The sequence below is a fragment of the Pinus tabuliformis genome, chromosome J (genome assembly GCF_031772625.1).
Source record: "Pinus tabuliformis cultivar Carrire ecotype Pingquan chromosome J, CPIR1, whole genome shotgun sequence".
Classification (NCBI taxonomy): Eukaryota; Viridiplantae; Streptophyta; class Pinopsida; order Pinales; family Pinaceae; genus Pinus; species Pinus tabuliformis.
In genome coordinates, this window is record NC_142295.1 from 309,405,544 (window position 1) to 309,477,632 (window position 72,089).

Genomic DNA, 72,089 nt, shown 5'->3' on the forward strand with positions numbered 1-72,089 from the left:
TCATAAAGGAGGAGTAATATGCATGCCTTAAGAAAAGATAACATATTCCATATAGATGAGTGTGACTCATGCCATTAATGAGAGTTATGCATGCCTTAGTTAAGGAGAGACTAACATATGCATTAAAAAGAGTGTAAGAGGAATCTTTTCTGACATGCTTTTAATGAGTGTAAGAAGAATATGCCATGTCTTTCGTGAGTGTGTAAGAGAGTGTGTAATGTATCATTAAGAGAGAGAATTATGTAGATCCACGAAAGTCATCAAGGAGAGAGGTGTGAAGGTGACTTGTAATTCGTTTTAATAATAATATCGTAGACTCATAAAAGATAATAATAATAATAAAATTGATGATTAAGTCAAGATTGAACTATTACAATTGATTATAGATAAGCTAACTGATTTTCCTTCAACTATACTTGATTACCAATTAATGTAAGGTGATTTACTGTTTTTGGAAATTGATACTTGAGATGCTAGACATGACTTTCTATTTTTAGAAAGTCACTCCATAATTGTCAGAAATGAGATTTTATTAAGGAAATCCATCCTTTAGGTGCGCATGACTAGTATTTTTCTTCCACTGAATAGGGATTCCACATCCCTATCACATGCATCTCCTTTCCTTAGTACATTAAGGACTCTACACCCTGATCTACTCCAAGGATCCAAGATTCCACATCTTGATCTTTTAAATATTCAAGACTCTGCACCCTAATCCTTAAATATAGATCCAAGACTCCATGTCTTTATATTTCATATATTTAGGACTCCACACCCTAATTTCAATGGCTTCTCATCTAATCTTATTTGAAACTCCATGCTTAACCTTAAGGTATTGATTGTGAGCACATATGCATCTAAGTGTTTGTTTGTAATGTCTTGTCCCAAGACCAAGAATTGTGCATGAATTCGACAATCATTTTGGTTTTGAAGAAATGAATTCCATAATCATTTATAATTTGAACATCCTTGTTTTAAAATAACCACATCCCCTACCACATTCTTCTCAGTGCAATATTAAACATATATAATCATACAAATCATATATCATGACTTCCATAGTCATTTATAATTTGAGCATCCTTGTTTGCAAATAACGAGCCCTGCTTACCACATCTCTCCCGATACAAGATTAAACATATATATACAAATCATGTATCATCCATAATTCATAATTAACCATATGTTCCACATAACCATGATCATCCATGGATTTATGTTTCTAAATCTTGGATCATGATCCATATCATACACCTATGTCCAAACTAGGATACAAAAAGAGAAAACATAGATAATATGCACTGAACCAAAATCAGTCTATATCATATGCATGTAGAAACCATGTGACCTAAATCAGGTCTATAACATACAAGCATATACATAAGTTTGACATGCATAATATTGATATCACTGTATCAAAATCACCCTCTCCAAGTGTCATCAAAGCTATCTCACCAAGAAGGGACACTAGAGCTTGTCTCTTCTTGGTCATACTCCTTTGAAAAGTCTTAAACTTTGGTCTATGATCCACTTTTTGGGTCATTGTTGCTAAGACAATTTTCATATCATCAATATGTTTAAGATAAGTTCAACCTAAGTTAGCTAGTTTTTACATTCCTCAATGCCTTATGTCCCACCAATCATCCCTAAGTCAGTCCTAAATCACTCTCTGCTCTGTTATATTTCACGCATTTATACATGTTTTGTCTCATCAATGGGGGATACGTCAAGTCCCTCCTAAGATGAGTCATTTCCAATCGACTTCGGCACATTATCTATGAATTTGATTTCAAACCCATTCAATAGCTTGGAGCTTGCATGCCTTAATGGAAGGTTTCCTCTCCTTTGATAATAGGTTTGCATCATTTACCTTAGATTGATTGAATCTATGAGTGTTTGACTTTGTATCATTTATTCACACTCCATAGAATGTACTTGAGTACTTTAAAACCTAGTATCATTATTGGTGGTTTCTTTCAAATCCATTAATGGTTTTCATCATTAACCAATAATTAGGTAGTTTGTACCATGTTTGACCTCAACAAATTGATTCACATGATTAAATTAATAGAATGGCTAGATTGATATGAATACTCTATATCATGTCTGTTATATCTATGTTTTGATGTAGTTATTTTAGAATTTATATTTGTTACATAAATCCGCAATATATGTTTAGTTACTATGTTCTTACTAACTCATGTGGGAATGGATCCATGATGTATGTTTAGTGGCCATGAGCTTCCTCATTTGAAATGGATTTATGCTTGTCCATAAATATTCTGAGTCACTTGTATTATGAGTATGGGGATGCCTACTTGAAATATGGTCATATGATATTTTTGTAATTTAACTCCTTGATTGTTGTTGGAAATTTTTTTACCAGTCTATTCTTTGTTTTAGTTCCATTGAATGATAATTAAATTATTTCAGTCATAACTCCTTTTTGACTTCATACTTTAGGAGGAATTTTGTAACATATTATTTTTTCACATTCATGTAAATTGTTGTAGTACCCCTATCCTTTGTCATGCAAAGTATCATTTCCATTAATCCATGAAAAATATGGAAGAAAAACCTTTTCTTGGAAGATAAGAGTCTTCTTCAAATACCTTTAAAAACCCAAATTCAAGAGGATAACACATTTTGGGCATTGACAATCTGTGACATATCTCATTTTTGTAGGTTCCATAATTGTTAATGTGTGATAGTGTTGTTGCTTGCTAGTTTACAGCGTGAGAAATTATTTTAACGAAGGTAAAATTAAATAGTATGAAAATATTATAGAATAAAAACCTCATGGATGTCATCTCCTCTAAGCAACATGGAACTGACTTGCATCCCTAACTTTTTGGATCTCAACCTCCATCACTTATCCTCCTCTTATCCTTTCCCAACCCTACAAGTACAACCATATTCCTTTAATATGGTTAGTTAGAAAATCTCATAAAGGATTTTGGCTTTAGTGAAACTCTACTAAAATATCAAACCTTTGATCTCAAGACTTTTGAAGGCAAGGAATTGGAATAGAGAACGGTTGAAAATGGATTTAAAACATCAAGATGGCTTCAGGTTATAACCTTTTCTTCATTATAATAAAGTTACATGTTTCTTTCCCACAAATACTTCTCGATATGTTTGGTAATATTTGGTATATATGTCATTGATTGTATATATAGGTTTTGATCAATAATTTTTGGATTATATGTGATTTGATGGTTTGTTTTTTTATTTGTAGGTCCTTTGTTCGAGCATTGAGGATGAGATTGTAAGCTACAACAAACAACTAGTGAGTACAACCTTCATAAAAAGGTATGAGATCATCCCACTTGCATTTCCATTCATAATTTGATTGCAATTAAACCTAGGGAATGCTTCTTGTTCCTATTTGTTTTGTTGTAGATATGTTGACCAGATCTATGGAGATCGCTTTTGTCTACAAAGGGAGTTTTTCATTAACATAATTAGTAAGGAACCAAATGTTATTTAAAATGAAATAATTCACCATTTTAAAATGTGTCATGCAAAGCATATTGATATTCTATTAACATTACATTCAGGACATGCATATCATATTAGTATTCCCCTAGAACTTGGAGACACACTCTTTGATAATGATGTTGGCATCATTTTGGGTTGGCATTGATGTCAACAGTAATGTAGCAATACTTTGATACTTGAGACAGATATATTGGAAATACTTTAATGTTGATGATATAGGGAAGTAATCAAAGAATAAGGAATTTGAATAACTTTTTAATCACAACATTTACACTGGAATTTCCTAGAAATCCAACATAATTACAATGAGCAACATTGTCAATATTGCATAATTTATGCAGGGTTCTCATCTATAGCCTATGTAAATGGTACCAAGTAGTGAAAAAAAAAATCCCTAGTCAGTGCCTCAAAACCCAATGTTTTCTCCATCCCATGATGGCTTCTTGGTTTCATCTCATCTTAATTATAGTAAAATTCACCATGGTAAATTCCCAAGGTATTGTTGGTTGGATTAATCTATTGAAGTGAAAATACGACTATATAATGCATCAACGATTGTCACATGAATCATGCATAGAGTTAGTGTGTGATATGGTGTATGGTCTCATGAATTATCATGTGGTTAGATTAGGGTAATGGGTTCTATCAATTGTTTTAGTATAGGGATATGGCTAACTTATGCAGAGACTCAGTGCGTAGGGAATAATCAAGTTCAGTTTGTAAGGTGTGGAAGGAAGGCGTGACATGTGCAATGCTTGTTCTAATCTTGTTCATATATGATCTCACCCTATATTTTATGGAAAAAATGTGAGAAATCAAGTGTGCAAGCTTATTCCCTAGTGAATTGATAGTGCAATGTGTGATCTACAGTTGTGTCTTCTAGTTGCATGGTCTGATATAGTGATCTAACTTGTATAAAGTGAAGCAATCAAATTCGTGTATTATTTCAATATTAAATCATGTAATGGTGTGATCATATACCTAAATGGTACTTTTTAATGGGGGTCATGTTTTTTGGCTTGATTAGTCAATCAAGGCAAGAGATCAATCACATTTGACCCAATGTTATGATCATGGATAGTTTGGTTGTCAACTAGTCATGATATGTGTCCTGTGAGTGTGTCATGGGTTTATGATCACTAGTAACCTAGTCCATGATTTGGATAAGTGCAGTGTACTGTTGCATGGAACATGTGTAATCAAAGGTTTGGTTCTGACAGTTACCTTATATTTTATGTTCTAGTGTGATATGGAGAAAAACCATGATATGAGGTTTGATGTGTACTTAATTTTGTTGGAATTTAATCCAATAAGAAAATAATGATGACAAAAAATGTGATTGAATCTCATACTATATGCATTCTAGACAATGTGGAATTACAAGCGTCTTGGATTGTAGTGGCCTGTGGTCTACGAAGGAAAGAACCAAATACTCTTACTATATCTATATCTCTATCACTACTGATTTCAAATTGTTGCTCAGCAGGGTGTGTGGTTTGCATGATACCATTTTGAGAAGAGAAAAAAAACATTAGAACCTTAGTGGATTTGAATTAGTAGACTAAAGTGATGAAGTCTGCTTGTCCTAATATTGTGACTGTAAAACCTGCTTACATATTCTCAATTTTTGTTATTTAACTACTTGTTTGATAGTGAGGTTAGTGGTATTAAATTTTGTGATCAAAAGAGTAAGTCAAGTTTTTACTACTACAACATGGATTATAGTTTCTTACTATATTATTTCATGTCATATGATGCTTGGATGCTTGTCTTTTGATGTTAAAGCTTGAGTTGGTTGAATTCACAATGTTACAATTTTAGAGATCAAAGTTACTACTTTTTTAGTGTAAGGTTGATGATTTGTGTTAACTAATGATAGAATGAGGGTGTTGTTAATGATAGAAGATGATTTGTTGTGATGATAATTATTTTTTTTATGAGAGAGTAAGTGTTGATGCTAGAATTGCATGATTATGTTATTATTCTTTGTTTTCCATGATTTATACTATGGACACACACAAAGTTAGAGAAGTAGTGAACTTGTTGATTTTGTAAAATATGTTATCAATGAGATGCTTTGAAATGGAATATGGTGAGATGTGTGTCCCAATCATTCTAAGCAAAAAACATGTATTCATTGTACTCAAAATTTTTATCTTGTGACCAATGTTTTTAAAACTAGAATTGGTGACCGGACCGGTCCACCTAATGAACCAATTTACCAACCAGAACCGGTCTAACAGAGATTGGTTTGGTCTAAACAAAAGGGTTTTAGAAAAATACATTAAGTAATTATTTTTTAATGAAAGAAAGTTATTTTTAAGATTTAAAACCATGATTCCAAGCCAATATAGACAAAATATGCAAAGATTGCTCATTTATATACCATGTAAAGGTGAATATATCAAAATGGCACCGAGTGCAATACATATCATTGATAAAATACATAAGCAATGAAGCTCTAAATGGCCTCTAGGGTGCAAAAACAAAGCCTACAAACTATGGGGCCAGTGGCCTACTACAAGACTCAAGTCTACATATATGATAATAGTGATCAACATTATCACTTAAAACTTCTCATGTGTCATCATGATCAAACTCAATTGGTTGAGTCTCAACTCCCAAAATTTGCAGTCAAAAACTTCTCTATTGGTTTAGCGACTTCAGTCTCAAACTTCTGAACGTATTCTGCCCTAATATGCCCTATTATTTCATTTGGTGCTCCACATGGCTTTACATGGCCTCCTATCCTAGCCAAGTGTTGCTTGAAATTGTTAATACCCCCTCCTTCAATGGATTTTTGGCAATATTTGTAGATCATTTTGCCATCAATCATATCACAATGAACCCATGCAGTATCTATGGCTTTTGGAGGCATGATGACTACTACTTAGCTTAAACTTTGTTGTTCCACTACTCCAGCAAAAAATCAACATTCTCTAAGCTCCCAAGAAAATTCACAAACACTCCAAATGAGATGTGTGAGATAAATGAGAGGGAGAAAGGCCTCTTAAAGGCTTGGAGAGGGTGTTTTTGGAGGGAAAGGACCCTTACTTTCCCTCCAGAACCCCTAAAAGAAATTGAAAAAAGCGATGACTGGACTCACAGTGGTCTTGATCGGTAACCGACCGGTTTAGGATGGAACCGGCTGGTTCGATCCTAAAGCACCCAGTTAGGACCGATTAGGTCTCTTTTTTGGCCACAGAGGCTGTCTAACTCGGTCTTTTGACCAGTTCCAACCGATGGGCCTACTAACCGGCCAGTTAGACTGGTAACCGGTTAGCTAGGTTGGTTTTGAATAATATGCTTGTGACAGGGTCATATGAAATGAGTCTACTGCTAAGGGTTAAGGTAATGTTGGGTTTTAAGTCTGTGTATTGATTAAGATGATAAATTTGTGGCTATCATGATGATTATGATGGTTTAGGGATTGTATTGCAAGAGATGTTTTCTTTTAATTATCCAGGGTTTACGTTCAAAAGGCTTATTATAGGAACATTACTTGCCAATGGAGATTGTATGTGGAGCAGAGCTATTATTTGAAGTTTAGAATTGTTGCATTTCTTTCACTAGGTTATATATGTTGATGATATTGTTTGGTTTGAGAATTAGAATATTGGTGATACAAGATATGTTATGATCTTTATTTTCATAGTTAATGTTATGCATTGTAATGAGAAAGGATTGCTAATAACAGATATGGTGTTGAGGTTGTTAGTAATGATGTGTTGTTTATGACATAGGAGTGAATGTGTTGTTGAGAAGAGAGGAATTGATAGTTTATTTTGAATTATGTGGATACGGGTGGATGAAATGGAGGTCCATATTGATTTTTGGGGTTGGTGCCTATAGTTGGTTGGCTCCAATTAACCTGATTTGATGGAGTACATGCTTCCTGCTAATGGGTGCCAATGAAATAGTGTGATGGATTAGGTGCTCTCTACTAGTGGGTGCCAGTGATACAGTGCAAGCGAGTAGATGATTCTTGATGGTGGGTGCTAGAAAGATAGTGAAAGGGAGTGGGTGCTTCCTATTAATGGGTTCCAATGAAATAGTACAATGGAGTGGTTGCTTCTTGATGGTGGGTGCTAGAAAGATAGTGAAAAGGAGTGGGTGGTTCTTGCTAGTGGGTGTCAACAAAACATGGCAAGGGATTTGGTTCTTCTAACAGATCGATGCCAGTGAACATATGTAAAGAAATATTTAAGAAGAGAAAAAGAAAAGTTGTGGTTTTCTCCCTTTACAGGGTTCCACCTAAAATCTTAGTGTCATCTGTGCTTGATGTCTATAAATGATTGTGTCATCTATACTTGATGTCTATAAATGATTATTCATTTTATGATTATGCTCATATGAATGATTGCTAAACAAATTCAAAAAATAAATTTATAAGAATTCTCAACCTTGTAAATAAAGACATGCCTTAAAATTTTTATAATTGAACACCTCAACGAAATTCTCCATGAAAAATTAGAGATGTTCTCCATTTATCAAAAATTTGAATAACCTTATGAGGTACCATGAAAAATGAAAGAAAATTTGCATAACCTTATGAGGTACCATGAAAAATGAAATAAAACTTTTATAGGATTATAACTCGTAAACTCACTTTTATGTTTGGCTTGGCTTGAGAAGAGAGAATGTTCAATTTACACATTTATGGGAACTCCTTAATCATTCGTTGGAAGAATAGAGTTGCCTAACGTATAAAATTTCACATTACCTCCCATAGGCCAAGAAATTCCAATTTTTGATAATCGTGTCAACTATAGTTGACTTCTTGTAATAGGAGAGCTAATATGAAATTTTATAAGTTGGTTCACATTTGGACAAAGGAGTCTATAAGTTGGTTCACATTGGACAAAGGAGTCTAATAAATCGTAGAATATTTTCTTAAATATTAGTTTTAAAATGTACTTACGCACAATTTACTTTAAAGACTTTTACGTTACTTATGATTATTAGGAATGGATAGATATATTTGACAATTTTGGATTTATCCTTTTTATGTTGTTAGATGATTTTTTTTCTCTCAGATGCCGAGTTCATAAGACCGCTATACATAGCTTATCAACTAAAATTTCGATTAATATAATATTATATATATATATATATATATATATATATATATATATAAATAATTCATTATGCATAAATAAAATATAAGGGACATTAAATTGGATGTATAAAAATAGAAAATGGAAAATTTAGTTTTTTTAGGTTAGGGAAAAAAAATTATGAAGATTCTTTGTGTTTTTGAGATATTGAGTGCATGAGACAACTATACATCAACTAAAATTTCTATTAATATGACATTATAATTTTTTTAAATATATAAAACAAAATTAGGTTAGGGAAAAAAAATTTGAAGATTCTTTGTGTTTTTGAGATATTGAGTGCATGAGACAACTATACGTCAACTAAAATTTTTATTAATATGATATTATAATTTTTTTTAAATATATAAAATAAAATTATTTGAAATATATATATATATATATAAAGATATTAGAAGATGTCATCACATATATGATGATAACACTAAAGTGACACTATTAAGTTATGAGCATATATATATATATACATATATATATATATATATCATTTTTAACATTATAATTTTTACATTTATAATTCTTAAAGAGTAATGAGGAGTGGTCAAAAGATATTAAGTGTAATATCGGAGTTAAACAAGGTTGCCCTCTCTCACCTACCCTATTTGGCATTTACATCGACAAGATTGAAGGCTATTTAGAGGAAGCAAGATGTGTTGGCATGATCTTAGCTGGTATAGTCGTCATCCTTCTTCTCTATGCTGACGATATTGTTCTTTTCGCAAGGTGCCCATCTGATCTTGATAAGCAACTCAGGCTTCTTAAGGATTTCTGCTCTACCATGGATATGACTGTTAACACTGACAAAACAAAAGTTATGATTATCAAATCCAAGGAGGACACTTATGCTAATTTTATGTATGACAATAATAACTTGCAGGAGTTGTATTCTTACAAGTACCTAGGAATTGATATTCATCACAAGCTCAACTAGAACTATAGCATTGAGAAAATGATTAATGGGGGGTGGAAAGCTTATTTTGGTCTTGAAAATAATTGTAAAACGATAAACCTTGTAATGTGGGATAAAAAGAAGTTCCTCTTTGAAACTTTAGTCACTCCTATTATCTTATATGGATGTGAGGTTTGGGGTTGCAGCATCTCTAGAGAATCTTGGAGAAAAATTGAGCAAATCCAGAAGCATTTTATAACATATAACCTAAAAATTAAAAGTAATACACCCTATCATATTCTCCTTATAGAAGTAGGTCTTTCCCCTATCGAGAGCCTAGCTATGATTAGGCTTATGATGTATAAGCACAAACTCAATAACATAGGAGATCATAGACTTCCTAATCTAGCTTTAACTTCTAGCCAAAACCACCTAAGGCTCACGCGGAGGTGGTATAAAGACACGAGGGCCTAGTTAAACTATTTGGAGATCAACGAGAATAATGCATTGAAAAACATTAATAACATTAAAGATATTGTTACTTCTAAGTTCAAAGAAAAAAATTGGTGTGAGAAAGATTTAGCGGCTAAAAGAAAATTAAGATATTATAAGAAGGTCATCAACCCCACCCTAGAAGATCAAAAGTATCTTTCTCTTTTAACTAGCTCAAAGAAGAAAATTAATATAGCAAAGATTAGAACGAATTCTCATGAGCTCCATAGTGAAACAGGTCGTTGGGCCGTTCCTAAAACACCATGGATGGAAAGGATCTGTCATCTATGTGAGAATAGGAACATCGAGGATGAAAACAACTTCCTCTTAAAGTGCCCCACGTACAACCACATTAGATCTCAATTTCATAATCTTTGTCACAATACTGACCTTTCTAGCCTTTTACAATGTCAAAATTATAGTGAGCTCAGGAGGCTTCTCTCCAAGCTTTTTGAGCATAGTAATAAAATCTTAAATCAAAATAAATAATTTGTTTCTTTAGGTCTGGTAGACCAAAGTTTGGTCTCAGCAAACGTTAACCACCATCATCATCATCAATATGCTTTATATATCATTTTACTTTTAAATATAAAAAATAGCATTAAAATGATTATTTAAATTAGAATATATATTTATATTATTAAATTTGTAAATTATATTCTAATAATATTTTTAAAATTATTAATTATAAAATATTTTTAATATTTTTAATTTAAAAATTAAATAAAAATGATTCTATGTAAGTTAAAATTAAAAGTTTATTTTATAAAAAATACAATATAAATGAAATAAGTATTTGTTTTATGTATGTAATTAAAAGCACACGCATATAATCATATTATAGTAATTTTCATAGAGAGTTTTGATAATGAGTATGGTTGGTAAAGAATATTAATTTTTTTTATCTATATTATTTAATTTAAAATTATTTTTTACTTTCAAATAATAATTAAATATGTTTTTGAGTAACTAAGATTTCATCTATAAAATTATTCAAAATTCAAATATATGAGATGAGGCTAAATATTTACCCCTTACCCTTACAAATCATCAATAAAATAAATTGAATCATATGAATAATAATAAACCACATCTATATGTAATCATTTAAAAACTAAATTATAATAATTTTTAATTAATAAATTAAAATTAAATGAAGTGTAATTTGTTATTGACCATGTTTAAGGACATTTATTATTGTTAATTTATATGTTTTTAAGATTGTAAAAAAATTGGGTAGTTTAATTAATAAATTAAATCACTCTTTTTTAACATTTTTAATTATATTCAAAATCATCTTCAAATTTTTTTAAACCATATTTTAAATTGTTTAGTTGACAAAGATTAAATATTTTAAATTTTTTCAAAATGTTTATGTATTCATAAGTATATTTTAACTAACAAAAAATCATAATCTAATTAAAAATTATATTGCTAGATTCTCCACAAAATTTATTTCATTTATTACTTATACTACCTTATAAAATATAAATAAAATAGTCAATATTAGATTAAGCATGGACTGATATCGAGAAATCTGAGTGATATTTAAGAAATTTTTTATTTTAAAAGCCATGTAGTCTTCCATGCAATTGGACTTCCTAAAACAATTAATAAATTAAGTCAAAGTGAAAACATTTGGTGGATAAATTTCGTTGACACATTTGCTCCCTCTCCCTTTTATATTTCACCTTTGAAATTTGGGAATACCCGCAAATCACTCCCTTTTCTATTTCACCTTTGAAATTTGTGAATACCCACAAATCACTCCCTTTTCTACTTCACCTTTGAAATTTGTGACAAAACTAAAATTTCATTCTTTGTACCCCACTTATATATTTAGAGATAAATAATTCATAAAGAGAATTGTATGAGCAGCTATTGGGGCTTTAGCTCTTTAAAGTCTTCATATTTTAGAAGATACACCTCAGATGGTCCCTATCCACTTTTTTTATCAATTACTTACCTTTCTTTACCTAATTAAGTTAATTTTATTTATTATGAGTAGTGAGATAAATAATTCATAAACAGAATTGCATGAGGAGCTATTGGACCTTGTAGCTTTGTAAAGTCTTCCCGTTTTACAAAACACAGCCTTATATGGTCCCATCTCCATTTTTTTACTATGGTTACCTTTCTTTACCAAATTACTTCATTTTATATTTGTTTTGAGTATGTTTCATATATATAAAGTATTGAGTTTGAAGGCATAAATTAATAAATAGAAAATTTTAGTTTTTTATAAAAAAAATTCCTCAAAAAAATAGGGCAAATTTGGTTGAAATTTATATTTTTATTTAACTGATGGAAATTTTTATTATAAATTTTTATTTCTAAAGGGTTTGGTAAATTTTTAATCAATTTATTTTATTTAATGATATTTAATTATTTTATGTTTTAGAGTTTTTGGCTAGAATTCAACAAAACAATTTTTTGTCAAATAGTTTTTAGTTGTTGTTTAAAATCCATTTTTGAATATATAAATAGATTCAACACCATGAAAAGTTTATAGGCACTTGGAATATGCAGAGTTCACAAATCAAACTTGTCATTTTAACAAATTCATACCATATTTTAAGCAAAATTCGCTGGAAAATATGGCTGGAAAACTTTCAAAACTTAGAACAATTAGATTACAACCACGATATTGAATTTTGAAAAGATAGATTAGATAAATGAAACTTCATTGAAGAAAGTAAACTCACTAGAAAAAAGTTGAGTTCATTCCATGTTTTGATAGTTAGTGATTGATTTTATATAACTAGAAAAAAAATTAGTTAAGTTATAGTTCCATGTAATTAATGAGAACTTTGACCATGGAACCTTATCCATAAGGGATTTTGAGCCATTTTAAAATGGTCCATATTATCATAGTTTTGGAAAATAAGTGGAAAAAAGTGAAACTTTACATAGAAAAGCAAACCTATTTGAAAAGTTTGGCTTGTTCACTTATTAAGTCAACATGCTTGGATAATTGGAGCTTGACATTGAATAACTAGTTAATAAATTTTTAGAAAATTATAGTTGTAAGTAGGTGATAAGAATTGTTATTATGGAACTTTACTCTTAGGAGGTTATGCTCATTCTAAAATAACTCAAATTCTTTGGAATATTCAAAAATTGACTTGATTATGGTGGAACTTTAGTCTAACAAGGTTATGATCATTTTAAAGGAACTCAAATTGTTAGAATATTAAAAAAAAATGAGTGGATTAAGGAAAAACTTTTTGGGAAAAACTAGACTCATTAAAGAGATAGGGGTTCTCCACTTACTAAATCACTTAATATTTAGAGAATTGGGAATTGATGCCAGGTAATTAGCCAATGATTTTGACACTTTTAATAAAGTATATGCATAATCGAATGAACCAAATATAACACAAAACATGCATAAATAATTGACAATGATGCCATAAAGTGATTCATCGGCATTGGTACACTATATGGAACTTATAATATGCAATATTGAAAAATTGATTTCAACATTCCAACATTGCAAAGAAATTTGTTAAATTCTAGTGAAGAAAGGATAGAAAAATAATAATGAGAGAGGTTGAAATATTTAATTATTTATCCTAATTCATTGAAGATCAATTCTTGGGTGAATCAATACTTTGTTTGTAGATAAATTTTCATTGAATAATAATATGAAAAATGGAAACTACATTTATATATGTCATTTCTAGGGTATGACTTTCAATATTTAACACTTATAGTCCTAGGGTTAAGGTTTCAAATTCAATTTTTAACCACTTTTGCTGTGTAGATAACCACTGATAGTTATGGTTTACTATACACATGTTTTGACTTGATTGGATTATGCTTTCTTAAGATATTTTTATTGCTATTTCTTCTTTTATTTGGTTACCTTGAGAGTTCACAAGTTATTCTTTAACCCTTATTCTCTTTGACATCTTTGCACCTTGAAATTTGGGAAAATTGTAGTTGTGACTCTAGTAAAACATCTATCTAACATTCCATATTTATGTCGAAGTATCTATTTCATATTCAATGATCAAATTGTTTGGTTTTTCTTGTTTCTTTCGAAAGAGTATAAACATGATATGATTTGGACCTTTTATGCTCATATTTTTCCAACTAGTTTTTCCCCAATTTTGATTATAAATTTAGAATAATTCCTAGAATTTTGATATTGATTTGTTGATATTGTGAAATATGGGACAATAAAATGGTTTTACGGCACTAAATTATACTACACACACAAAATTCAATTTCCTAGTGTGAAGTTGCATTTTTATCTAAAACATAATTATATTCCAGTGATGATTTCCATAAAAATACTAAATCATATCATCTACTAATCCCACCATATGGTTTACCATACTCACAACATCTAGGGGAATCAAGATGGGAATATATACATTAAATACACCCAATAATACCATCAACCACATACGATTCCCCTAGCATAGCAAAATCATGTGAGTGAGAACAAGGGGCATCAAGAAGAATGATATCTAAATAACTAGACTATAAATAAATGAGGTCATCCTATTGTGCCTTTTGGATGGATTTCTCCTCACTCATAAGTATATTCATTTTTATATGCCTAGAAATGGGATGAAGAACTTAATATAGTAATTGAACCATAAAGATCTATCATCAATGTTGCCTTTGCATCAATAACTTCTTCAATTTCATTCATTGACATGGTCCATGATATGGGTGGCCATAAAATTATGGCAATTGGTTGGAATTTCAATTCATATGTCATGGTCAACTAGAAGATTAAAGAAAGTAAATAATACCTTTGAGATGGTTTCAAATGTGGTATAGGTATTGCATACTTAGTCTATGTATCATTTGGCAACCACACCCATAAGGGTGTATTAAATGTTTTTTAGTAATTGATTGTTTGATTATGTTATTCAAGTAGTGCAAAGGTGGAAAGACATAATGGGGTTAGGTAGATCATTTTTGGGATGAAATTTAAAAGGATGTATGAGGGAAGCTTATATAGCTTATTGGGTATAACCGATATCATTGTTGGATAGGATCATTGATAAAAAATTTCAAATCAAGGAGATTCAATCCTACCATATAAGGAAGGTAAGGTTAGTTGTCATTATCTCTTGTATTTCTTCCAATATTAGTTCAAGCCATGGTAATAATCGATGTCGAACATGGGTTGAGAGAAGATGAACTGGTTGAAGAAGAAGTAGTTCTAAAACTAGATGAACCAATAGTCCTAAAGAGGGATGTGGACATTGAGTATGAATAAGATGAAATTCTTGAATTTGAGAGTACTTCCCGAGGGTGGGATATATGGGAAAACTTGACTCATCAAGGAGGGGATATGATGTTTTTAGTAATGAACAAATTTTGAAAGCCTCATAGCCTATTTGATAATCTCCTTAAGGAATCCATGGCCCCTAGATTCAAATTCCGTTCCTTGGTTATAATATGTTTAACAAAGGATAAAGTAACAAAGTAATTAATGAAGAAAATTAATCAAAAAATAAATCACTATGTACTTAGGTGGTGAAATAAGTGGTTTCGTGTTTATATATATCCATATAAAGTAGCCTAATGAAAGCCCCATCCTAAAAAATTAATACTCTAGCCCCTAAAAGAAACTAAATGCACTTGATAAGTTCTCAACTATACATAGGAGCCTTTCAATAAGCTAACAATATGGGATGCAAGGCTCTCTACATAAATGGATGAAGGTAAAAAGAGAGATACTTACAATTAGAAGTAAATGGGGAGTGAAGGTCACAAAGTCCCATAGAAATTTGTCTCAGTTTCTCTCCCTCTTATTTAAGCCACTTCGGTAAGGATACATAGTAGAAAGGCCACTAATCAATATCTTCACAAACATCTACAACATGTTAGCTTTATTTTAATTTTAAATCAAATTTTTGTTGGGTTAATTGTTTATGTAATAGTGGTCATCCTAATAAAGAGGCCACATATATAATGTGTGAATGTATATCAAGAGAGATCTTGTAGTCATCATTGATGAAAAAGTGATTTGAATATATGAAAGTGTTTCCATTAAGGGTAATGTGTTTTCCTTGATGGAAACCTGCTTGAAAAATATTTCCTTGTTGTCAACTTGGTTATATGATTATGGAACTAATGCAGATGATAGGAATATTGGCACAAGTATTGCAGAAATGGGAAAGTGTTTTGACAACCTTGTTACATGTTTCACTTAAAGAAGAGATCAACATGTGAAGTTTTAAGAGTATATGAAGTCCCTATGAATATGTGTCACGTACATACACAGAATCTATGAACAAAAGTCATTTGCATAATCTGAAGCATGGGAAATTGCATACTAGAGGCCATTACCATGGTAATTTACCATAGTCTTGCTTTGGCAACCTCTATTTGATCCTATCAAATGAATACCAACAACATTACCAAGGGATTTTCCTGTGGTATTGGAAAAGGGAAAAGACATATAAGGAGAAGGATATCAAGGAGCTAAGTGTGCAATGTAAGGGTTTATTCTTGTGTGATTTGATTTGAAATAGGTGTGCACCAGGGAGCAAGGAGAAGGCTCGAATATGAAAGATATGAAGTTATAATGAATATATGCTTAATTTATTTGCTTGTTGCAAAATGTTTAAACAACTAACAAATAACTATAGTTTGTTGAGATCTATAACCTTTGACAGTATGTGCGGATAGATTTGGTTTTGATATGTGATTTGTAGCAAAGATTCGATTTAGTAATTTAAACATTTGTGCATAGTTTTTCTTCTAAATAGTCGTGTGCATACACAGATATGCCTCGCAGTAATCACATATATATTTTGAAATAATTTGTTTTAGATTTTTTCCATATTTAGGTTTTGGATATTTATCTATCTATCTATCTATATATATATATATATATATATATATATATATATATATATATATATATATATATATATATATATATATATATATATATATATATATATATATATATATATATATAGATAGATAGATAGATAGATAGATATTTTTTTTTGCTTAAGCAAGAGACGTGCCTTCTATTTCTATAAACCAAACGTAATTTACAACATATACATATTTTCACCCAACAGAGTGGAAAAAGTCAGAAAAGAAAGAAGTCCTAAAAAATCTATGTCCTTCAACCTCAAAAAGTACTTGCGTAACACTTTTGAGAATTGACAAAAACAAGCTTCGGGATTCGCAGGACCCATGAACTCTCCCCCGAATACCCTCGCCAGCAAACACTGAGTCTGACACTTAATCACAACCGTTCATTCACTTTTTTAATCCGACGTAGGAGAAGCATATCACTCCATAAAGTAGCCAGATGCTTAACCCCCCGACCCCACCAAACAGCATGCCTCATCCCGATCGTTGATCGGGCATGCAAAGATCGGACGGTAGCACTGACCATCGCACGCCTGAAATGACCAAAGTTTAATGTGCGATGAGGGTGGTTTTCACATTCGTCCCTCATCCACGTGTAAATAGGTGTATGGTATTGCTACCTTGACTGCAAAACCACCTTCGGCTTGAAAGCGGTGCAATCACACCGAAGCCACTTGAGAGGTGGTTTTAACTCCCAACCCTAGAAAAAAAGGGAGATGAAGCTGCCAGAACAGGGCCATCGGTCATTCTTCTCTGCCTTTCTCCTGACAGTGAGAACCAGATGCCCTCCTTTGGGGATTTTCGTTGTTGCGCCCACCATCTTTGCTGGGCCCGCCTCTGGTGTGCTAACTTCCCTAGACCTGTCTGACCAAAAGTGAAAATTCTAGAACGATCTACTCATTGCCTATCATTTTCCTTAGTGTTGTTCTGATATACTTGTCTGTCTTCTTCCGCTTGGTGATGGCAAAGTTCTTTTAGGTCGTTCTGTGGCATTTCCAGCCAACTCATCGAAACTCTGCTATCTTTGCATGTCACCCCTTGGTTGGCTAGAATGTCAGCCAATTTGTTAGCCTTTCTATGCACATGGAAGAATTTAAGTGTGCGTAGTCCCTGCAGATGATCCTGAATTTTATGGAGCACCCTTAGTAACCTCCAGTGTTTTGTAGCTTTTTCCGGCCCTGATCCGTGACTAATTTTCTTGGCCGCATTGATGACTAGCTCTGAGTCCACTTCTATTATCACATTTTGGCAGTTGTCCTGTTTCAGAAGTTCTAAGCACTGCTCCAATGCCATTAGTTCCACCATGTTGTTGGTGGCTTTTCCTAAATGACAATGGAAAAGGGAGATGATGCTTCCATGTTCATTTCAAAGAACTCCTCCAAAGCCAGCCATTCCCGGGTTATCTTTTGATGCTCCATCGATGTTATATTTCAGAAAACCTTCCGGGGGGGGATTCCAAAATTCTTTGGCCTTTTCCTTCATGCTTATTTTCCTATCCAGTTCTTGTGGAATGAGCCCCTGCAAGTTTAACTGCTTGAGTATTCTCAATTCTGTTTCAGAGGGAGGATTCTTGGGGAGATCCCTAACTGTTGTGCCTACTGTCTCTTTTAACTGTTTCAAGATCTGCTCCAGTAGGTGAAGAGAGGTGTTCTTCTCTTCTTTGAAGATTCTTTTGTTCCTTTCTTTCCACACATTCCATATTATGAAACTTGGCAAGAGAGCCCAGGCAGTGTTAAGAACTTCATTATCCGAACCATAATTTCTCCAATTGTTTAGGGTGTTAGTGATACTATCTTTGTCTCTGTCAGACTGATTGAAGATGTTGGCAAAGAAATCCCATAACCTGGAGGTGAAAATGCAGCTATTGAGAAGATGTTCCATTGTCTCCTCTTGTGCTCCACAGAGTTGGCATCTGGAGGGCCCCAAAATACCCCTCTTTCTAATATTGTCCCAGGTTAGTATTTTCCTATGGTGAACCAACCACATAAAGAGTTTGATCTTTGTCTAGCTTTTGCTTCTCCACAGTTTCTGCCAAATTCTGACCGAGCCTTGGGAGTCCAGCTCTAGGAGAATATCTTTTGCTTCCTTGATATTGAAGTTGCCTTCTTTGTTGTTACCCCATCTTAACTGATCCTGCCCTTTGGTGACAAGAATCATCCTCTGATCCATCATCCTTTTTAGGGTCTCTGCTCTACTGTTAAGGGTGTTGTCCTCTCTGCCATCTATCTTCTTCCATGTTCTCCATTTACCTGTATTGTGAGAATTATCCCAAAAGTCTTTTACCTTTACTAAACCTTGGTTGTCTATCTCTTGTTTGAGGCCCAAAAATTATTCTTTCAAGAGAATTGGTTCTTGTTTCCATTTATCCTCCCAGAATAGTGCCTGATCTCCATCTCTGATTTCCCAGAAACTATTTTTTTGAACCACCTCTCTGTTCTCCCAGGCCTTATTCCATATGGGAGAGCCCTTCAAATTCCCTGACATTCTTATTAGCTCAGAATAATGCCAGGAGCTAGCATATTTTTCCTTCCAGATGCTTGCCCATTGAGCCTTGGGATCCTTAACCCACCACCACCAAAGCTTGGCCCCAAGAGCCTTATTGAGAATCTCTAGATCATCCAATCCTAGACCTCCTTGGTTCTTAGGTTTACAGATCTTTTCCCATGACACTAAAGCCCATTTTTTCCTTGTTTCCTCCTTGCCCCAAAGAAAGTCTCTTTGTATAGTACTAAATTGTTGTAAGACTCCTTTTGGCACTGGGAGAACTGATAGCATAAAGATTGGGATAGCTTGGAGCACAGCCTTTGTAAGGACCAGTCTACTAGCCAGATTTAAAGACCTGAATGTCCATTTTTTGACCTTATCTTGCATCTTGATAATTAGTGGTTCCCATATGCTCTTATGTAAAGGTTTGGTCGTTAGAGGAACTCCCAAATACTTAGAGGGGAGGGTCTCTCTTTGAAAGCCAAGAATTCTAGAAACATTTCTCTGAATGGTAATGTGGGTATTAAAGAAAAAAGATTGACCACCATACCTGTAGCCAAAGCAAAGCCATTCGAATTTTTTTTGTAAGCCAGTGCTTCCTTGACTGTGGGAATTCCCTGTAACATGGTATCATCTACAAACTATTGATGGGTCAGGACTTGACCATTCTCCGATAATTGGAGTCGTCGAATTTTTCGGTTGCCTTGGCATGCTTAATGGATCGCCCCAACCCTTCCATCATGAGGATGAAAAGAAAAGGTGAGAGCGGATCCCCCTATCTGAGTCCTCTGGAAGGAAGAAAAATTTCAGAGGGAGAGCCATTAACTAAAATTGAAAAGCTGGAGGAAGTCACCAAGGCCATGACCCATCTGATCCAATTATGATCAAAACCATACACGCTGAGCACTTTCATAATATATGTCTAGTTTACTTTATCATAAGCTTTGGATATGTCCAATTTCATTATCATACTCACTTTCCTTTTGCTAGTTAACGTGTGAACAACTTCGTGAGCTTGAATGATGTTATCTAGAATTTGTCTGCCTTCCACGTACCCAGATTGTTCCCCCGAAACCAGCATAGGTAGCAATGGTTTGAGTCTATTGGCCACTACCTTGGAAATTATCTTGTATACTACATTGCATAAGGCTATGGGCCTGTATCTTTTTGGCATTTGAGCATTATCCTGCTTTGGAATTAAGGTGATGAAGGAGGTGTTGAGAGCTTTCAAAATAGTTCTATTCAGCCTGGAATCTTCCACTACCCTCACAATGTCCTTTTTGACAATGTTCCAACAAACTTTGAAGAAATCCACATTGAAACCATCCAAACCTGGAGCTTTACAATTTTGCATTTCCTTAAGTACCTCACTGACCTCCCTTTCCATTACCGGTCTGTTTAGATTACTGTTGTCCTCTCTGGAAACCAACTTGGGGATGTGTTTAGTGAAGTCTTTGATGAAAGGTTCCCTTACTAAGGAGTTTTCCTGGGCAATACCTCGGAAGTGTCTCACTAGCACAGCTTCTATATCCACATGGGATTGGTGATTCTGCCCGTCCTCGTCCTTGATCAAAGATATCCTATTATGAGTCCTATTGGCTATTGTGGATCTGTGGAAAAATCTAGTGTTGCGCTCTCCTTCCTTTAGCCATTGAACTCTAGATTTTTGTTTCCAAAAAATTTCCTCTTGTTTACACAACTTTTCCCATTCTTGATGATGCTTCTCTACCTGATCATTTTTTTCCTTATCAAATCCTTCCTTGATCAAAGCTTGGTCGAGCTTCAGGATTTTGTTTTCAACCGCTTTCTTTCCTGCAAAAATATTTCCAAATTCATTCTTGTTCCAGTCTTTAAGCCTCATTTTAATGTGCTTTAATCTTTTGTGCAGCATGAACATTGTAGATCCCTGAATCTGCAAGTCTTTTGTCCACCATTTTTCAATGTTACTACTGAAATCTGGGTTTGAGAGCCAGATATTTTCAAATCTGAAAGGTCAGTTTCTTGGGGTACCTATGCCTTTGATCTCCATTTGAACCGGCTAGTGATCTGAGCCTCCAAAAGGTAGAATTTATGCCATTATTTCCTTGTCTAAAAGCATGAGATCCTTAGAGATCATGAATCTATCTAACTTGGAGGCAACCTGGGAGTCCCCTCCTCTTTTATTATTCCATGTGTAGAAGCCATTGTTTGTCTCAATGTTGACAAGCTTCATGTCTTCTGAAAAGATTTGGAAGGTTGAGGAATCTTTATTTAGAGCTCTAGTGCCCCCCTTTTTCTCCGAGAGAGATCTGATCATATTGAAGTCTCCTCCTATGACCCAGGGTAACCCTTGGTGCCTGGCCCGGAGATCCAACAAGGAGTCTAAAAACTGGATTTTGTCATCTAACCTTTGGGGGCTATAAACATTCGTTACTAGGTAAGTGTCCTTGTCTCCTACAGGCTGTATGACCATTGATAAATAATTCCTTGTTGCCTACACATCAATTATTCCAATCTTTTGGGGTTCCAGAGAGTGAGGATACCCCCTGCTATGTTTTCAGCTTTAACTTCTAGAAACTCAAATTTGTTGAGCCATTTACTATGTATTTGTCTCAACTTTTGAATAGAGCATTTCATTTCTTGGACAAAAATTATATCCGGGGCTGCTTGCTGCATTTTGTTATTCAACAATCTCTGTTTTCTCTTACTGCCTAGACCTCTAATATTCCAAGTTGTGAACTTCATGATTAAAGATTGGTAAAGGAGTAACTGGTTAGATCTTTCATCTTACCTGAGTCTACCATGAGCTTTCCACATTCCATCAGTAGCTCGTTCTGCTTTTTCCTGCCTCTTTTTTTCCCTGGATTTCTCAGTGCTAGCCCTGGAGTCGTTTTGACTACTTCCCCCCTTCATTCCTCTGTCTTTCAGTGTTTCTTCCTTCCTCCAAACCCTTGGCCTGAGTTTTCCATAGGAATAACTACTGTATTCTATTGATCTTTTCTTGTGGTAGCGATTCTACCCCGCCCAAAGTTCCCTGATTCAAGAACCCTTCTAGATCTAGGTTTTCTCTGTCCAGAATCTCCTGTAGTTCATTGTCTTCCATTTCCATCTCACTTTGGTTCATTTCCTGATCCATTTCCAGTTCTGAATCACTCATCATGTTTCCCTTCCGTTCTTCATTTTCCTGTGCGTGGTCATTTTCTGCTCCCTTATCCTTCTTTTCATTACCTTCCTTCATTACTTGATCTTCTACTGCTATTTCTTCATCCTCTTCAAGAACCTGGAACTGATTCTGACTAGGCTTTTGTCCTCCCGCATGGTGTTGCTTTGGCCCTTTTTTACCACTTTTTCCTTTAGGAACTACTTTGTGAAAATTGTCTGCATCTTTCGTTGTGTTAGTATTTCCTTTGATTTCTGCTTTAGTGAGAGGGAAATCTCTTAGAAGGTGCCCATGTTCATGGCATCTACGGCATCTAAATGGAATATGCTCGTAGTTTACTATCTACACCCATTCCTCATCGTAAACCTCCAAGATGACTTCATCTAGGAGAGCTCCAGATAGATCCATCTCCACACAGATCCTTGCAAAGGATGTATATTTTCCCCTTCTTATGGCTTTAGCAGCTTTAACGAACCTTCCTAATTTATTTCCTATGGTAGCTAGTGATTCTATTTGCTAATAATCTAAAGGTGGAGAATACAGTCTTACCCAAACCAGGACTAAAGTGAAAGTTTCCCTCTCCGGAACGAAGTTCATCATCCATGGCCTCATGTAGAGTCCTGTTGTTGCATAAAAGTAGGGCCCACCTTCGAACACTCTATCTTTATCCTCAATATTGGTGAACACTACAGTGAAGAAACCCTTGGACCCTAGGTGAAGATCAATGATTCCTTTAGGCTTCCAGTGGTATCTGATCCAAGTTTGCAACACTTTTTCAGTGGGCCATAACCCCATGAATTTGCATATGATTGCGTAAGTCTGCATGTGCTCCTTGTGCGCCTGCAGCACTGGATTATTTAATACCACTCTAGGAGTGATTTCAGCCTTGGGTTTGCACAGTCCCTTCTGTTTTTTGTCTTTTGTTCCCTGTTTTTTGTCAGTTTCCTCTTTGTCTTTTATGCTTTCCTTCTCCTTTGAAATGGAACCATCTATTTCCTCTTCCTTGTTTCTCCTTCCTTCCTCTTCATTACCTCTGCCTCTATCCGGGGGCTTCTTGTGTTTGTTGACCACCGCCTCCTTGAAGGAAGGAGTAGATTTCCCTCCTTTGTGCCCATCCATGGGGAGAATCCCTCAGAGAACCAAAACCCTGGTTGCTTCCGCTGCACTCCTGTTCCCGCCTTCGCTCCCATTGAAACTCACTCGCCGACTTTGAAGATCACCTCCGCATGACCAAAAATTATATATATATATATATATATATATATATATATATATATATATATATATATATATATATATATATATATCTGTGTGGGTTTTATATGTGATAAGCCTATATACACACAAATCTAGTTAATTGAAGTCACGTATATATTCCAGAGTTTGAATTACTGCTTGGTGATAACAGTTGACGAAATTGGTTTTTTTTTTTCGTCACTTATGTCTTGATCAGAATGGTCTATATTTGACAGTGTGGATTTGATTTATTTTGTTGTGACCTTGTATGTTGATCAATGATGATACTACAGATTTGTGATTGGGTATTTAGTTATTTAGTATTGGTATATCTATGATTGGTTGTTGTAGTGATTCAGAATTTGTACTTCAATGGTTCAGTGATTCAGTTGGTATGTATTCAATATTTTGTGACTTGAGATCTATACACATGTTTTATGCAGAGGAAGCGCATATATACACGGTTTTGACTCGGAAAAATCACATATATGTACTGAAGTAAATTTGATCAGGGTTTGCAGTGATTGCACAATTCTTCTATGATGACTCTCTGGTATTTAACAATGTGATTAATTAGTGAATGGTTGGACATTAGCTTTAATGGTTAATTGGTATTGATTTGATCAATTATTGGTTGATTGGTTACTTGGGATTGGTTTAGTATTTAGTGATTCAATTGCTTTAGTGATTCAGTTTATTAGTGATTGGTATTTAGTGGTGATTCAATGATTATATTCATATTTTGTGGTTCAATTTGGTATTATTGTTGGTGTGGTTCCACTGTAAAAAATTGATGAAAGGTGGCCTGCATGTTTTGATGATTGATTGACAGGAAGATCCAGTGTGAATTATGAGACATGGTCCAAAAATTACTGAGCGTTGCAGCCTTCAGTGAGGGGGTAGGCGATTCCTTTTCGTAGTGCTGGTAAATGATATCATAGGGTTGTAGCTCCTTTCCAAGATATGTTGGAAAATGAGTGGAGGTTATATCCTCTGGGATGTAGGATCCTACGTGTTGGTAAGAGTATGTGCTAGTACAAGATGTAATGAACCATATATTTATACAATAAGAAAGAAGATAGAGAAAAAAACAACAGTGTTTTTCTCCCACATTGGGTTTCCACCTAAAATCCTAGTGTCCATATGTGATTTATTTGTTTCTCATGTGTTATGGTTTATATACTCCTACTACTAATAGTTACTGCTTAATAAAAGTACAATGAAATAATGATGCACTGGTTAAAGTTAAACATCTATTGAAATTCATGAAAAATTAGTTATCTCGATATAAGCAATTTGCATTCACTGAAGTTGCATATACATGTGAGTTTCCTAAATAACAATTTCATATAGCATAGTGAATTTAAAATCGAAGATTAAGTGAATTAAAAATATTGATTCACCCCCCTCTCATCATTTTTCTTATCAGAATGTATTTTGCTATTTCGAGGAAATTCTCCTATTATTTAATAAGTACTAATGTATCTCATCTTTCTTATATAAATTAGAGCAGTGAGAATGGATAAAAACTCTAAGATAAATCAAGGGGATGAATTATAAAATAATTCCCTCAAGAATAAATGAATCTCCTCCAAATACCCCAATATATTCATGAATCCGAATCACTTTTTCGTTAGTAATGACTACATGATGTTTATATATACCTATTCAACATTGCACATGTGACTCATTCATTCAAATTTATATTATTTCATTTACATTTACCCAATTTCATATATATATTTTAACCCCATATATTCCCCCTTTATGATCATCCTAAAGTATAATAATAGATGGACAAATAAAATAAATGGTGGGATAATTTTGTTTGAGTATTTTAAGTGAACATATATTCATAGAAAAAACCTAACAAATTGAACCTAAGTAACAAAGTGGCAACATATTTTAGTTGCTGAAATAAAGTCATTACTTAAGAGCCTAGCTAGGTTAGGAATCAAAATGAAGGTTGGTTGGATAATGTTGAAGTGTCTTGTCAACAACAAGGTTAGTTTGACTTGAATAATTCTTATTTTTCCAAGGATAGGGTGACAGAGTTTCGTTGCATATCCTTGTGACATAGCTTCAATGGTTATCTTGTCATAAGGGTAAGAAATATAGGATTTAGGTAGCTGGTAAGTTTGAAAATTATTTACTTAATGTAGGTAATTGGTAATATTATTTCTATAATATAATAAAAATAGAATGGTCATTAACTCCTTATTTATTAAAAATAAAAAAACATGAGAATAATCATTCTTAGTTATATAACGATACAAAATGTTACTAATTACTAACCCAACCAACTATGTAGTGTCATTGGATTCTTATGTTATAAGCATCTTGTAGTGGTACTTGACCAAAGTTGCAGTGAATTTAAGTAATTATATTCTATGAACATGTGCTCACTGCCTTATCATGAAGCATGGGTTCATTCATGAATTTAAAAATTAATTCAACATGAAGCTCCTAATTGATCTAATAAATCACACTAAAATGATTATACTACTAATATTGAATGAAATATAGGTAATAAATATTACTAATTTATGTTGTCATATTCATATATTAGTCATATATGTTTAACCCTGACCTATGCTAATATTTTGTTTTAGAAATTTATAACAATGTCACTCAAGACACATCAAAATTGTTGAAAAATTCTAGAATACAACTTAGTACAAATGTTAGAACTAACATTTTTTATTGCACGATCACAATTTTATCAAATTGTATAGAAAATGAGTAGATCATAGCTCCAAACATGGAGGGGAGAGGAAACATTGCATCGTCCAAATGAAGGTGAAAAGGAGTTATGATGACTAAAATGTCAAATGCTAAATTCGAAAATCACACTTCCAAAAGTAAAGAATTTTGCAATTTGAAAACAGAGCAATAAAATTACATTATAGTTGTAAGTGAGAGATAATGCACTTCTAAAAGTGAGATAGAAATCACACTTCCAAGGAGTAAGACAATGTTGGTGTCATCCATAGGGGCATAATGAGGGGGTGGTAGGAGCCATTATAGAAATAAAAATATAATATAGTGGCCATTAAATATGAGGTGGAATAGGTACACTAATTTTGTTATGATTAAATAAGTCCCACTAGTTAGTCGACATGGAATAAATGTATTGTGTCCTGTTTAAACAAGGAAACTAGATAATTATGAGGTGGTTATGAATAGGTTTATGTAGATAGCTATTCCTAAGGATGGACTACTATTTATGGAGCCTATGTGGAAGAATATTATATTTGGAGCTCAACTAATTTAGAGGTTTTCATAACCTAAGGGGAAGTTAACATGAGTGCATTCCTTCTATAAAAGGCTCATTGTAAGGTGTTTCCCTATAACAATTCTCATAAATAAAGTTTGGTCACTTTTGAATATCTTGTTTATGATTCATTTTTTGAGATTTATTTTTTTGCAAGTTCTCTAATACATTATGAAAAATTCAACGAGGTACATAAATAAGAGTGTATATTGGGTCCAATATGCTTCTAAAATTCATAATAAATAAATTTTTGATCAACTTACTAGGGATACAAGGCTGAATAGAGTTAACCAATTGGATAGATTAAAATATATATTTTTCTCAAAAGGATAAATTTTCCTTAATGGAAACCAAAACTACCAAATTATATTATATGAGTGAAGCAAGATGAGAAGGAATGAAATAAGGGACTAATCCTTGAAGGCTTTGAATTGGTCGGATTATCTACAATAATATTAATTGGATGATATTTGGGGTAATATACTAATTTTGAGTCCATGACCTCACCATGCTTATTTGTTATCCATGAGAAGAGCTTTATGAGCATTCACCCTTATTATTCTAGTCCAAGAAATCCTTAAGCACCTTACCTTCCACTTCCTCAACAACGAGTTAATGGGAAATGAAGGGTTTGATGTGCCAATACAGCTCCAACATTCTAGGAAAAAAGTATCTTAGATATGATTGGTGTTATCATATAAAAAGTAACCACCTAGACATTCATTAGGTGGATCAAAATACACCATGCAATATGCCTTTTTACACATTAAAACCTAGCTTCACCTAAGTAAATAGCCTAAGGAGCCACCTTTTCTCAGTTATTTCCATTAATTAATTTACCCACATGAGAATAACCCATAAATTCATTAATTTTATGTTATTTTCATATTTTTACCCCTTAAAGTGAAAATAATTCTAAATATTTTCACTCAGATATTCCATTTCCATAGGAACAATTTAACAAATCATTTATTTATTGATTATTACTTAATATTTTAAACATTCTTATTTACCATTTTTTATTAATTAACTCAAGAATTCATTATTTTTTTAGTTATGTATCTAAATAAATGTTATTAACCATTTCTTTGACTTTTTTTCTCTCACAAATAATAATAAAATACCAAAACTAGTTACATATTTATTTGGTCCAACAATATTTTCTTATTTGACCATATCAAATTTGACTGGACATTTTGTTATAAATAAACATTTTTCGTCTCCTCATTTTACCATGACCATTATCGTCATCCAATTTTTGATTTTATGACATTTGAGTGCTCTCCACTAGAGCCTCGCCATATTCCTTTTCTTTTATTTTTATTTTCTAAGTACAACCAGTCTTTCTGAGAGAGGTAGCCACAACAACTACAAGAAGGAATCATAGAAGAGCCCTCCCAATGAGGAGGACATCTTCAACCAATTTTAAAGGACTTCTCTACATGTGTATTTAATTAAAAATCTTTCTTTTGGTATGGAAGTTTTTTATTATTATATGTTTCAAATATAATATTTACTTCCTTTTTGTTCCTTTAATCTTTTCATGTAGATCTATTTTAATCCCTCATCATTGTTGTTAGCCTATTAGCCATCATAGGAAAAGTTTTATTTTCTAACTCTTGTGTGGGAAAATGACTAACATATGGTGACTCCACTAGGGAGCTAAAAACTTTAGTTCATGGTGGTTTTTTGTAAGTTGTTTCTTTATTTTCCCTATTTTTAGGAAATTATTATTTGTGCTTATTATTTGGAAAGAATTAGTATTTTTTTCCTTTTTTTTTCTTTCAAGTCAGACATCTCGGCAGTGTAGCAAATGAAAAAATTTGAGCAGACCCTAAAAATAGAAACCCTACCAAGTCAATGTAGGTTTCAAGCTGAAACCTTAGTTGTTCAATGCACTTTTGGCTCCAATATATGTGTTATGAAATACATTATATTCCTCAAAACCTACAAGAGACAACACATGTATTTTTTCATATTAGTAAAATATTTCAAAAATTACATTTTTTTTCCTTTTCTTGTTTGCTTTTTATTGGTTGTAAGGTTCTAAGTCCCATCCTATTCATAGTCGGTCAGTAAGCCTAGATATATTCATTTCTTTTCTAGGAGAAAAAATAAACCCCATGAGGGCTTATAGTAATTCTCCACCAAAGTGGGTTGGGAGGTTGAATTGGGAGTTTACTACCATAGGCTAGAAAAACCCTTTGTCACCACTATTCTTTACAGATTTGAAAACCTATTTTCTTATTAGAGATTGAGTTTGATAAATTCCTATATTTCCTTTTACTCATCTTCCATTTTCTAGCTCTCTTAAACGTCTATCTTGAGTAAATATTCTTATGACTTATTTGTAACCCTTAAACCCCTATTTCCCTATTATAACCTCTACATTATGTTGGTTTTTGGAAAATAGATCAGATTTCATTTCTGTCCTTGTCATTTATCATAATTTAAAACATCATTTTTCCCATTTTCAAGCCTCTCTTTGCACTAAAGCCTCTAATTGGGTGGTTAATAAATTTCTTTTAGTGAATCAACAATTTATGTTTTACTGCAACAATTTATTTATTGTTATATTCAATTTGTTTCATGTTATTTTAGTGGAAAATAAATTATTTTCAAGTTGTACCACACACACTTTTTCACACACCTAAAAACCATTAAGTAAACAATTCTTGGTTGGAGACCCCAAGTTGAGCCTTTAACATCAACCCTATCTTAAAAAAAATTATTAAGCCCACTTGGGAATCAAAATAATCTTTTAATTAGGTTAGGATTAGTGGGATTGAAATCCAAATAACACCCATCAATAACTATACATTGAGACATACATGGTTGTCTAATAGGGAGCTTAAAATCCTTCACCATCCAATGGTAAAAATTGATGTGCAAAAGAAACTTGTAAATGGGGTAAGGCTTACTTTGTGAATAATGTTGGTTCCCCTTGAGGATCCAAACCCCTAGATTGGAATCTAGATCCAAATTTGATGCCCAAAAGCTGAAAGTCTCTCACCCCCAACAAATAAAGGTAACCATAGTGGTAATTTTTTGTAGGTGGTGGTTTTGGGAAGAAATGGTACCTCTTCATCCCATTTCCAAGGATGTTGCTTAAACATTCCCTCAAACAAAGGAAGAGGTAATTCAGAAAACAATGCATAAGACTTGATTTATGCCTAGTTGGGATATTTATACACTTTCATCCCTGATGCTCCTCGTTCTTTCCCAATTGGTCATTTTACACCAGGGGAATTTTATGTTGTTGACTGTACGATTGGGTTTGTAGCATACCAATATTCTTCCCCATATCTATAAGGATAGATGGGATATGGCAATGCCCGAGGGTGGGTGGGGCAACTCCACTTACACTTACCCTCCCTTAGCTCCCTCTTTCATTTCATCACAAGGAGGCACAAGTAGCTCTTATGCATATTCCCATACACATCAGCATGTTCCTAGGGAAACATGTACACCACCTACCTATCAGAATGTGACAATGAACCCTTATTATATCCACATCCAAGAATCCATTCCCTTGGACGCCATCACCTCAACCTCCCATGCCTCACTAGGAACCTCCTTAGCAAGTTCATGTGCATGCTTATTAGAATGTATACAATCCACCTAATCTGAAGAAAAGGATCAAGGGTAAAGGAAAGAAAAATTCCCAAAATCAAGGTAACCAAGGTAACTAAGGAAAAAAGCCTAATACCAACCAAGATGACAAATAAAATACTATAAATCAACAACATGGAAATTTACCCAATATAAACATGTATATTTGAATGAAAATGCCTTGTGCTTATTGTGGTACATGCAGCCATTACACTTACGAGTGTCCCCTCCTCCCTAAGATGTATAAGATATGAGAAAATCAAGAGACTACAACAAAGGAGAATGAAACTCATTCTACTTCCACTCCACCTCCTTTGTAGCTAGCTATGCTTCTAAGACTATTCCCAAACCAAGGGTACATGGCCACTCATGATGTTCATAATGCTCCTCCTACTCTCCCTCCCACACAAACTAGGAATGTAACATATCAGATCGTAATGATTAATTATTCCAATGTAAATCTATCCACTCAGTCACATTGATATGTGTCTCCTCATAAGATACCACTAACATCATCCATAGATCTTATGTTGTCAACAAATGGTACTCTAGATATGCGCTAACCAATAGTTGAGGTTCCTCCTAACAATATCAAGGGAACATTACATCGTAATTCTACCACTTCCCTTCCATGGGCCACCCATTATTATGGTATTATATAAGACACGAAATAGTCTCCTACTACTATGTGAGTGTTAGAAGTCCCCTAGATGTGACCTTCACAATGTAAGGCTCTCCTCTCTTCTTTGGGCATTATGGATCCATCTAATGATTGAATGATTGTCTTTGACATTGATAACAGAGTCTCAACATTTCCCCCCATCCTATTCTTTTCAGATACCTACATCCATTTAGAACATTGTTATTCATTGGTTTATCAATGATGAAGGGGAATCCACATATGTGATATCCACACAGGTCTAGAAATAGCTCATACATGTAAACCTCTAGTCATTTATGATCAAACTTAGATAATATGATGGTAGACTCTCGCAACCAATAAGTGTTTACCACAATTTCCCTACAAAGTTGGCTAGAAAGCAAGTCTTTTTAAATGTGGAGGTTGTTGACACCCATTTAGAAGATAATTCATTGCTAGGATGTAATTTCATGTACAACATAAAGGATCTTAATTCCTTTGTATATCATACCATGAGCTTCCCCCATAATGGGAAGATTGTCGCTATTAACCAATTGACATACTATTATGCTTCAGGTGAATCCTAATAATGTCATTTCCTCAATGGTCGGAAATAAACATTTCCTTCTCCCATTGAGATCATTCCTAGAGTCTATAAGGATTCCTCTTTTCTTGGGGCATATTATGGCCCACCACCTATTTTGACTACACCTAACACCTCTTAGGTTTGCATGGTGTTTGGGTCTCAAGCTTCTTAGCAGCCTGGTCCCTCTTTCTAGAAACCAACACCTTAGTAATATGTTGTCACAAATTCAACTAATATGCATGTATGTGTACCCCTTATCCATTATCCATTTAATTATATACCATTAACACCAATAAGAGTAGTCAGCACACCTATGCTAGCTATGTTGTATTTTCCTAATCTCACACTAGGGATTCCATTTTGGTACCTGGATTCTCTTTCCAATACCCCTCCCAACCATCCTAAACCCTATTTTTCTTTAATACCCATCCAAAGTTTCCTAATGCCTCCATTTTTTTCTTAAGTTCCACCGAAACCTCAATAGGGGTTTTATCCTATTGTGCAAGCATCTAGTAAAGGGGAAAAAGCTAAGAAGAAAGGGGGCACTAATAGGACAAGTTTGTTTGTGGCTTCTCAACCTTATACACCTAATCCTACACCACCATGTGCTTCTGATGATATTCAAGGCCATGCCACCAATAACTATCGCACTCTCCCTTGGGTAAAGGGTTTCATTACCTTGGGTGAACTTTAGCCATGCCAAATGGTTCTCGAGATGTAATTCACTCTCCCTACATCATCTAATAAAACTAAAGCATTACACATAAATAATCCATGCACTCCATGTGAAATGTACAAACATTATTCACATCACTACCCACATCTCTAAAATTTGTATGATACACTCATCAATCTTCACGAAATGTACACTTCGCATAGTCGATCTTCCACTCCTCTACTTATAGCACCTAGCACCTCTTCTCTTTCTGGGAAGGGAACTAGTCAATACATCATCATGATTAGCACCTCTGACATGGAGATGGAAAAAAAACTTGTACATATTATTTACTTGTGATCATCTATGGGATCAACACCTTTAGAATCCTAGTGAGAGTTTGATTGTGTACCTTCAGAAATACCTTCAACTTTGATGTCACTATAGTCTTAAAATTGGTGGAACTTCAGTCCACTAGTCAACGATCTCCCTCACTAGACATTGCGCATATGAACCATGTCTCCCATGATGATGATTTAGATAACTCTTTATCATCGCAATAATGTTTTCCTTCACATTATCACATTTTAATCTTCCACTGATGAAGGCATTATGGAGTCTATGACCACACCATATTGTTGATGGGATGATATGCATCATCATTCCCATTTTCTCCCATAACAACAAATTCCATCTGACCAATACGTTGTGGAATAAAAATAATTTATTCATGGTAAAGTAGATTGGTTTAGGAACCCCATCCTTTCCCTAGTTGATTTCAAACAAGCGGATATGGCCAATATTTCACCTACCATTAAGGTGAATATCTCTAGCAAAATTGGAGTTAACAAATACATCTCGCTAGGAGAAATGCACACCTAAAGAAGTTTTCACATACACTAAGTTATTCAAAGAATTTCGAGATATATTTTCTTGGTCCTATTCTAAGATATTTGGTCTCAATCCATCCATTATTGTGCATCGCAATGACACTTAGTTGGTTTCCTTCTTGGTCCACTGAAACAAAAGGCCTAGTCACCCCACCAAACATGATGATATTAAGGTTCAAATATTAATAATATCATATAAGCAATATTCATTTATGGTATCACTTATACCTCTTGGGTATCCAACCTGGTTCCGGTTTTAAAGAAACAAGGCATCATACGTGTTTGTAAGGAATTTCAAGATCTAAGTAAAGAAAGTCCCAAAGAAAATTTCCCTACACCCTTTATTGACCAAATCATTGATGAGTGTGTGGGTCATGAGGTTCTATCTTTTATGAATGGATTCTCAAGATACAACTAGATTATTACCCACTTTACAGATCAACATAAAAATACTTTCACCGGTCCTTGTAGAACCTTCACATATAGAGTGACTCTTTTCAAATTAAAGAACAATGGAACCACATTTCAACACGCCATGTCATATCACTAACTATTCAAAACAAGGGTTGTAACATTTAGAAGATCTTTTTACCTTATTTATTTGATGTCACAAGTATAATATATTACTTAACCATCTTAAGTGTGTCTTTTTCACTATATGGTTCAAATTATGTGATTCATTATGTACAAATCCAGCATTACCATTTATCCTCTCAAATTTTAATCCAACACTGAACTCCCTCTACCTTGTAGCTGATCCATTTTTAGAGCCTTGAAGGGAAATCCAACTTCTTGTGTAGATTCATTCCAAATTATGCCACCACATCTCATGGGTTTCTTCATCTCATTTGGTATGATATTCGATTTGTATGCAATGACTAGGCCCAACAATCCTTCAAAGCATAGAAACATTCCCTCAACTTTTCTATTTCGATTAGTCAACCTAACTTTGAAAATGACTTCATCTTGTAGATATCAACTTCCACATATGAAATAGCTAAGACACTAGTATAATAAGATGGTGAGGAAACCAAACATGTCATATATTATGTTAGCAATAACCTCAATGGACCCCCAATGTCCTATTCCAATGAGGAGAAGTTGGAATTGGATATAGTTTTCTTTGTCCATAATCTATTTCATTATATGTTAATGTGCACCACCAAGGTCATTACTAATTCCAAACGCATTGCATTCTTGTTGAATCTATGCATTATCAATAGCAAGTATGCTCTGGACTTTTATCCTTTAATAATTTGACTCAGAATTTGTAACACCCAAAAGTAAGAATGCTTGTAACTTCTCAAGTTAATTTATAAATTTCCCACTAGTTTTCAAGTCTTTCACTTAGATGATGACCTTTCGAATAAACACATGTTCACCATATCATCTAATAACCCATGATATGGAGATATACTCACATGGTTGCGAACCCATAAATTTCCACTTCCTCTAACAAATGATGATCAATAACATATTCATCACCAAGCCCCTCACTACCTTATGCTAGGTGCTTATCTCTATTGTCATGGTATTGATACCATTCTATGCCATTGCCTCACTCATGTTGAAAGTGAGAAAATGTTAAATGCTTGAACAATGGTTCTTGTGGTGGTCACCTCTATAGAATGGCCATTGCTCATAAAATCATTCAAGTTGGATACATTTTTCCTTCTCTATTTAGAGACTACACTGAGGTAGTCAAACACTACCCTAACTACCAAATATTTTCCCCTAAGGCAAGGGTTTTTCACACCCCTTTTCACCTTATTATTTATGTTGGTCATTTCTACAAATGGGACATCAACTTTATGGAGTGTAAACCCACCTCATCCAATGGTCATAATTACATCATTGTGGATGTTGACTACTTCACCAAATGAGATGAGGCCATGCCCACCTGCAATAACACCGTGGAAACCATGGCCCAATTGTTATTTAACCATGTCATTGCTTTATTTGGTATTTCAAAGAAATCAGTATTTGACCATGGACAACACTTTGAAGATGAGATTTGGTAGGAGCTAGCTTAATTTTTAGGTTTTGAGTACAAATATTCATCGTCTTATAAACCACCCTAGGAATGGACAAGTTGAAGTTGTCAACAAGATCCTTAAGACCATGCTTTAATGGATGGTAAATAACAAAAAAACAGTTGGAATTTAATTTTCTTCTGTATGGCCTATAGAATGTTTGTTAACACCACCACTAAGTTCACTCATTTCCATATTATCCATTGAGGGTAGGTATTATTACCAATCAAGCACCGAATCCCATCCTTCACCTTGTCATCAAACTACTCCTAGACACTTCTCCCTTATAAGAGAGGGCCATTATGTTAGAACATGCCAATGAAGACCATCAAGTTTCTTTATAGAGAATTGAAGTGGAAAAATGGTGCACCAAAGCCCGATATGAACAAAAGGTCCACCATTGTGTCTACCATGAAGGTGATCTAGTCCCCATATATGATCAATCTCATGATATAGTGGGACATAAAATGATTAAACCCTTATGACTAGGTCCTTACATTGTCAAAAAAAAATTGTGTTAGTGGGTTTCCTGTGAAAAAGTTAGAAAAATTCCTTTTCCTGTGATGGTTCTAGTAGGCTAACAACAAAACGAGTGTTAGAAAACCCTAGAAGCAATAATAATCATTATGATTATATAATAGACCTTTGTAATTATAAGAGTAGAATAGAAAATATGCAATAAACTACAAAATTTTAAAATGTAACAGAATTACCATATTTTTATACCCAATGAACAAGCTTTTTATTAATGAATATAGATCACTTGTGGAGAAGTTACATGAATGTGGCTCGTAATATCCTCATACTTTGGAGGGTTCTTAGTATCCCCTTCCTTTTGTTGTAGTGACTCTCTTTTTTAGAATTATGTAGAGAAAAAAGTGGTAAATAGTGAGACTCTAATGGTCATTCTAAATATGAGTGGAGAAAACACACATAGATATATGTGTGTGTGTGTGTGTGTGTGTGTGTGTGTGTGTGTGTGTGTGTGTAATAAAATGCTATATTAGACTAGATATGGTGAAATAATAAAATATGTGTTGGACCAAATAATTATCTGACCACTTTTGGTATTTTATTATTATTTATTGAAGGAAAAGGTCAAAGAAATGGTTAATAACCTTTACTTAGATAACTAACTCAAAATATAATGATTAATTGAGTCAATTAATAAAATTGGGTAAAATAAAGAAGAAATAATTAATAATAGGTTTATTAAATCACTTCTAGGTGAAATGGTCAAATGATTTAGAATGAGAGGATAATCAAACTTATATAGAAATTTGGGGCCTTGATCAAGAGTGGATAAGTATGAAAGGTAAAAGTGGCCCGAGCGGTAACCATGCCCCAAGCATGAGATACGTCCCAAAAAAAAATGATGGTTGAAGGATCGGTTATGAAAAGGTGGGAATGATGCCCCTAGTGGATGTGTATGTACATGCTGTGGGGATGACCCTAATGGTGGTGATACACATGTGCACAAGGGTTGCAACTTCGAAAATAATGTGTTTATATATGTTACCATCATGTTGTGGATTGGTTATCTTCTTATGGGAAGAAGGGATGAATATAGTAGGAGAAAGGAAATGGTGGAGTTCCAATCACACTTGGTACTACATATGTGAGTCAAAGGCACAAAATATATGGTTTTTCAACGAGGTGTCACCATACCAAGGAGTGGCTTGGGATATAGTGAAATGATGCTCACCTAGACAAAACTAGGGCTAAAAAACAAAAATGTCTAAGGGATTGTGTTGATGTAGTAATGATTAAGTGGATCAACCCTAGTGTGATATAGAGTGATATGGGACTCTAGAAGTTCTTCAATATGAGAAAGAATTATTGTACTAGAGTTGATATTACCAGATGAAATATGAGGGTTTGAGATAATGTCTTCTTTTGGACCCTAAAAAATAGGTGTCCCCTTACCCAAACATCATGCAACAATGAAATGGCCATAAGGTGGATGTGGTTCAAAATGAGGGGTTTTTGAACCAATATACTTGACCATAAATGAAGTATTTCAACTTCACAACATATTGGTCAAATTTGCTTCCTCTTTGCCGAATTCTTCTACTAGGTCTAATTTGTATGTAAGAGAGATTAACTCTACACTTTGTTGCTTTTTGGACATAACTGGTGCATGTAAAATATTACCCTGGGAAGATAGCAATGTTCCTTAATGATTTCCTTCTGCACTGAGCAAAATTTTGGGTAGCTCAAATAGTATGGACAACATGCTCCTTTTATTGTCATTGTTAACTTTTCTCAAAAAAAAAATTGTCTTCTAGCTGCTATGTGGACCCTTCTTTTGTTGGGGGAAAAAGGTAATTCCCTTTTTACCTTTTATTTCAATTGTTGCATTAGACTCAACTTCATAGCCTAGACTAGTTCGATTTAAGGAGGCTCACTATGCATCCAATATCTCATTAAGAACTTCAGTCCCTTTTCAAAACTTTTGGTTGAAAGTGAGCTGTGTTTTATCCTTTTCAATCTCTTTCCTTCACAACACAATTTCACCTTCCAACTTCTCACACGTTTTAGTTTTTTCAATCAATTGTTAGTTCAAGGTTTCTTTGATTTTCTTACTTCTCCTAATTGTAGAAGTAATGGGTCTCAAAGATTATTTTTCGATTTTCTTTTTCTTTCTCAGCCTCTCTATTTCCACAAGTGCACTTACTAGTTCTCCATCAAGATCAACTTCTCCTTCATCATCATCAGAGTTAATAGCATCAACTTACAAATTTTCAATGGCCATCAACTTAAATTCCTTAGGGCTCTCATCATCTTTGTCCTCATATGAGGATTGGTTGAGCTCACTTTCAGATGAGCTCTCATCTTGAGCATAGAAACCTTTCTTCTTAGCCTTCTTTCTATCCTTTTGAACCTTCTTGAATTTTTCTTTACGATCATAATCATTTTTCTTATTTTCAAGACACTTTAATGCATAATGACCAACTTGGCCATAGTTAAAACATTTAAAGGGAAGCTTACCTTTATAATTGCTTGATCCTCACTTGAGCCTCCTCGCAAAGCTAACTTATTCTTCATCGGATTCACATCATGTGTCAACATGCTCATCCTTGCACTTATTTTCTTCTTTGAAGGTTGATTCTTTGGCTATAGGCTTTCATTTATAACTCCTCATATCATAGGTATTGATTATTACAAGGAGTTGATCTTGAGTGAGAGTGTTCAAATTTTCCATTTCTTCAATGGCTGACAACTTAGGATTAAACCTCTCAATAAGAGAGCTCAGCAATTTTTAAACCACCACATCTTCATCTAGCTTCTCGTCAAGCCCTTTGATGGTGTTCATAACTTCATCAACTCTTTGAAAATACTTTGCAATATATTTGTCATCATGCATACTCAATGATTCAAATTTGATCCTAAAACCTTAGAGTTTAGCTTTCTTTACCTTGTTGTCTCCTTCATAGTAGTTGCTCATCTTGTCCCAGATTTCTTTGGAATATTTGCAATCCATCACCTTGACAAGTTATGATTCAGGTAAGCCAAGAAGTAGGGCATGTATTGCTTTAGGATTGCATGTGAACTCCAACTTCTAATCTTTGGAAACCAATATTGGAGGTCTTTGATATTCTTCTTCCACAACATCCCACATATCAACTCCAAGTGATTGAATGTAGGTCTTCATCCTCACTTTCCAAAACACATAGATTATTCCATTGAACATAGGTGCCTTATTTATAAAATCTCCTTCCTGGTTTTCCATGGTCCTTGATCTTTCTTCCAGTTTTTACAATGATTACAGGTAAAATTTCTCTCATAAAAATTGTTGGAAACCAAGACAATACTAAGAGGGAGGTGAATCAATATTGCAACAATATTACCAATTCAAAATTTCTTTTTTGTTGTGTGAGAATAATAAGACAATAAAGAGAACTTTCAACGATAAATATGATACAAAACTACTTCAAAAATCAATGGAATATTCAAGGAACAAGTAACTTCAGAAATTACTTCTCTATTTTATTCATAGGGCAAGATGCAACATGAAAATACAATGTTTTGGCTACAACCAGTAGGAATCTACAACTTCCTAATTTATCAGCTGCAACTGAATGGAGCTACAACCCCAACTATTCTCCAACACCCACTTGAAGGAGAGTCAACCCCTAATCAGCAAGCTAAAACTTGCTTTGACACCCACTCTTCCATTTTTCATCCATTTTCACACTAAGATCAATGACTTCCTTCTCTCCTTTCAAAACAAACAATTTATCTCAGTCACCTCTAACAAACACCTACAAAAATCATCATACCAACACCTTGTTGCACCGTAAGCTCTGTATCAAAAAAAATTGTACACATTCTACTTGATTAGGCCTGTTTTTATAGATTTTTCTTTTTTCTAATTTTACATTTGTTTATTTTTTAAATTGTGCATGAAGCCTTTTTTTTTTCCTTTGTCCTATTAAATTTTTTCCTATGCATGTGTTCATTGAGTTATCAAACCTTAACCAACCTTTTATGCCATTTGAACCAAGCTTATTTCCATTTTTTAGCTAAACTATTCCTTTACAGACTTTAGAAGTGTTTATTCTAGTTTTAGTTGCAGTTAAGTTTTGCTTAACTCACAAATTTACTACCAAACTGTTGGTTCCACCAAATTTGAGCTTAAGCACCTTTTATTAGCTCATTTTCATGTTTTTTCATCATAATATTGGGTCTCCGCGACCACTGGCTTAAGGCTCGGGTGGTAAGCCCTTTCAAGTCTTGTCGTGGTCCTATTTCCTTTGCTAACGACTCTACACTGTTGGTCATGCCTCTACACGAGGAAAGCAAGGAACAATGCTTAGCTGCTTTCAAAAGCCTTCACAACTATTTATATATTGCACCCCTAGTTCTAACATATGGCATAGGCCCTAGTGTGGGCACTTGGCTAGTAGTCGCTAAAATCTTGACGCACTCACTTATGTGCACCATAGTTAACCTGTCAGGGTCATACCTCGGGGTTGACATGTCTTATGCGGACCACCCTACACTCTCTTTATTGGTTTCTGCTCTGCCTTTGTTTCCAGGTCCCTTCTTCTTAGAGCCGCCACAAAATATAAAAAAATGAATATTTTGGGCTCGTGTCCTGTGGGATGACATCACCTTGTTGTCACTCTTGCCATGTGTTGACATGTGAGTGGGTGACATGTGTCACTCAGAAAAGGGCCATTCAAGTGCCCAAAAACTCTAAATACACCTACCACATGTCCATGTTGATGTCATCCTCTGATTTAATCCACACCAATCACATGCTGCCACCTGTCCTCCTAGAGGAGAGAGAGTAGGTCCTCCAAACCTTTTTTTTGCACCCTTTTTCTTTTTTATTTTGTTTTTCGACTTACTAGCCATTTTCTTTTTTTTCTTTGTTTTTAGTTGGGCCAATGCTCATCTACTCTATCTTCTATGTTATCCTAACAAGATAAACCTTCGGGACCATCCTTCGTAGGCTGAGCTGGCGGAGTGGGCATTCTCCTACAACCTTTACATTGGTATGTTTCCTTAGTTGTCATGTCCCAACACTTACCTCCCATCGCTTAACTGCTTGCTTCTCGAAACAAACCTCTGGGGTGCACCTACTCGGGTATTACCGTCGAGTGTGCTCCACTTGGTTTCCTTTGGACAATGTGTAGTTTTCATGTCCCGACTCTTTACTCTCAGTTGCTTATACTTGGACACGAAAAAATTCCTTCAGAGTAAGCCTGCCAAGTGGGCTCCACCTCTATTCCAACCTGTTCTTTCCATATCTACCCGGAGCTCTCACTTAGAGGCTCCGCCGGTCTTGGAACTGAGTTTTGAATTTTAGCTAACTTTGGCTATGTGCCAAAGGTTATCCACACTCTTTAACTCTTCTATGAAGGTCTTGGGGTCATATTACTTTCACTGGCTCTAACATTTGATCCAGGAAGCATTTTGAGGACTTCCATATTTCGTTGTAAATATCTTGCAGAGCTCTAACCATATGGGTGGCTTACACCTACACCTAAGATGATCTAGTGCTCAAAAAATAGCTCCAAATATATTGCATTGATTTTGTTCAAAACTACTACACCAATTTTGATATTTTTCCCTTCTTGTGTGCTTGGAACCCGCTCCTTGAGGTATTTCTTTGACACTTGTTCCTCCTACTACCACCTACCATCACCAAACACTTTATTTTCATCACCATGTTTCCATCACTCACAACATATCTCAACAATATGTTGATGTAATTTACATTTGATCATATAATATAAAGGGTCAACATTGGAAGTTGAACCCAGAGACATACACAAGGGGTGAACTTTGACATTAAATTGTTGTTTTGTGATGTTGCATGTTGTCTATTTTTATCTAGTTAAATCTACAAATCTTAATTAAAATTTCTAAGTTTACGTGATTTTTCAATTTCAATCCATTTCCCACAATATATAAACTAGCTTGCAAAATTTTTCAAGATACCTCCAATTTTTAATTTTAGATTAGTTTGGTATCAGAGCTTGGTTGTTTTGAAGGTTTGATAGTTTCTGCAAGTGTTTTTAACTTATTACAAGGTCCAAGTTCAGAAGAGGCAAAGGAGTGCTTGAAGAATCAAACCCTTAAATTGGTTCAAGGAGGTCATAAACTCCAAAAAATCCACCAATCATGGCACATGAAGAATGAAAGGAGTTGATGTCTAAGGATGAGAGAACTCTCAAAAAGGCTTTCTATGATATTTCTGAGATAGTGAAAGTGTTGTACAATGAGAGGATGGAAAAGTTGCAAGGATAAATTTATAATAAAAAAAATGTAATGGTGGTGATGGGGGCAAGCCTCCACCTCCACCTCCATATTCACCTACATCCTCACCTCCTTCTTCACCTCCTTCAACACCTAGGCATACTCCTCCTAGATATACAAAAGGACATGCTAAGTCTCCTTTTCTTAATCTTTGTGTCAAGTTTGAATTTCTTATGTACAATGGGGAAGTAAATACTGAAAAGTTGGATAATTGGGTTCAAAAATTGAGTTCTATTGCAGGATTCAAAATATTGATGATGATGTTAGAAAGATCCATCTTGTTTCTCTTTGTTTGGAAAGCGCAGCCCTCATTTGGTGGGAGGAAGAAAATAAAGAATATTTGAAGGAAAGTGGTAAAATTATCTCTTCTTGGAATGAATTTATAGCTACATTAAGAAGGCAATTTTATCTATTAGGTTATATGCTAAAAGAAATTATGGATTGGCAAAATTTTAGACAAGCTAAAGTTCAGAGTGTCCAAAGTTACAAATAAGAATTTAGAAGAAGAGCTTTAATCTTGGGTGTTGATTTTTCTTCACAAGACACTCTCCTTAAATACATAGGTGGATTACATAGTTATTTGAGACTTACTATACTTATGTTTAACTCCACCAATCTAGATGAAGTGTGTGTTCTAGAAACTCATTTAGAATCAAGAGGCAGGAATGTTCCTAAAGAGACTAGTTAGAAACCATCCAAAAATGGAGACAAGGGAAAGGGGAAGTTTAAAGGCAAAGGAAAAAAGGATGCTACAATCAAGAAAGAGGGAGAGAAACTTATCTGTAAACATTTCTCAAAAGATGGCCATGATGAAGACCATATTTGGAAACTACATCCATAAATGATACCAAAGATTTCAATAAGAAGGGGAAACAAAAGATTATTTCAACAACTCAACAAGATTTAGGATATGATTCAGGTGACGAAACCAAAATCACAACCATAGGAATGAAAGGTAAAGCTTCTAATGTAGGTACTAGTTCTTATACTAAGCCTATTGAGTCTTACAATGATAAATAAGGAAGCTAGCTTTTCCATACCAAGGTCATTACAAAACATACAAAAGTTGATACATTGTTTGATAGTGGACCCCAATTAAATCTTATTTCTGAGCCAATTGTCAAGAAACTAAATCTAGAGACTACACCTCATACTAAGCCTTACCCTTTGGGTTTGGTATGTGAAGATTCCAAATTTCAAGTGACAAGAAAATGTAAACTCAAATTCACCATCACTACAAATTTTATAGATGAGGTAGAGATTGATGTTGTACTACTTGACATATGTGGAATTGTTTTAGGGAACCCATACTTGTATGACCAAAAATCCATATTCTATCGTCATGAGAAAAAATATCATCCTTTTAAATATGGATTTGCATATATTGTTAGAGCACATCAATAAAATATGGACTTATCTATTATTAGTGTTGGCCAGATGAAAAGGATTGTAAATGCTAGTAAGAATTTTGTGTTTGTTGAAGATTAAAGCCAAAGATACTGTTGAATGTGAAGCTTTAACAAGATTTGATTCTAAACTCAAGCATGATTTGGTTGAAGTTGTTAACACTTATGACAAGATGTTTCAGGAACTTGAGGGGTTGCTTGCTAAAAGAGGAATCCAACCTAAGATTCACTTGCAAGAGGATACACCACTTCCAAATATTGGCATGTAAAAAATGTCAATTTTGGAGAATGAAGAAATCAAGAAGCAAATTCAAGAGCCACTTAACAAAGGGGTCATCAGGCCTAACACATCTCCTTGTGGGTCTCCTATTGTCTTCACTCCAAATAAATATGGTACATGGCACATGTGTGTGAATTTTAGAGCTTTGAACAAGATCACAGTAAAGAATCATTATCCTCTTCCTCGCATTGATGATTTGCTTGATCAATTAAAGGATGTTGTTTACTTCACTAAGTTAGATTTGAGAAGCATTTATCATTAGATAAAGATTACCGAAGATGATATCTGGAAAACTTCTTTCAAGTCAAAATAAGGTTTATTTGAATGGTTAGTTATGTTGTTTGGGCTTTGCAATGCACCTACAACATTCACAAGAGTTATGAATTATGTGTTGAGACCATTCCTTGATGATTTTGTCTTAGTCTACTTAGATGATATTCTGATTTTTAGTAAGACTTGTGAAGAGCATGTCAAACATGTGAAACAAGTTTTAGATGTCTTAAAAAAAGAGAGATTGTATTTAAATATGTCTAAATGTGAATTTGGGAAAACCTCTTTAGTTTGTTTGTGTCACATTGTAGGAGGGGGTGAATTGAATATTGATCCCTCAAAAGTTGAGGTTGTTATGAATTGTCCTAAACCCAACAACGTAACATAAGTTAGGACATTTTTTGGAGAAACCCAATAGAAAATTTATAGCTTTCTCACTCACTCCAGCATCATTACATGCTTTGAAAAGTGTGAAATAGGTCTTTCAGTGGGAAGACAAGTAGCAAAAAACCTTCGACACATTGAAAGAGAAAATATTTACAACTCTAGTTCTAGCACTTCCAGCTCTTAAGCATCCATTTAAGATTCAAACAGATGTAAGTTATTATGCTATGCGAGAAGTTTTGATGTAGCATGGCAAACCTATTTGTTATAATTCTAAAACCTTTACCAATGTTGTAATTAACTATCCAAGTTATGATACAGAGTTGTATGCTTTGGTACAAAGCATGAAGAAGTGGAAGCATTATTTGATGGGTAAATAAATGATTATTCTTATTGACCATCAACCTTTGCAATATTTACAATTGCAAACCAAGCTACAACAAGCTAGATATTTCAGGTGGATGACGTTCCTTCAACAATTTCATTTGGTAATCACGTACAAAAAAGGTATATATAATAAGTTGTTGATTTGTTATCAAGGCATATTGTTAATGCATTTGTCATTATGAAGCATAACTCAATCATGCATTTAAGTTACATTGAGAAATATGCTCAAGATGAAGATTTTAAAGATGTTTATGCAACTTTGAGTCAAGGAAATAATGTTGAAGAGTTGGATTATCATGTTCGGAGCGCACCATGTAGCCCTCATATTTTGTGCAAAAATTTTGGTTAGTGGGTCAACAGGCCTTTATTGAGTTCAATCACATGACCTCATAGTTATAAACCAATCATTGAACCATTGCACCATTGAATCCACTTAATAATAATTTGTGACAAATTTATTTTTAAAATGTAATTTTTTTGGAGTTAGCAGGGGGATCAAGGCACATGGACCTAGCCCCAAGTCATATGGCATGCATTATCACCATGGCAGAAGTGGAGGGGGCAGGCAGTTATCCTAGCCCCCAATTCCATTTATGGCACGAGACCATAGGCAGGGTTGCGGAGGAGGGGTGGCGTGTGGCCCTAGCCCGTGCCCACATGACCATGGACATGGAGATGATGGGCATGTGGCCTCTAGCTCATGCCCTTGGTGACATAGAATATGATATGACCAACCCCAAAGGCTAAAGAATCATTGCGTGGTCCCTATTGATGCATTTAACCGTTTAACAAATTGCACAATTTTTGGTGGAATTTCCACCGGTCCCATGCTAATTTGTTTCTTGGTGGTTCTGCCAAAGAGGGAATTCATTTCCTTTTTTCTAGTTTTGTTCATTTTGCAGGATAGATAGCAAAGAAATGGAGGAGGAGGCCTAACTTATCCATTTTTCAACCTTTTTGAGCCCAAGAATAACTTGCAGAGGGGTTTTTGGGTGTCCTAAACACAATAGCAACATTATTTTGTGATTTGAGCATTGTATGTCGATGTAATTTACATTTTGAGCATATGATACAAAGGGCCAAGTTTGGAAATTGGACTCAGAGATGTAGCCTAGGAGGGGTGAACTTTGTCATCAAATTGTTGTTTTGTTATGTTGCATGCTGTCTATTTTTCTCTGGTTAAGCCTGTAAAACTTAATTAAAATTTCTAAGATTATGTGCTTTTGGAAATTTGATCCATTTCCCACAAAACATATACTAGCTTGCAAACATTTTCAAGGAACCTTGAATTTTTAATTTCAGGTCATGACTTGGTCCAACAAATATTTTATTATTGGACCATATCAATTATGACTTAGAATTTTATTGTAAATAGAGAAGATTTTTCTCCTCATTTCACCATTACCATTATCATTGTTGAACTTTTGATTGTATAACATTTGAGTGTTCTCCATTATATCCTCACCATATTTCTTTTCTTTTATTTTTATTTTGTGAATAATATAGTTAGTCATTTTAAGAGAGGAAGATAATGTAACTAAAAGAAGGAATCGTAGAAGAACCTTCCAAAGGAGGAGGTCATCTTGAACCACTTTTAGAGGACTTCTCTACATTCTTCTTTAATTAAAACACTTTCTTTGGGTATATAATTTTTATTATTATCATATGTCTCAGATATAATATTTATTTCTTAGTTTTCTATTATTTTAACCTTTTCATGTAGATATATTTAATAACATATTAATAATTACTTCTTCTAGGGTTTTAAAGCCTCATCATCATTTTTAGCTTATTAGCCACCATAGGAAATGTTTTATCTGCTAACACTTTTGCAGGTTAACCACTAATAATTGGTTGCCAAGTCTAGTACAAAATATGTTATTTGACAGTGGATGTCTTTAATCTAGCTATATGCCCACACAAATATTTTTAAATATTTAGTCTTCTTATAGAGAGCACAATGAAACTCATAGGAACCCTATTTGGTAGTGGATTTCACATGAATTTAGTGAGTGGGATGCATTGATTGTCAAATTAGATGGGGAGCGATGAAGAAATGACAAAACCATGAAGTACAAATGAAGGCATGGAGGAAAACAAATATTTTAGAGGTGAGGAGAGTTAAATAGGTCAAAGAAAATAGTGAGGGATATTTCAAAATATTTGTGCCTTTGAGAGGGTGTCAAGAGTAGTAAACAAGCCACATTCAAAACTAATTAATGATTCTTACTCTCAACTTTAATGTTGTGCGTACTCAGATCATGATGCACATATATGAGCATCAACTAAGAAGGAAAGGCTTCTAGAAGACATAAAATACCAACTAATATCATTTCTAACATTTTAATGTAGAGGGGGTGGGAAATGGATTAGATAATTATATTGTTTTTCATCCATATCAATGCTTTTAAAGTGGAAAAGATGGAGGAATCAACTCCCAAGACTGCTTTTACTGGTGGGACCGTGTTTGGAAAATTAAGGTCTCAAAACTTTGAGGATAATTTTGAGGCATCAAGAGTAATTTTTTGGGGCTAAAAATTGTATACTTCAGTATTTCACCTCTTCTTCCCATTATACGCACAAATACCTTTCCAACAACATAACAATTACCTCAATTAGAGTTTGTATGCAAAACATTTACCACTCAAAAGTTGACCTTCTTGTTTTAACCACCATAATTATATTGAAATTGTAGCAAGGAATGGCTTCTTTGACTTGTGTCTTAGTCAAAGATGCTAATTCAAATTCAATCTCATATATATTTGAGTTAGTTTTCAGTTAACATGTGTGGTGTGGCCTATCACTAAGTTATTGTCATTTAATTCGTTTTATATGGATTTTAGTGAGTTGTGTACTAGTTGATAGCTAAAATTTAGCTATCTAGTGGAGTTAACGAGTAGTGCTTGTCAGTTAACTGGACTCTAGTTATAAAATAGAGATAGACTTTACTTTTTGAGTTTAGTTGAATATTTTGACTTTTGTTAACTCAACTAACCCTCAGTTACTTGCAACTACTAAATTTAGCCCTAGTAGGTCATGCAACTCAAATAACCTATTGAGACTAAATGAAGGCACACACCTATTTATTCATTATACACAGGCTTTTGTGTACGATCTTGAGAATAAAGTAGAGAAAATTCTCTTGGGAATTGCACAAGGAAATAGGAGGAAAATCCTACTTTTTAGGAGAATAATTGCACTAGGAAATAGGAGCTTCTAGCAAACCTTATTTGCCTAAGCATTGGGAAAGTCTTATATAGATTTGATCAGTATTGCAACGTATTAAGGCTTGAAGTAGATTATTTGTAAGAGATCATAGTTTTGAGTTGATAATACAAGCAAGAGGGGTTTTTTCGAGTTGGGTTCCCTTGACATATTTTGTGTTCTATGTGTGATTGTGTTTTTATTCATTATTTTCTTTTCACATATTTTTTGCAAAGAAATCTTTTGTATTGTGTTATTAGTTTGATCTCATTAGAATTTGCAAGGTTTCAAGGATTTTCAACAAGGTATCATAAATAAAAACAAGATAGATACCAAGTTCCTTGATCATATTCAAATCACATCGAAGAGGAGATGAGTTAGTGCAAGAATTCTACAAGTGTATGAATCATATCAGTCTATGGTTTGAGGATGGAGCATGTACTAGAAGGGATCTCAAATTTTTGTACATGGAAGAAAATAATGGAGGCTATGTTAGATGATAATGGGGTTTTGGAATACATAAAGAATGATATTCCTAAACATGTTGCATCATATGCACAACAACTGGTTCAATGGAAGGACCCTGCCAAAAATAGGAGGATGATCCTAGAAGGTGTCAAATACCATAATGTTCCAAACTTGCATGGGGAGGAAAATCTATTTCAAATGTGGAAGGCCCTTATTGATATGTATGAAAGTAGTAGTGATGCCAGAAAAATTACTTTGAAGAACAAATTAAGGAACATTCAAATGGGCAAGGATGAGACAATTGTAACATATCTATCCAGGTTTACTCAAGTAAGGGATGAACTTGGAGGTGTTGGAAAACAATTTCATCAATAAATCTTGTGAGCCTTACTCTTCTTGGGCTTCACAAATATTGGCATATTTTTGAGGATGTGGTGAATGGCATAGATAAGCTCCCTAATTGGGAGAGATTGTGGTCATATATTGTGTAGGAAGAAATAAGGAGGAACACAAGGGATGGAGTCTCATCTGTGACAAAATATGAGGAGATATTTTCTTTAGCTGGAAAAGGGAAGAGATCCAAGGGAAAGAAGGCCCAAGGCCAAACCGAGTCTAGTAAGAATGGAGGCAAGGAAGAGAAGGATCTTAGCAAGATCAAGTGTGTTCATTGTCATGAGTTTGGACATTATGCTACAAAATGTCCAAACAAGAAATCTAGTAAGCATGATGTTGCAGCAGCAGCAGAAAAAGCACTCTCTTCTTAGTTTGAATTGGATTTCTCTTTGATAGCTTACATGACAGGCTCAATTTTAGGTCATGAGTAGTATATTGATACAACAAATTTATTTCACATGACAAGGAATAACTATTTCTTTAGTGGTTTGGAGGATAAAAACATGAAATTCCATATCAATATTGTAGATGATGGAAGATACATTACCAAACAAGTAGGTATAGTGAGCTTTAAGAGGGAGTTCAGTTCCCTTCTACATCTCACGAATGCGATGCATGTTTTGGGATTGAATAAAAACCTTGTATCAATAGTATTCCTTGAAGACAAAGAGTATGATGTAGTATTTAACAAAGGGAAGGCCTACCTCAAGAATTATGCTTCAGGACAATTTAAGAAAATTTGTGCGAGGATCAAGAACCTCTACAAATTGGAGGTTGATGCATGTTCAACCTTGAGTAGTAAGGCAGAGAGTTCTCATAATATATATGTGGTGTTTGAACGAGAGTAGGGTAGAGCTCTTAAGATGGAGCCTCATTGAGTATCTTAGTTTTAGTCTAATCTAGTTGAGAGTTATGTTGATCAAAAGGATGATGATGAGGACCATAGCCTAGAGTGAGTGGAGGTAGCCACTCAGTTAAAGACTTCTAGTATAGGGAAAGTTTGAGCCAAGTGGAAAGAGGATTTGGTTAAGGGAGCTCAGAATATAGTTAAGTCTCCAAAATCAAGAAGAAAACACCCATATACATAGGGTACATGACAATTTATAGTTTAGAGGGAGAAATTGTAGTAGAAAAGAACTTAGGAGAGGTGAAGACAAATCTAGATGGACGAGGTTCCTCCAAGAATCCCTTCCTTTCTAAGAGGAAGTATTGAAATTGTAGCAAGGAATGGCTTCTTTGACTCTTTCCTTAGTAAAAAATGCTAATTTGAATTCAGTCTCATAGATATTTGAGTCAGTTTCCATTAACATGTGTGATGTGGCCTATCACAAAGTTATTGTCAATTAAGTTGAGCTATATGGATTTGAGTGAGTTGTTTACTAGTTGATAGCTAAAATTTAGTGATCTAGTGGACTTAACTACTAGTTTTTGTTAGTTAACTAATATCTAATTCTAGAATAGAGATAGACTTGAGTTCTTGAGTTCAATTGAGTAGTTTGAATTATTTTAAGTCAACTGACACTTAGTTAACTAGTTGCAACTACTAAATTTAGCCATAGTAGGTCATGCAATTAGAATCGCCTATTGAGACTAATTGAAGGAACAAATATATTCATTCATTATACACACTTTTTTGTGTAGGAGCTTGAGAAGCAAGAAGAGAAAGAGGCTTGAGGATCAAGTAGATAAAATTCTCTTGGGAATTGTGCAAGGAAATGGGAGTAAATTCCTACTTTTTAGGGGAATAATTGCACTAGGAAATAGGAGCTTCTAACAGACCTTATTTTCCTAAGTACTTGTAAATACTTTTGGAGGGTTGATCAATATTGTAGATCCTTTAAGCTTGAAGCAGATTCTTTGTAATAGATCACATTTCTCAGTTGATAATACAAGAAAGAGGGGTTTTTCCTAGCTGGGTTACCTAGATATATTTTGTGTTCTATCTATGATTTCGTTTCTATTCATTATTTTCTTTCTATATATTTTTGGTAGAGAAATATTGTATCTTTTGTTATCAGTTTTATCTCATTAACAGTTGCAAGGTTTCAAAGATTTTCTACAAATTCAAGAGGATGCCACATCATGCCCCATTCTCATGGAAAAGGGGATAGACATGTGACCATCATGAAGAAGACTCTAGAAGAGTCCATATTGTAGCTCTATTTAAGAGTTGAAGGATTCAAACACAAACATTGGTTTTCTATTGGATGTGTTGTAATCGAGCCACTAGGAGGAAAAGGGGTTCCATTATTTTTTAGTGCACTTCTTCCATAGAAGAGAAGAGTAGTGAAGAGGGATAAGGAGAGACCAAAAAGTGAGGATATGTGCACTGTAGTAACCCATGGGCCATGTGCCTTACTTTTTGTACTCATAAACATTTTCTCTTCAAATAAAGTTAGCAGGGCAACCTCACCTTCCAAATGATTTTTCTCCCAAAGGGTTTCACAATATCCTGTTTCAATAATGGTTTGTGATTTTTTATTTCTTTAATATATTTTTTGCATAATTATAATTTGCATTCATATGTGATAAAAAGTTGTTTATAAGTCTAGAAATCTAAACTCATAGTGTAGATTTATGATATATGTTTTGGAAAACTATCCAATGGAATATACATGGTAGTTTACAAATAATATTGGTATAAAACTAGGTTTCTTTGAGTATATTATGGATATTTTCAGGGTATCCAAATCGAGTAAGACAAAAGTCATAAAATATGAGTCACAGCCAACGAATCTATGAATAATCCTCATGAACATTTAAAGGATAGGTTTTTGTTGATGGAAGCACAAGTTGTATATATAAACCATAACTTGAAACTCCTCAACGTGGCCCTAACCAATAATCTTTGGCTATTGAGAGAAGATACTGAAAAATTTTAATGAAGGGAAGATGAAAAGAACAACAAGAAACATGTATTGAGCCAAAGAAAGAATCTAAAAAAATCAACTCAGTTTGAGTGTCATGAACCAATTACATTCCCTATTTAAAATGTAAGAAAAAGTTGACGTCAACCCATATTAAGGTGATATTGATGCTATGAATCTAAATAACTTGTTGCAGTGACCATAATTGATTTTAGTGTTAATCATATAGAGGAAGAATAGAATATTTCATTTGTGTAGCTAAAATTAGAGAGCCATGTCCTAAATTTGTGGGAAATCCAGACATAAACATTGAGGGTTGAGGGACATCCTCTAGTGGCTAAGTGGGAGGAATTTAGAAACCTCACAAAGTCACAATTTTATCTTATAGGGTATGTATAGGACTAATGAATCTTTTGGCACTACTTCAGGTAGAAGCAGGGGTAGAGTGTACAAGAGTGCACTACAGAATTTAGAAAGATGGCCATAATGTTGGGTATCTCCCCAAAGAACCTAGATTTACTCCTCAAGAATTTGGGGAATCTAAAGAGCTATTTATGGAAGCAAGGGATGTTTTTTTATACTATATCGAAATATTAGGCTTGTGTATGGGCACAATACCTGGAGAACATAAACCAAAAGAAAGGGAAATGAAGTGGATCAAAGAAAAATGAGCATCATAACACTTCTAAGGAAAGGAAACAAAAGTTTAAAGGGGAAAATGATAAAAATATGGTATCCACAACACAAAAATGAAAAGATCACAACAACCACTAACCACTATAACATGTACGATCATATAGAGGAGAATTATTGGAAATTATATCCAAAACTTGACTTGCATAAGAAAAGGAAATATAATTAGAAGAAGAATATCATGGCCATTGATTTAGGTATACATGATGAAATTATCTTAGACGTGGATGAGAATATTTTTTGTACATCCACGCAGAAGAAGGTGAATCTAAGAATTATTATTTAATAGGAAGAGAACAAAAAGGCTACACTCTTCCATATAGATATACAGGTTAAAAAAACCAAGATTTATGGTCCATTTGACTTAGGACTGCAAATGATTCTCATTACAGTAAATATAGTCAACAAATTAGGATTGGAAGTTCATGATCATCTAAGGACATATCCATTGGGCTAGATAAATAAGTATGCAATTAGATTTGCTATCAATGTTGATTTTATTGATGAAGTAGGACCAAATGTAGTTTTTCTTGAGGTATGTGGGGTGGTCTTTGGAAGCCCTTATATTATATGTGTGATGTAATATTTATGCAGATAGCCAAAAAGTATTGATTGGACAAGGATGGAAAATTGTTCACCATAAATGAGCACAAAGGCAAGTTGAAATTTTGTTGGTAAGTGCCAACGAAGCCAAGAAACTGGTCAATTCTAGCAAGACATATGTTTTATTATTTTTAAACAAAAATTATTCTATAAAAGAGTTAATAATAGCAAACTAATTGTTAAATATTGGTCATATGTACTTTTATCATACTTACTATTTTTATATTTGTATCAAATATTGGCTTTATAAATGTTGAACTACGCTGATAGTTCTATTCATGAGGAAATTGGCCCAAACTCTACAACTCGCTAATTTTGTATTATATTCAAATTATGATTGTAAATTGCATGAAGCCTTTTGTCCTTTCATTATTTTGCTGACAGTTTAGATTGCTTGAAAAATATATTATGCAGAGAATAAGTTGATCTTCATATTTGTAGCTTTATAATTGTCATTTTTATCTTCTTCTTCTTCTCGTTACTTAAAGTACATTTCGAATTAATTCCAAGATACCAACATTTTCCCCCTTTGGCATTGATGGCAACATCATGGTCCTACCTCTTTTGTCTTGAGAATCTACAAGGCATCTACATCACAACATTTGCTGCAAGGGTTCAATGAAAGTTAAAACTAGGGATGAAGGTTAAAACTTATTTTGATTTCCTTTCCATTTCTGGAATTTCGAGCTTTGAAATGAAACATTCTTTGCCTTTAGACAGGTTAGTTTTGAACAAGTAGTTTTCCAATCAAATATATAAAATTTGAGAAAAACGTCTCAATTTAATTCATTGCATGGAGATTTCCATATGCATAAATATGCTTTGATGTCAATGTGTTGTAGATGTTGTTGGGAAAAATGCTGGGGGGGGGGGTGAATTAGTATTTTAACTTTCACTATTATGATTTTCCTTTTCAAACAATATACACTACTTTGCTAAAACCAACCAGCATATGCCCCTGACTATAAATAATGAAACCATCGCATATGTTATAATCAGCTAATTCATTGTCTTAAATCAGAGTGTGATGCATTAAGTAGTAAACAAATGCAGTAAGAACAAAATAAATCAACACACATAAGTAGTACACATCAACAACAAGATTTTTCAGGTGGAAACCCAATCTGGTAAAAACCATCTTTTTTGTTGTCTCAGTCTTCAATCTTATTATAATAAAAGTGTTTAAAAATTTTGTACTGGTGTAGACTTTTCTAGTACGTAGGCGTCTACCTACTCAAGGCTACAACCTTCTCTCATTTTCCATCCTATACTGGAAGGGAGCTCCAACCCCCTAGCTATTGTACTGTCTAATATGTTTATCAGTACGTAGGCGCCAACCTACAAAAGGTTACTACCTTCACTCTTCCTCCAGGGACCACGTTTCATAAATTTTTAGACTAGATACTCCTGGTACATAACAACACAATATGAAGGCCACATTCATCAAATTTTTATACTGGACCCATCAACAACATTGAAGGTCAAATTAATCACCATTGCAATAACAACATCTACCAAAAATCAGTCAATCTGAATAGTTAGATCATTGTCACTAGAACACAGAGCTAAACCCATAACATTGTATCAACAATCAAAACCAATTGCAACCTCAAAAATCATATGTCATAATGTATATGCTACTTCAATGAAGCCAACCAGCATGTATATGCTACCTCCTTTAACCAAACCTTTGTATACCTCCAAAAATACTGAATCATAAAAACCTCTGAATCAAAACTGTACCAACCAGAATATTTTGAAGATCTGCTATCAAATTACAAAGTTCTAAATAGATAGTAGCAAAGATCACCCTTCTTACTCAATCAATCAATCAATCAGACTCAATCTCCTTATACAATCAGTTCTACTTTTAGATCTAATTAAGACATCATTGACAGACATCCGTAAAACAACAACACTGATTAGATAGATCAATCATCTCTAAACAACAAGGTTTTCTTCTACATACACTACTTGGAAATGTCGAACCAACGTGTATATATGCCTTCACCAAGGTGAACCAACGTATAGATATGCAAATAATAACTTATAACTTCGCAGCTATTCCATACTTCAAAAATACCTAGATCATAATATTTAAAAAATAAAACATGTGTTACCATGTAGATCTAGCACATCCATTATTAGATCATACAAGGATAAGTCATTTCAGGTCTCTTGTCCTAATCCAACATTGTATCAAAGCTGCACAAGATATTTCAAATTATATCATAACCATAGCCCTTACAACATGAAATATACTTCAGATAGATGTATTCATGAAAAGCCTTTCACTTGCACACTTCGCCCTTTGATCTTCTCCTCCTTATATAGTTTTAGCCTTTTTCAATACCTTGGACAAAAAAGCACTTAGAACATGTGGTATTCTTAGACGAGATCAAGTAACCATTATTTTTCTCAATATTCTGGGCTAATACCATGGTATGGACCCTTGGTATTCTTTAACTTTAATTTTCCTTAATTTTCCATCCCATATGCGCTTTTCCTCTCGTGAAAGTGTGTGCATACGTAAATGCTCCTTTTGTACAGTGAACCCACTTTCATACGCTACTTGAACTAGGTGAAACCACATATACAACTTAATATACCTGAAAACATTCTTTTTCCTCAATTGTTTGACTTTGATCTGTAGTCCTTTGTCCCATCATCCTATTCTTCAGTATCATTACCCTATTACCTCTAAATTGACCTATTACAAAGTGAGTTGTCATTTATCAAATCTGAATTGACCTATGAGTGGGTTATCATCAAGGACAACACATGTACCATAATTCCAACAATTTCCCCCTTTGGACTTGATGGCAACCATATTGGTGTTGATCACTTCAAGCTGTAGGACCTATTATTTATATCAAGCAAAACAAAGATACTATACTCTCCCCCTTTGACATCAAGGGCAAGGAGCGACCAATATATTCCCCCCCTTGAGATATACTATGTTGTCCATGCTCGCCCTTGGTACATGGAGAGTTTGCAGAGATATTTTTCAAAAGAATAACATGACTCTATAACTCAACTATGTGAGTATGACCTTCCTATCACTAATGACTCATACATACATCAATCACCCAACCAAGTGAGGATATACCAAATGTTCATATATGACTGAAAGATAGCAATTATTACATCATCCTTCCCATGTGTAGTGGGCTTAAAAATTACATCATATGTCCAAAAGGACTCATTAATAGACTATGACAGAAAGAGTCATATTATTACACCATAGGTCTTTATATGACCTTTACAACAATGTTATGAATACCTAAGATCATAGCTGAATTCAGCAACCATGATGCCAACAATGCATAATGTTTTTGAAGGCTAATTCTTCCCTTGAACCTGTACTACCTGTGCATTGTCAACAATTCATTCATCAAGGAATCTTCATCAATCAAATAAATAGTAATGAACAAAGTATATCAGTAGATTGTAACCATTGAACACCCATGTCAGAAACTGATTTTGAGTCTGAACCACTATTTTTCTATTAGAAAAACACATACACAAATACAGCCACAAAAAACTGTGTATATACGCAACTCTGCTTCATGAAACCCGTGTATAGGAAACATTCCTCTAAAAACTAGTTTTCACAGCAGGATGATGCAGAAACTATTCCCAGCTTTTGTCTGAGATATTCAAATGTTTCTCTAGGAAGTGGTTTGGTAAATATATCAGCAACTTGTTCTTTAGAGGGAACATACTCCAATTTAACCTTTTGTTCAAGCTCTTGTTCTCACAGAAAGTGGTACTTAATGGGCATGTGCTTGGTCTTGGAGTGCATGATTGGATTTTTCGAAATACTAAAAAAACTTGCATTATCACATAAAATGGAGATGGGCGGAGAACAAGTGACTTGAATACCTTATAATGTTTGCATCATCTAGAGTAGTTGTGTGCAACAAGATGCAGTAGCCACATATTCTGCCTCAGCTGTAGATAAGGAAATCGAACTTTGTTTCTTGTTGAACCAAGATACCAATCGTGATCCCATATATATGAACCTTCAGTAGTGTTTTTTCGGTCATCAACATTCTAGCCCAATTTGCATCTGTATATGCATGAATAGTGAGAGATGTATCTTTAGGATACAATAGACCAAAGTATTGAGTTCCTTGGAGATATTTGAATATTCTTTTTACAACCTGAAGATGTGATTCCTTTATATATTCTTGGAACCTTCCAACAATTCCTACTACATGCATGATATCTGGTCTGGTACCTATTAGATAAAGTAGACATCCAATCATAGATTTGTAAGCTAGTTGATTCAATGTAGGAGATTCATCATTAGAACTAATACTACATTCTGTTACCATTGGAGTATATAATGGTTTAGAATATTCCATTCCATACTTCTTCATAATCTACTTGAGATATTTAGTTTGTGAAAGAAAGATGACATCTTTTGTTTGTTGTACTTGTAGACCAAGAAAATAAGTTAGTTCACCAAGTAAAGACATTTCAAATTGTTGCTACATAATAGAAGAAAAGCTCTGACTCATAGATTCTTCATTGTTGCCAAAGATGATATCATCAACATTAAAAACAATAATTAGCAGTTTATCATTCTCAATTTTTGGGTATAAGTTGTTGTCTGCAAATCCTTTTGTGAAACCTTGTTGATGAAGATATTTGTCGAGATGATAATACCATTCCATTAGAGCTTGTTTCATTCCATGTAGAGCCTTTTTGAGTTTTCATACAAGCTTTGCATCATTTCCTAGAATGAATCCTTCTGGTTGTTCAATATAAACTTCTTCCAAATCTCCATTAAGAAATGTAGATTTTACATCCATTTGATACACTTTGAATTTTTTAAAAATTGAAAGAGAGAGAAACATTCTTATGGCTTCAAGTCTACCAACAGGTGCAAACTTTTCTTCAATTTCTATACCTTCTTGTTGAGCATACACTTTACAAACAAGCCTTGCTTTATTTCTAATAACCTCTCCATCTTCATTCAAATTATTCTTGAATATCCATTTCGTTCCTATAACATTTTTATCATGAGGTCTAGGAACTAATTCCCAAGTGTCATTCTTTTCAATTTGGTAAAGTTCTTTATCCATGGCCTTAACCCGACATTCATATTTTCTAGCTTCATTTACATTTTGTGGTTCTATAGAGGATGATAATGCTAGATAACTAGAAGCTCCTACAAGAGTTCTTCTTGTCTATACTCTAGACCCTTTTTCTCCTAGAATTTGAGATTCTGGATGACTATTTTGAACATACCTGCATGGAACCTTTTCCCTGTCAAGTGTATATTCTTTTGACGCTTCATTGGTTTCTTCCTCTATATCATTTCGATTATATGTGGGAAATAATTCATTGTCTTCATCATTATCATCTTCCTTTGTTGATGTTGAATGTTCCAGATTTCTGCATGCTTCATCAATTACAACATCAATGCATTCAACAATTTTTAAAAGTCTCTTATTATAACATCCATATCCTTTACTTCTAGATGAATAACCAAGTAATATCCTTCATTTGCTCTGGGTTAAAACTTAACAAGTTTTTCATCAGTGTCTTTTATGAAACTTTTTCTTCCAAAAACTTTGAAGTGTTTTGTAGTAGGAGGCTTACCATACCAAATTTCATATGGAGTTTGATCACTATTTACATTAACATGAGCTTTGTTGAGAATATTCACTGCCGTATGTGCAGCTTCACCCCAGAAGGTGTCAGGGGTTCCATATTCATCAAGCATAGCTCAAGCCATTTGTTCAAGTGTTCTATTCATTCTTTCCACCACGCCATTTTTTTTAGGAGTTTTGGAAATAAAGAAATGTATTTCTATTCCATGTTGTTCACAAAATTCAAAAAATTCATCTGATATGAATTCTTCTCCCTGATCAGATCTGAGACATTTGATTTTAGATCTAATTCATTTTCAACTAAAGCTTTGAAGAATTTAAACTTTTCAAATTCTTCATCTTTTTTCTTTAGTAAACCAATCCAACACATTCTGAAAAAGTCATCAATGAATAAAATGTAGTATTATTCTTGATGAGGTGAATTTTTCCTTGTTGGCCCAAAAAAATTAGCATGAATGAGTTCAACAGGCTTACTTGTTGATCCTTCTTTGGCATTGAATTGAACTCTTGTTTGCTTACCGAATTGACATGGTTTACAGATGGAATTTTTTGGGATGATGATATCTAAAATATCACGGACCGCCTTGAGCCTGCATGCTTTTCTTATTTGAGAAAATCTTAGATACCCAAATATTTTGTGCCATAACCAGTTCTCTTCTGTTTTGCTTAGATAGCATTTTTCATGACCTCCTTTTTGTATATATAGATTGCTTAGAGTTCTTGTACCTTTGATTATGGCCTTTCCTATGTCAAGCTCACGAACCACACATTCTTTTGATCCAAACACATCTTCATTTCCTTGATCACACATTTGACTAACACTCAACAAGTTATGCTTTAAACCATCAACATACATAACACTTCCATCTTTAACCTTTTATTTTAAATAAATAGAACCCTTACCCTTAATGACAGCGGGTGTGTCATGTCCAAAAGAGACATTATTTTTCTTTTCTAAAGCTTTGTAAGAAAGGAGTTTAACTTTATCACTTATCATGTGTTTAGAGCATTCGATATCAAGGTACCATTGATTTTTTTGTCCTTCTGCAAATAGATCTATGCCACATATTTTTTATTGAAATTCCTTCCTTTTCCATGCCTTGGAATTTGATGACGTTTGTTCCCTTTGAATTGTTGGCAAAAATTTGCTCCTGCATTCAAATTCTTCATGACTAAATTTACTGCAAAATGAACATTCCATTTCCTTTTCAAGAGGAGAAAAGTTACTATAAGAGATTTTCTTGATACCCGTGATGCTCCTTTGTTTTCTTGCTTCTCTAGTCATGATAGTCTTGTAAGAAATACATTGAGAAACTTTATGACCAAAGTTATGGCATGAAAAACATTTTCCATTAAAGAAGAAGTTTCTATGATCATAAAATCTTTTGGTGTTGTTCACCTTTTGATTGGTGCTTCTATTGATGTTCACCCTTGGAGTAAAATGAGCATGATTTACCTGGGGAGTACCTTTAGGATTTTGCTGAGAATTGATGCATTCTTCACTAGTTTTTGCTACATCAAGATAGTTTCTAGTGTTGACTAAAGGCTTTTCTGGTTGGGATGTTTCTCCAGTGTATCTAAGACTAGTCTTTATAAGTGGAGAGTGTTGAATCTTGATGATATCATCTAAGGTTTCTAATCCTTTAGCAAATCTAGGATTAAGAGATTTTGTCTTCTCAAGTTCTTTTCTTAGACCCACTACTTCACATTCTAATTTTTCATTGTTCTTTTCTTTTTCAGTGAGTTGATGTGTCAAAGTGTCTATGACCATATTCTTTTCTTCCAAACAGATTTTAAGTTGAGTGATTTCTTCAAGAAAATATTCCTCCTCTAAGGAATCCATAAAATCATCATTGTCATAAACCATGAGTAGTTTAAAATCTTGTTCAGATTCATCTTCATCACTATTAGACAAGCCATCACTATCTTCATGAGTATAATAACTTCTTCTATTAACAAACTATTTTCTATTACCTTTTGAAAAATCGTTTCCTTTTTCATAATTGTCTTTATGAGGACATTTAGCAGCATAATGGCCAAATCTACCACAAGAAAAACATTTGAATGTAAGCTTACCTTTGAATATTTTGGAACCTCATTGAAGCTTCTTTACAAACTTTACCTCATCTTCTTCTGAAATATATCCCGATTCCTTGAGATCTTCCTTTGCTGAAGCTTTGAAAGCGGCTTCTCTAATACCTGATGGACCTCCTTTCCTCATTTCAAAGGTAGATAAAATTCTACGAAGTTGAACAACAGGAAGAGAATGAAGACCCTGCTTCTCTTCTATGGAAGATACTTTTGACTCAAATTTAGAAGACAAAGATCTCAAAATTTTCTCTACTAAAGTAGCCTCCTTTATTTCTTCACCCAGATTCTTCATACAATTTACAATCTCATCTACTTGTAAAAAGTAACTAGAAATACTTTCATCACTTTGCATATTGAGAGTTTCATAGTGAATTCTAAGAGTTTGGAGCTTAGCACGTTTTACCTGGGAGTATCCTTCATAGCTCTGAATCATTTTTTCCCATATTGCTTTGGTTACGTTGAGCTGCATGACTTTGACGAATTCCGATTTTGATAGACTTCCCAATAATGCATTGACATCTTTGGCATTCTTTTCATATGCTTTCTTTTCTGCCGGATCTGTGGCGACTACTGCTGGATATTGGTATCCTCCTTTCACAATTTCCCAAACATCAGCTCCAAGTGACTAAAGATAGGCTCTAGTTCTTATCATCCAATATGCTAAGTTATTTACGTTGAAGATTGGTTGTCTAATAGATCCCATGCCTTCATGATTGATCATCTTGATATATCTCCCTTCAAGTGATCAAACTTCTTCTGAATGACCTCCTTTGATACCAACTGATGGTAAAAATGTTGAGCAGGGCGGGGGGTGAATCAGTATTAAAATTTCCTTTTTCAAACAGTATATACTACTTTTCTGAAACCAACCATCTTATGTCTGCGACTATAAAGAATAATAAAGAGCTAATTCATTGTCTTAAATCAAATTGTGATGCATTAAGTAGTAAATAGATGCAGTAAGAATAGAATAAATCAATACACATAAGCAACACCATGATTTTTCAGGTGGAAACCCAATGTTGGAAAAAACCACCACTACTGTCGTCTCAATCTTCAATCTTCTTATAATAAAAAGTGTTTACAAATTTTGTATTGGTGCAAACTTTTCTAGTATGCATGCATCTACCTACTGAAGGCTACAACCTTCTCTCATTTTCCAGATTCTATAGGAAGGGAGCTCCAACCCCCTGGCTCTTGTACTAGCTAAGATGTTTACCAGTACATAAGCACCAATCTATAGAAGGCTACTACCTTCACTCTTCTTCCAGGGACCACGTTTCATAAATTTTTAGGCTGGATACTCCTAGTACATAACAACACAATATCAAGGCCACGTTTCCTCAAATTTTCATATTGGAACCATTAGTAACATTGAAGCTCAAAATTAATCACCACTGCAATAACTACATCTACCAACAATTAGTCAATATGAACAGTCATACCACTATCACTAGAACACAAAGTTGAACCCATAACATTGTATCAACAATCAGAACCAACTGCAACCTCAAAAATCATATGTCAGAATGTATACACCACTTCAGCGAAACCAACTAGCATGTATACGCTACTTCCTTTAGCCAAACCTAAATATACCTCCAAAAATAATGAATCATATAAACCTCTGAAACAAAACTGTACCAACCAGAATATTCTAAAGATCTACTGTCAAATTACAGAGTTCTAAATAGATAGTAGCAAAGATCACCCTTCTTACTCAATCAATCAATCAATCAATCAGAATCAATCTCCTTATACAGTCAGTTCTAATTTCAGATCTAATGAAGACATCATTGACAGGAAACAGTAAAACAACAACATTGATTAGATAGATCAGTCATCTCTGAACAGCAAGCTTTTCTTCTGCATACACTACTTGGAAATGCCGAGCCAGCGTGTATACGTGCCTTCACCAAGGCAAACCAATGTATAGCTCTGCAAATAATAACTTATAAATTCACAACTATTCCAGACTTTAGACATACCCAGATCATAATATTTAAAGAATAAAACATTTTTTAGCATTCGAATCTAGCCCATACATTACCAGATCATAGAATAATAATTCATTTCAGGTCTCATGATCCTGATCCAACATTGTATCAAAGGTGCACAAGATATTTCATAATATATCATAACCATAGCCCTTACAACATAAAATATACTTCAGATAGATGTATTCATGAAAAGCCCTTTCACTTGCACACTTAGCCCTTTGATCTTCTCCTCCTTATATAGTTTTAGCCTTTCTCAATACCTCGGACCAAAACAACACTTAGAATCTGTGGTATTCTTAGATGGGATCAAGTAACCATTATTCCACTCAATATTATGGGCTGATACCATGGTATGGACCCTTGGTATTCTTTAACTTTAATTTTCCTTAAATTTCCATCCCATATTTGATTTTCCTCTTGTGAAAGTTCATGCCTACGTATATGCTCCTTTTGTACAGTGAACCCACTTGTATACGCTACTTGGACTAGGTGAACCCACGTATACAACTTAATATACCTAAAAACATTCTTTTTCCTCAATTATTTGATTCTGATCTGTAGTCCTTTGTCCCATCATCCTGTTCTTTTGTACCATTACCGTGTTACCTCTGAATTGACCTATTACAAAGTGAGTTTCCCTTTATCAAATCTGAACTGACCTATCAGTGGGTTACCATCAACGAAAACACATGTACCATAATTCAACAGATGTTATGATCAAAATGTGTTATTGGAATATTTGATCATATTGTAGAGGTGCATGAAAATGTTGTGATTCAAGTGCAATAAGAATATCAAAGAAATTGATGCTTCATTTTGAAACTAAACACATGCCCATAGATGACACCATGAATTTGGTTTATGTTTCCATTCATGTGACAATTCATGTTAAATGCACCAAGTGTCTAGGCATAAATAAGAAGTGTTTCGCGCCTTTATCCCATGTGTATGATCTTTGATCCCCCTGAGGTTGATATTTTTCACAACTAATGCAATGGATTTTGTTAATTTATTTCTCTTAGTATATCAATGGATATTTCTTCATTTATGACATGTCATAATAGGGAGGATACCACTTTTTGGAATCAAGATTTTCGTTACACCAAAAATTGTAGGTGTTATTAAATAGATGCATCACTACAGTTAATGGATTATCAAAAGGATTTTAGGCACATGTCATGAAACCGACAAGGAAAGCTAATTTTAATTCATCCAACAATATCACCCGAATGTGACTTAGGTGTCTTTTGAACTCGAGACCTTTGAATCCGATACACATTTTTGAATATTTGTCATATGTACTTTGATCATACTTACTCTTTTTCTATGTGTATCAAATATTGGCTTTTTGAATGTTGAACTAGATTTATGGTTCTCTTCATGAGGAGATTGGCCCAACCTATACAACTCTTTACTTTTGTGTTATATTCAAATGATGATTCTAAAATGTATGAAGGATTTTTTCCTCTTCTTCTTTTGGTGACACTTTAACCTTCTTGATATCTACATTGTGTAGATAATGAGTTGATATTAATATTTGTAAATTTTTATGTCATTGTTCTCTTCTAGTTTCTATCCTTACTTCAATTCCATTTGACATCAATTCCAACATTATAAACAAGAATCCTTGTAGGTGTGTACTAAGAAATAGAAACAACAACTAGAAGAATTGCTACAAACATATATGGATATGTTCCAGGATCCAAAAGGGCTACCACCCAAGAAGGAAATGGAGCATGAAATATACCTATTGTAAGACTCCCCATCCCCAAACATTGGTTTGTATATAAAACTTGTTATAGAAGAAATTGAGGTGAACAAATAGTTGTAGCAACTACTAGAGTAGGGTGTCATTCAACCGAGTACATCACCATGTGGTTCAACTACCATAATTACACCAAAGAAGGATGAGACATGGAAGATGTGTATATTACATAGGGTTTCAAACAAAATTATTCTTAAGAACATGTACCCCTTTCCCATAATAGATGATCCTCTAGATCAGTTGAGCAAGAGAAATACTTCACCAACCTAGACTTAAATTCTAGATATCACCAAGCTCGAGTTAGAGAACAAGATATGATCCCTTCCCTATATGCACTCGTACTTGGGAAAGAATTTCCATGGACATTGTGTGAGATTTACCAACAACTAGAATGGGAAATGACTACCTATTCATGGTAGTTGATAGGTTCAGCAAGATGTGTGTTCTGATGCCTTCTAGAAATACCACCAATGGAAAAGAAGCAACAAGGTTATTCTTTGGATAGGTGTAGCACTTTAAAATACTTAGGAGCATCGTTTTAGACAAGAGTATGAGATTTATTAGTGAATTTTAGACTACTTTGTGGGAGAAGATGGACATGAAGTTGAAGAGGTCTACAGCATTCCATACCCTCAAAGAAAAGGTCAGCCAAAAGTTGTAATACACCTTTCTAAACAAACCTAAAATTTTTCCTTTTTAGCTAATTAATGTAGGTATAATACTCTTACCATACACTCTTAAATTTACTTAGTAATTTTCCATAGTTATTTTTAATCATTATCCTCTATTCTCTTATAGTACTCAATTGAAAATTAATCCTCAATTATCAACACTTAAACACAAGGGATTTTATCCGTTCTATCTTACTTATGCTTTCACTTACTCTTATAAGCTCGTTTATTATTTACCACTAAAATGGACTAATACACCTATGTTTTTATCATCCATTACTGAAAGGGATTATTTCCCTTGATTCTTTATCAATTTTCACTTACAGGGACTCTTTCCCCTACTCATTTATTAGCTACTACTAAAAGGGACTTTTTCCCCTTCTCTTTTATTAGCTATTGCTGAAAGGGACTTTTTCCTCTGCTCGTTTATCAGCTACTGTTGAAAGGGACTCTTGCCCATGTAATGTAAGCTACCAATTGCTAGCCCCATTGATCAATGTTTCATCCATTTTCAAAATAGAATCAATAAGCCATGTATTTCACAAACAAATAAATTTCTCATCTCAACTGCTCACCAAAACCACCATTAAAATACCTTCAACAATCTTGTATTATTGATCAAACATCAAACATACTAGAAATCATTGATTACTAATAAAAACTTCAATACACCAGTAGTATCAATCCTTGATTGCTCAAATTTTTCTTATAAATAATTTTGGATTGATATTTTTGGTTGTTGGACTTTAGTCATATTCAGCTTTTAGTCATGCATAAATGTGCTCTCCAAGTCTTCAAATTATTGTCACCTATTTTTGTAAGAAATTCTTAGCTAAATTACTTAAATTTGATGTTTTAGATTTTCTATCAAGATTTCGCTGAGCTTTTCTAAAACTGCCTGAGTGTTGAATTTAACTTAACTTCCAGATCTTCCTCTAAACTCATCCACACTCCTAATCTACTACTAACTCATTCATTCCTTTATTTCTTTTCTAACTCTACACTTTATTATATTTGGCATATATGCTAAATTCCAAATCAGATGACTCATCCATCCAAATGCCTTTGATTTAAGCACCAAAGTGATTTAACACAAATGTGTTACCATATAACTCTACAGACCCATTATTCTCTATTTTAGCCCCAAAGGGTTTTAATCAAGACTATATATATGTTCAAGGCCCTAAGCGCTTTTATATAAAAAATTGCATAACACCTTTCATTGGCCTTTGGTTCTTTTAATAATCGTCGACTTGTTCAAGCTTAAGGAAATAAGCCCTTTTTAATGTGCACGTGTTGTTTTTTGTTGTAATCAACCTGAAGGCCCGTGGTTCTTTACCACATGAAAATTCCATAGAAAACACAACCTAAGAATGCCCTCTGTTACTTGATGAAATTGTTAAATGTTTCCAATATCTCTGTCTCACGGGCTCGTTATCCCAGCCATATTTCCCTTTGTGCCTTTTGTTTTCTCTAGGATAAATCCTATGGGATTACACGTGCAACATGGGGCTTCCCTATGCCTTATTACTATTGGTCATGTCTTATCCTTAGCTTCCATCTTATCCCAGTTCTCTTTCAACCCGAAGGAGCCTCCTTTGAACACTTTATAAACCTTCTGGGTTAAACAGATTAGGTTGATGTGTCTTGTGGGAGCCCTCGCTTGGGCTCATGGACCAATTGCATGCCCATTGGTATGATTTGTCCTCGACAACTACCATGTCTTCTTTATGTCTATTCAGCCAATACTCTCTACCTTTGCATCTCTCAAAACCTTCTAAGTAATCCCTTATAGGTTATCGTCATGTTGATGTCATGTTTTAGCGGCTACAACCACTCTCCAAAATTTTTCATTAGCCCATTTTGGAGCCTCCCTACCAACCTTACACAACACTTTGTCATGCTTCGTTAGGTACACAAGCTTCAGTGTTTTTCATGCATAAAGGAAACCTGTCAAGAAGAGTTTGATTCATTCCCCTCATAGGATGACCACCCAGACTTGGTCCAATTAAGGCCGAGCACATTTCCCTAGAAAATTGCACATCTGTGGAGGGAAACCAACCTTCCCTCCAAAAATTGCGCAATCCTATCTGGCAGCCTACTGGGCTCCAGGATTATGCAATCCTGCTAGTGAACACTCCCAGCAGGATTTCCACAAATTTCCCCAGCAGGGATGCCAAGCCTAAAATTTGCACAAATATGGACAACAGCCAGCTGCTCTACCCTGAAATTGCACAAACCTCCTAGGAAGTCAGCCCAGCACCAGGCAAGAAATGCACATTTTTCTCAAGCAATTGAGTAGCTGAATGCATGAGTAGTTCGATTGACCAGTTCCACCCACGACCGAAGAAACTTGACTTACATGCATGCATGACTCTCTCTTCCTGGAATAGCAAAAGGCAACATGAAAAAGGCATCCCATGATTTAGGGAGCTATTTTTAGTAGCTAGGGGTTACATGCAAACTTGTTTTATAATTTTCCCTCCAAGTGTCACTTTTTCCTAGATTTATGGCATTTGCGTCATGGGCCCAAACTTATTTATTTGACGCATGACAGCTCATTTTTTCACATTGATCTTAGATCTTTGACATCCCATAGCACATCTAGGACTCTTCGACACATTTGGCTCAGCTATTCATGGGTAAGTGTCCTCAACTTGTCTTTTTCAACATTTCTGTCATTTTTTGTGTATTCTCTTGTATGAGTGATGTTTGCTTGATTTATTTGAACGCTTGTTGTCGTTTACATGTATACTAGCTTGTCCTAGCTTTGTTTCAGTTTTCGTTGCTATCTCACTATTGTCACATGCATGAAACTGTTTTGCATGAAGGTTCACCCAACCAGCGAACTGCTTCACCCACATGCATGTTGATTTGTTTGTTGAATCTTTCATTCATGTTTTTCATGCACAATCAATCACTTCTGCTTCCACTTAGTGTCACCATGCATTCACTATCTTATTTTCTTTCAGTTTCCCATTGGTGAGTCAAGCCAACCTTAGCCTGAAATTTGCCTCACTGAGACTGCTTTGCACAATCTAGGGAAGGAAGGCTCTGTCTTCCTCTCTAGAAATGCACATTTTTGCCCAGCACTAGCCTCCAAGAATTTTTTTCTCATTTCTGGAGGACAGTGACTTTTGGCCTAGGAAATTTCGTAAATCTGTCCCTAGGCCTGCAGTCCTTCTTAATTGGAATTGCACATTGCACAATCCCAGCAGCCAACAGCTAGCCTGGATTGTGCATTGTGCAGATCCAATAGCCAGTCTTGTCTCCCAGACAGCCCATACTTCCTTTTGAGTAGTTCTGGCAACCAGTCACCCAGCCTCCCAGAAGAAATTGCACAATCTTTCTCATCTATTTCCCAGGTATGTGCTGTGTCATTCCCCTGAATTTGCTTTTTTTACGCTAATAGATTTCTTTCCATGCATGTTTCTTCTCTCCAGATATTTCAGGCGTTCATCTATCTCAATGGCTTCAAAGAGAACAAGATCTTCGGACACTAATGGAAATGCAGCTTGAGAAACAGCTAAGCAAGTGTCCTCTAGTTTGTCGAGCTATGAAGACACAAAGTTATATCTAGACAAGGATATAAAACTAAAGTTGCAAGAAGTAAATGAAACATTTTCCAGGAAATTTTGGGGAACACCTCAAAGACCGTCAAGTGTACGTGAAAATTCACAAGCCCAACTTGTATCAGATTGCATGCAGATATCTCATGTTCCCATGCGCGGACATGATACACTGGATCATCTCTGACATTGATCCCAAGATGGTGACCTTAAGCAGCATCAGTGGGATGAAGCTTGCGACCTTCTGGGAAGAGGATTATGGTGAGATGTATCAGATATCAAAACCTGTGACTTTCATGGAGACTATATTCAGTTTACCCAACAACAATGCTAACTCTAGAGACATTTTGAAGGATTGGGTAAAGGAGCCAGCTCGTTTCAGGATGACACCCAGCCAGGTCTATAAGACAAAGATACTGAGGAAGGTGTACCAATACTTGATCATATTTTCTTGTTAACTGTATGGATAAGAAAGCATGGAAACCTTCCCATAGAGTTGGATGGTTGCATTGGACCAAGTGGCTAGAGAAGGAAAACCATGTAACTGGTCCATCATACTGGCTCATCAACTAAAGGAGAAAGTCACGAAGGCTCAATAGTCACACGAAGGTATGCATACAGAGATTTACATGTCCACCTACATCCTAGATGTAGTTTGTGCCTGAGATGAGTTCCTAGGCTTGGAGTAGGTATGGTCACCAATGGAAACTAGTGTGAACACATATTTCAAGTTGTTGTCTGAATGAATTTTCAAAGGAGTAACCACACAGATATTCGACCATTTTTTTGTCCCTTTGTAAAAGATGATATTCCAACAAGATCTACCCTGCATGTAAAAGGAAGCAATGGAGGCATTGATAGGTATCACAGATTGGTATGCCTCATCATCTGACACTTTCATCTGAATGTTCAGTGCGAAGAAGCCTCCACATGTTGTGCCAAAGTTTTCCTTGGATATACTTATCATGCAGGAAGTATCTTATCACATCTCGGTAGGATTGACATCTAGACTACAATGGAAGAAGAAGGCACCTTGGCTCAGTCTTCCATTACGGGTTGGGTTATATGAGATCCGGAGTATCAAGCAAGCGGATGTTGAAGAAGAACTGATGAAGAAATACCTTTTCAACCTCCAAAGCTACAATCCGTATGACCCACATTGCATTGTGAAGGATCATTGCACGAGAGTTCAGTTCAACTATATCTACAGGGCATTTCATTGGGCCAAGTAGGACCCATGCAGATATTGCTATAGTTTCTCCAGACCCATTGAACCAGTCATATTCACTGTGGAGTGGTTAGCAAAGCAGCATGAAGTAATGTTGGCATTATGATTCAAGTGTTGTCCTTGATGGAAACTCACTTAGAGGTTGGTACAGGTGCTCAGAGGTTGGTACAGGTGATGGCAACTTAATCAGAGGACAGATCTGAGTACAGCATGGCAAGAAAGTTCATACACGCAGGTTCGTTAAGCCCAAGTCGCGTGTACACGCAGGTTGGCTTCAGCAAAAACGCATGTATGTGGAAAAGTACCTTTGGTCCATGGCGGTTACTCCTTGGAAGTTGTGCCTATGGTTTCGGACCATTGTGTCTCGACGGGCGTGTCGATCCCTAGTTTTGAAGTTGATGGTATTGTGTTACTATGGTTTTGGCTCTTGGTATTGAACAAGGCCTAAGGCTATATAAGGAGAAGATCATTAGGCAAAGATATGTATTGTGTGTCTGACGCAGTGAGAGGATCTGGTATTGCTGGTTATCTGTTCGGGACGTTTTGGCAAGGGTCGGATCTGACAGCGAAGGCATAAGAATCTATTTCTAGATCTGCACGCGGGTTGCCTTTGGTGAAAGCGCGTATACACGCGGTTTTGTTACAGTGAAGTAGCGTATGCATAATAAAGATTTGATATTTCAGGTTGCTGCTGATTCTGGTGGTTGTTGCAAAGTTCTGGGCTCTGGTTTGGGTTCTGTGTTCTTGATGACAGGGTTTCAGTGATTCAGTATTGGGTTGTTTAATGAATTATGATGCAAGTACAAGTTGATGATTGTATTGCAGTAATGTTTGTTTTGTACTCTTAGATCCAGTCTGAAAATTGATGAAACGTGGTCCCTGAAGGTTGTAGGGTCAGCACCTACGTACTAGTAAATGGATCAGCTAGTACAAGAGCTGAGGGGGTTGTAGCTCCCTTCCAGAAGTAGTTGGAAAACGAGAGAGGGTTGTAGCCCTCTGCAGGTTGTAGCCTGCGTACTGGTAAAGGACTGCACAAGTACATTGTAAAAGAAGTTTCTCTTTAAAGAAGAAAGAGACGAATTGCAGCAGGTGGTTTTCACCCACATTGGGTTTCCACCTTATATCATAGTATTCATGTGTGTGGCTCTTGTGTGATGTTCTGTTCTGTTATACTGCACCTGTTTATTGTTAATATACTTAATAATGTTCTGATGCATTTACAGAAGATTAAAGCTAACTGAATTATAAGATCTCTGGGTATACGCTTGTTGCATTAGATACAGTCGCGTGTACACGCGGGTTCACTTAACGAAAGTAGCGTGTATGTTTCTGAGCATTGAAAAAGTTTTATTGATCTGATAATATTGATTCACCCCCCCCGCCCTCTCAGTATTATTTTCCAACAATTGGTATCAGAGCAGGTCCTTCAGAGGAAGCTTGATCGCTTGAAGGAAAAGATCCATCAGAATGGCTAATCCAGAAAGAGAGGCACACATCAGGCCACCAGTCTTTGACGGGAACAATTTTACTCACTGGAAGATAAGAACCACTGCATATCTACAGTCTCTTGGAGCAGAAGTTTGGGGAATCGTAGAAGGAGGATACAAATTCCCATCAGCAACTCCTACAGATCCAGCGGAGAAAAAGAAATATGAGCTCAATGCCAAAGCAGTTACTGTCCTATTGAGTACTTTGACTCAATCAGAATTTATGAAGATCATGCATTTCAAATCAGCTAAGGAAATATGGGACAAAATCGTTACAAGCTACGAAGGAGATGATCAGGTAAAAAGAGCAAAGCTTCAAACTCTCAGAATCCGGTATGAAACTCTTAAGATGCGAAGTAATGAAAGCGTAGCTAATTATTTCCTGCGTATGGATGAGATTGTGAATTGTATGAGGGATCTGGGTGAAGAATTTGAGGAAGTTGTCTTAGTTGAAAAGGTTTTGAGATCTCTGTCTACTAAATTTGATTCTAAAGTATCTGCCATAGAAGAAAAGGAGAA